Source organism: Aptenodytes patagonicus, chromosome 7 (assembly GCF_965638725.1).
Source record: "Aptenodytes patagonicus chromosome 7, bAptPat1.pri.cur, whole genome shotgun sequence".
In the NCBI taxonomy this organism is placed as follows: domain Eukaryota; kingdom Metazoa; phylum Chordata; class Aves; order Sphenisciformes; family Spheniscidae; genus Aptenodytes; species Aptenodytes patagonicus.
Window position 1 is genome coordinate 941205 of NC_134955.1, and position 71374 is coordinate 1012578.

Below are 71374 nucleotides of genomic sequence, written 5' to 3' on the forward strand. Positions count from 1 at the left end.
GTTTTCTTTTTAATTGACCCCTACGAGAGGCTGTCCCTGCCCGGCAAAGCGCCGGAGCTGGCCAGAGGCGTGGGGCACGCACAGAGCGCAGGTTTCCGCTCCATTTCTGGCGCCCACATTACTGATGCCTCTGGGCAGCCGAGTTGCATTAAATACAACTGGAAAATTTCAAATTGGTTCTTCAGCAAAAATCCCAGGCCATGGGGTTAGGAATATCATGCCCGCTGACCCCACACAGGCTTGCAAATTTAAATGTCACAGGATGAGCTCCTTACTCCCTTTGGGAAGATAATTCACAGCTTAATACACTTCATTATCAAGACGGTTTCCTTTTTCAGCCTGAATTCTCTTGTTTTTATCCGCTTCTCCAGGTTTGTGCTGAACCTGCCTGCAGTTCCCTGCGAGGAGCTGTGCTATAACAAGGCTCCTCATTAAATGTGATGGGTGCAGAAAGCAAAAAGGCAGGGAACCTCCAGCAAAAACCCTAATCCCATGAAGAATTCCAACCAGGAACTTAAAAACAGGCTACGATGCTGGCAGGGCTGCAAGGGGACAGTGATTAAAGCAGCTTGGGAGCAGCAGACCCAGCTCCCTGCACCCGTGCCCTGCTCCCGTGATGGGACAATCTCAAAATCTCCTGTTCAAGGCGATCCAGGAGTGAAAGATGCTGCAAAACCCAGTTCTGCGGCTGCAAAACCCAGTTCTGCGGCTGCAAAACCCAGTTCTGCGGCTGCAAAACCCAGTTCTGCGGCTGCAAAACCCAGTTCTGCGGCTGCACCGCTCCCCGGGTCGACGAGACGACAACCTGGGACCCGAGGCGTGCGTTAAGGATGCAGTTGCCATGCCCAGCCCATCTGCATTCATCCCACAAACCACCCCTGCCACTCACTCTCCTCTCTATAATTAGGAGCCAATTCAGCATCGGTAACAGACATTACTTTTTCTTCCTGCTCATTTTGTTCCCAGAACTCATTCTCTCCCTCCCCAGACGTGCAAGGGTCCAGCTCTAATTAATACATGGCATTATTTATAGAAATAGCCAATTCCAAGGGCCAGCTGCCCAGCCAGGAACTAAACCACATCGCCTCCCCACCCCTCAGCGCCCACCCACGTGCGGATGCTCAGCACAGCCTGGTCATAGGAAGGGCACCAAGCCCTTACCAAGGTCACCGCGGTTTCGGGGTGAATTCCCTGATGCCCCAGCAGAGCAGCCTGCAAGGGGACCCTTCCCTGCCCATGCTGAGCATCCCCAGCACGAGCACAGGCAGCACCAGAAGAGGGGCCACAGCCCCAGGAAACAGCAACCACCATCTCAGCAGGGAGTGAAAATCATGAAAGCCTAAGAGGAGCCTTTCCTGGAAACTGGGAGGCAGCTAGAAATCGTTAAGTCTTCAGTTAGTGCTGCAGAAAACAGGTAAGACAGTCAGAACACAAAGTTAACTACAGCCAAGGGAGCAAGGCTGGACCAGACTGTTCCCAGATACGTGGGGAGCTTTACAGAAGTTGTTTTATTGTTAAGGAGAGATTCCCTTGCAGGTGGAGAACTCCCCGCATTCACTCAGTGCTACGAAGGAAACCTTGAAAAAGCCTTTTTGCTCATCGAGCAGTAGCGCAGAGCCTGCGAGACAGCTCCAGAGGAGCAACTGCTAGGGACTGCGTGGGAAACAGCCGTGCCGCCATCCAGGGACCATGTAAGCTGTTCTCACCGAGGAGGAGTGTGAAAGAGCACTTGTAATCCTTTTGCACGCCTCTTGCGCATGCCAGCAGCTTTGGCCTTGCACCCCAAGACCTGCCACTTGCTGTAAGCACCCCGAGCTCAGCACCGGCAGACAGTTCTCACCTGTGTTTAAATGCAGACATTTCCATCAGGCAACCCAGCTCCCATTCCTCACGGAGGTGCTGACCCCGCTGCACGATTTCAAGCAGGTTATTTTATTCCTCTCCGCTCTTGCTCCCACTTGGGCTCCTCCTTGCCTTTTTGGGATGTCCGTGTGGACTGCACGGCTGTCGGACCTGTCCTCGATGTGTGTGTAGCGCTTGGTGCCACGGGGCCGGGACACTCTGATGGCAGAAGCTGATGGCGATGCCACCAAGCGAGCTGTCAGCTGGCTTCCAGAGACAGCGCTCCAAGTGAGATGCTTTTCCAAAAGCAACATTTCAAAACGCTTCCTTCCAGGGTTCCTAAAGCACGGGCTGATACACCAAACCTTGCAGAGACAAGCTTTGCCACCGACACCTTCCCTGCCTGAAAGGCAGAGACTTAAATATTCCTGACAGCAGCTTCAAGAGCAGATCGGAAAAAGAAGTCAGCCCCCCAGCTGATCCTCCTCCCACTTGCTCCATTTTCTCTGGAAAACCCCACAGTAGCTCATCTCTGGGCTGCGTCCAGATCGCTCACCCCAAGACCCTGAGCACCCAAGTCTGCTCCCACATTGGCACCTTCCAAGCACTTCTAACTCCTGCACCCCAACGGGTCCGAGTGGAAACTTCAGGCAAGGAAGAGAAGAACAGCGCAGCACTGGTTTGTTTTCTAAATCAATACGATTTTTCAAATTTATTTTTTAAGAATTACTTCTAATATATCTTTCTCACAGAAGGAGGGTATAGGGAATGTTCTCATTCCGTCTGTAAACACTGAAATACAGATCTGGGAAACCGGGGAAGAGACACAAAAAAGTGCATTTTACAAAATTATCAACTAAAATATATTTTACATGTATTACGTTTCAATTTAAATTCTACCGACTGCATTTTCAGTTTCAAAAAATATTTCCATATCTAATAGATTAAAAAAGCATGAAATATTTTCATTATGGATAAGACATTTCAATTCATTTACATGCTGTTTGCACAACAGCATAAGCAACCACGTGAATCTCGAACAATGTTCTTGGCCTGAAGCAGATTCTAACATGAGAAGAGTCAGGATTTGTCCTCTCCAGACAGGGGCCAAAGCCCGTTCCGGACCCAGGGCAAGTACAATTTCTCTTCTACCCGGAGAGGAGCCAGGACAAAGGTGGGAGCCGGGGGAGAGGGGTCAGAAGGAGGAGTTTCAGCGAGTTACTGTGGTTTCCAAGGCTGGGTTTCAAACCCTTCCCTGACTGTGCAGCAATGCTCAGGGTTTGCCTGGCAGGTGGGTCTTGAAGCATCCTGCATCTGATGGCACTTTTGCTAGAGGAAGGCGGCCGCAGGCAGCTTGCCTGCTTCAGGCTGGGTGTCAAAGGAGTCCCTACCGAGTCAAGCGTGTGCATTTAGGGCTTCCCGTCACCTTCCACGCCACCGTCGTGCGCCACGGCCCCCGGGTGTAGCTGCCCCGTTCCCCTCCCGCACTGCTCTGCCCTGCCATGCTGGGCAGCCACAATCCCCTCTTTTGCGATGGGCAGGAGCAGCTCCGCTTCTCCAGCATCCTCCCTCCCTGCTAAGGAGGGGAGCCACTTAATATCCTCTCCCAGTAGCATCAGAGACCACTTCCTCCAACACCTCCTTGCGCCCCTGTGGCACTGTCATCCGAGAGCCCCAGAAGCGCTCCCGACTCCCGTCCCGATACCGCACCACCGTATCGGCAGCCCAACCGCATCGTTCCAAGAGACCACCAGTGCCCAAGTTAATTGTTAAGGAGAAATCTGAGCAATTACTTTGACACTAACAGTATCTTGAGGTATAAATGAGATAAGATGCTTCACCCACAAATTCTTGCTTGCACACCTACGATCAGACCTCCTGGAGCTGGGTGTTTTCCCCTGGGCCACGCAGGCAAGAATAAATAGGGCTTTTCCAGCATCCTCTGCAACACTGAGCAGGAATCGTCCACCGACAGCAGGGAGACGCGTGCCCTGCTCGCCCACTGTGGCAGGTGCCAGATCTTGTCATCTCCTCTCAAGTCATCCGTCTTCTAGACACGTTCCCCTCTTTGGTATGTAGAGCAAATCTCTGGAGAACTCCTGCGTTAACAAACTATTCCCATGTAACGGATTTGATGCCGCGGGGTTTTCTCTCCAGGCCAGGCAGGCATGCAGCCGTCGGAGCAAGCCAACAAGCCCTCCGTTCCCATCGTGCCGGTGTCCGCGGGGCGTAGAGGTTGTGCTACCTCCACTGACAGGACAACATTAAAGCAGTAGGAACAATTCTGCTATTTAACATGAGTTCAGAAGCCCCAAAAGACCGGAAAAATGTAGATCCCTAGTTTCAATGAGCGACTCCAGCCAGCGGGAACGTGGGCCGAGACGGTGTTGATTCTCCTTCTTTACGTTAGTGCAATCTAGAAATGGACTCCCAGCTTGGCGTGAGTGACTCAACGGACTGTTAGGCTGTCCTTTGGTTTGCTTTAGAATTAAACTCCAACAGTTTGCATTAAGATAAACTACGTCTATCTAGGATCTATACACGTAAGGCAAGAGGCAGTATCCGTGGGGCTCGGGTCGCCTTTGTTGATGCGAACCTCTCCCAATGCTCAGTTCCTTTCAGGAGCCACAAAGCCACTTTGGTGAGCTTGCTCAGACACCAGGATGAGTTTGGAGGGGGCGAGGCTGCAAGGCAGCGCTGAGACAGCACCGCTGATGGCTTCAACAGTACGCCCAGGGTCAGGACAGTCGCATAAGGGGAGGGGGGTTAAAATTTAAGAAAGCCAAAAACACTTAAGAAAAAGGTTTGCCATTTCACCCTCCAGCCTCTAGCTTCTTCACACTGAAGACGTATGGGGTTAAACAGGGACTGTAAATGACATTACAGGAAAACAAACGGGGAAGAAAGAGTAAACCCACTTCTATCGCTATGGCCCCCTAAGCCATTAGAGGAAGAGCAATACTCGGAAGAGAAGAGAAAACATGGCTCTCACCAGTGGAGCCCACTGTGCGCTCCCAGCCTCAGAGCAACGCACGCCTGCTGGCGCTGTGCTTCACGGGGCACGAGACCCTTTGGGACAAGATCAGGGCATCTGCGACAGACACACAGCTCTCCGTAACACTGCACTGGGACGTAAAGCCTACGATCCTGCCGGCTCCCTCTCTGCTCTGCGGTGGAGCAGATTTCCAAGCCTGGCTGCCAAGCCTCAGTCCAGGCAGTGAATCACAGAACAGCAAGGTGAGGGGAAGAGGAAGATGATGGAAAACAGGGGTCACCTCTTCCCCTGACGGAGCAAAACCTACTCGAGCATGACACAAGGCCACTCTGCATCCAGGCAGCTTCCAAAGCAACGGTTGCATTTTGAAGCAGCTCTCACCCACCGGGAATCCTCACAGTCTGTCCTGCGGGACAAAGGAGACTCTCCTGTGCTCTGCCAAGGAACTCGTCTCAGTCCTCACGCTTCACATCAGGGCACGAAAACCACAGAACTGTCACAGCTTGTCTCATACAATGCACCAAAGCATCCCTCCTGCACCTTTCCACCATTCCCACCAGCGATGGCTCTGGATTCAGTTTACTGGCTTTTATCCCCTGCAAACCCCTCCCAATATATGCATCTCTAGATACATATATAGATATAGATTTACATATGCAAGTACCTATATCTATATACATATATTTATTTTATACGTATATATTTTCATTTATGCTTTTAATGAAGTGCTGTGCTTTCAACTGCTGCCTTCCTCCACAGGGATCTGCTCCCGCACACACTTTTCAGTCTGAGGAAAGAGCGCTGGGCGCTCTCGTCTGCAAGCAGCACAAGGTAAGTCGTCGAGAGTGCACAGATGTCCCAGACCGTCAGCCTGCCGTCGGCTCTCCGGTGCCGCTCATCCTCACCGCGGTCCGACTGAAGAATGGTGCTACTGTGGGTTCTTCAAGATGCGCCCGTGTCTGAAGTCATAGACGTGACGACAGAGGAAAACCAGCTCAGGGTCAGTGTCCTCGGGCACCTTGCGGTGCAGAGGTGTGGAGTACTCTTCCGAGGGAGGAACCATAATGGTTTTCCTGCCTGGGATCCCTTCGACTCGACGCTTTGCCAAGGCACAAAATCTGCAACGCAATTACATGAGAAGGGTTAGCACAAACTCGTTTCATCTTCCACTCTTTGCGTCAGTCTGTCTCGCTGGAAGCCACAACCGTGGCTGCCCAAGGATAAGGGGTGGAAGGGGAAGGGGAGGAGCGCGGAGGAGAATTAAGCTTTGCCCAAGAGGAGGACATGAAGTAGCTATTGCTTTTGATCCCACCCTGAACTGTAGGAAGCAGCACCATGGTTTACATGTCTGTACTGGTGGATGCCATACAGCACGAAAGATGACTGCAATTAATCCACCTGGCTTTCACTGCTTCGGCCTCGTTGCTGTTAATTAGCCCCAGAAAACGCTTATGCATCAGGCTGTTGTTTAGGCAAACAAAGAATTCAGGATGCCTTCAGGGAACATCTCTCAAAGGTGACCTTACCCACAACAGCACGAAAAAATTCCTGCCAACAGCTTTCCAATGGGCTGTTGGAAAGGCAATGAGCTGTTTGGATCCAAAGCTCAGGGGGTTTTTTTTGTTTGTTTGGGGTTTTTCTGGGTTGGGTTTTTGTTTTTGGGGGGGGGGGTTTGGGGGTTTTTTTAGAGTTTTCAAAAGAGCGAGCAAAATTCAGCTTATAAAGAGTTTGTAAAACAGTTTGTTTTTAGAAATTCAAACAGCAGAACCCTAGGCTAGGAGCAGGAGGACTAAGATTGCATTAGGGCTTAAACATCCCCTCCGTAGTAAGCCTGCACAGTCAACAAGATTCACCCAGCAAAACAGAAGAGATTTAAAGCACTATTTTGCATTATGCATTTGTGTGTCCATTCAACCCCTATTTTCATTCTGCCCTGCGCATCCATCCATCCATCGAAGGATGGCAGTCTTGAATACGGATGCTCGGAAGTTCTTACTGACAAAGTTTCATTTCAATCAGCAAGAGCTTAACAGTAAAAGCCTTAGTCACTACGCTGAGTGATGCTGCTGCCAAAACACCCAGATCTGCGAGCGCATACACTAGTGTCTAGTAGCAACACTGACAGAAGTACATCAGCAGGCTTTCTGGCTAGCTATGGCACCCGTGTACCACAGGGGATAGACGTACAGGATGATCTCCTGCCTTGCTTAGTTTTTAGCTCCAAGTTATGAGTTTTCCTGCACTGTCCTCCACTGACGTCCACATGCTGTGGTACCAAGGTCATACAAATACAAACATTGGTGAGCCCCTTAAAACACATGTATTACACAAAACAGACGCGTAATGAATCTAGAGTGGAAGCAGCACTCGCAGACTGCAGTACCGAACTTGTACGTAGAGTGAGTGTAATTCATCCAGCTCCAGCTAGACCAAAGTCTGTAGGGCTGGGACAGTCCTGCTGGGTGATGGTTGGAAATGGAAAGAGTGACAAGAAGTTGAGACAGATGAAGGTCTCGGGGACAGCAGCAAGTTAAGAGCACCACCTACCTGCAGTACTCTGCAAAGGTCAGCACGTAGCATTTCTCCTCTATGCAGGCAACACTGTTTTCGTCCTGATGCCGGGATGCAAAGATCTCATTCTGCAAGAGAAGGAAGGAAGGGGTCACCCAGCTGGCCAGGAGCCCCAGGGAGGTAGGGCCAGCTCCACACCTTCACCCATCACCTTAAAGGGGAGTCCATCAAAGCATGCTCACAGCAGATACTCTTTAGAGCCAGTATTTCACATAATCCAGACATCTTCCAGGTGTTTTGGGACCTATCTATAGTGCGCACCAGAATTTTATCCAGCGACACGGGAGCAAAGCATTAAGAGTTCTCCCATCGTTTAACACTGCCCAGCACACTTTGTGAGGCCAAGTGTCCAAATCCCACACATACTGCCAACGTTACAAAAGCACTTCAGCAGCAAGGCCACTACCAGCTACACCACTCAGCCTCCTCCTTCCTCCTGGGGATGACAGACAGCTTGTAGCCGCCGCTGAGAAGTGTCCCAGGAGACGAGCTTTTGCAATGCTGCACTGGAAAAAACAAAAGCAGCATTTTGAAAGCGCTACTGCGATGCCTGGGCATGACAACGAGACAGGTAAGAGGGAGGAAGGCTGGGTCCATCACGGGAGGTACTGCAGAAGCTCAGAAAGAGAAAAAACCCCTCCAAGAGGTGCCTTCGCTCCAGCTTATCCAAAATCTGACTTTGTGCAGACTCCACGTGGAAGAAGCCTTCAGACGGCATCCAGAAAACCCGGTGAGCACTGCTCCTGCAGGCAGGAGGTCGGAGCACTCCCCACCCACACATTCCTCTGAGCTCCTAGGAATGTTCTTCATTCGTTTTCCTGTGCTGGAAACCCTTCCAATTCATTTGTACAGCTAAGAATTGAAATGGAAGTTGTATAGCACTTTGCTGTCTTTACTACTACCCTTTGACACACAACCAGTCTTTCTAATCCATCTCTATATCAAAGCTAAAGGAATCCCTTCTTTTCCAACCCTTTCCTCATCCCAATTCAATTAAAAAGGCTGGTTTAGTGAGGGAAGTAGCAATAGCCTTTTTTCCCAGGGTAATTTAGGAAACTTGGCTCTGCAGCAGGCAGGATTGGTTAGATATGGGGCAACCCAGATGGAGCCATTTGAAGGCATTTCAGGTGTGGTTAGATCAGCAAAGATGATCTCTGGGAATAAGGATGCTCTGCACAATTACCTGCAGGCTTTGTTTCTGCTCACAGCCCCGAGGAAGGAGGCTGGAAGGAAAGACTCACAAAAGGGTCACCGTTTGGGGACTTGCTTAATCAGAGAAACTGAAAGTGGCACACCTTGCTTCTGCACGTTGGGGTTTTGGTCTACTCCTTAAATCAAAACTATCTGAGTCATCTTTGGCAAGCCCATCCCAGCTACTCAGCCCAAATGGCACTCTCCCATTTGAAGTCTTGTGTAATTAAGCAGGTGTGCAAAAAACTGGCTTAATTCCTCCTGGCCAGACTACTGGCGCTCTCTACACTACGATGCAACCGGCTAGAGTCTCACTTCATTTATGGACCAGAAACCTACAAGGTAGGACATTTTGGTTTAGAAACTCATCTGTGCCCTGCAAGTCAGGCAGGTACAATTCCCCGGCTGTCCCCCTGTCCTGCTCTCACCCCCTCCCTCCCCTTTTATTAAAAGGGGTAAAAAAAGGAAAAAAGGCACCGAGTATTTTGGTGGGTTGAAAACAGCAGTAAATTCTCCATCCCCAGTTTAAAAACAGCTTGTTCTGTCACCCAACACAAGCCCATGCAAAGCAGAGCAAGGTGTGAAGTCATAATGATTCACACATTTTTCCTTTTAAAAAGTGAACTCTATTATACTGGCACAACATCCTCGAGTCAGTCTAATTCTCATCATAAATCTGTACAGGGGAAGGATGATGCATCCACGTTTCTGCACAAACCAAACAAGTTTCTGGAGTTTAGGAAGCAGATTAAAGGATTTACGATAAAAAGGCAGCACATGATATAGGTATTCCAATGTCCTGCAGAACTGCAGCAGGAGCTTTTGCACTGAACTCTGCGTTTCTGGGTGAATTAGAATACCCTTTTTGGAAAGGCGTCTGATCTCGATTCAGTACAAACTCACTCCTCCTTACTCCTAAGGTAGCAGGCAAAACAACTTTTCACTTAACGCACAGCATTTTCTCAGATTAAGGGGAGAAACATTAAGGCTTACACAGAGGCGGCCACGTAAAGAACGCAGCAGCTTCTGTTACAGCCCAGAGTTTCTACACATGACAATAAATAGGGGAAAAGCCCATATATAGGACACCACCACTCAACACATCTGGCAACAGCTGCATCACAGCCAAGAGACAGCTCCATCTTACTCAAAAGAGAAGCTCAGCCCTCTGAGTTTGAGGCCACCCAGGAACGCAGGGAGCTACTCGGGCTAATCCCCTCTTCCTGCAGAAATACAGACATGCCAGGATACCCTCGCCCCGAGTTTCGCATTCGGATGGCTCACCTGGTGCATACTGGGATTGCGGCCTCCCTGAGTGTGCTCCGGTCTGTAATACCACAGGAGGCTCATCATCAGCTCCCCTGCAAGAAGATTTATTAAAATATGTCAAGCCTCAGTTTTCTCGTAGTGTTTTCCCACTAATGTCCGACTTCCTCCTCCTGCTTCACCCCTTTCATTCCCATAGCGCTCATGTAGAGGCAGCTGTGCCACGATAAATATTTCATGCTGAACTAGGTGTCCTTTTGTTACAGCAAGAAGCTGCATGAAGTCGGTCACATTGCTATTCCATTACGCCTTCACCCGCTTCTACTTGTGTTACATCGTCACAAAGAGGTCAGTTAGGCACAAGAAACAAACAAACAAAAATACAAAAATCAAACGTTTCCATCTGAAAAAAGCATCCATTCAGACCGCAAGCTGGAAAAGATGCTCATCCAAAGCTTGGTACTTGCAGCATTAACTCCCAGGTTAGTGCCAGAATTGCTGTCACAGGATGACATGACCAAGATGGGCCTCACCACACGTTGATCACTTCTTTTACACCTAACTTTTTCTTTTTTTTTTTTTTTTTTTACTTTTAAGACCTGTACTTTACATTTGGCACAGCTTCCTTGGCTCAGGTATCGCTAGTCAGACACAGGGCCTTAACATCAAAACCACACTACTCCAATCACCACTTCTACTCGGGTCCCATCAAGAGCTTCTGCAGATAAGCCCGTGCTCCACACCAACTCCCAGCCCAGATGTTGGAGAGAGCATTTGAGTAAACAGCAGCTCCTGAGATGTCTGTTGCAATAAAATAATAAAGGAGATCGTTGCTAAGGTGGGCACTTGGCAGATATTATGTGCTTTCACGACCAGGAAGATTTTGATTACCAGTTCCAGGCTAGCGATTAAAGAGCATTTCAGTTCCTGGAACAATCCGAATGAAAGCCGTGGAGCTAATCTCTTCCTCTTCATCACCCAGTCTGGCAGCAGTGGAGTACCCTAACAAGCTTGCAGCTCTCCCGAGATCCACCACTCCCCGGGTTCCAGCTCACCCTCACCTGTCAAGCACAGAGGCAATACATACTCTTTTGGCACAGTACCTGTTTTGGGGTCTTCCCACAGTGCCGATATCTTCGCAACGTATGGCATAGATTTCTTCCGGGGTCCTGATTTCAAGAGGACAGTATCTCGTACCCGGATAATCTCCCCATCTCTCTCCACAGCCTGATAGCTCTTGCGAACAGCCGGCTCTGGTTCATTCTATAGCATTAGAACACACACAAAAAATAAAGCAACCTGAGCGTACAGGCAAAGAGTTAGTTTATTGTTTGCTACCCCAATCCAAGACTCCTTTGGTCCTGCTGCAAATTAAAAACTTGCCTAAGCCTACTCAGATAAGTGCTTCCACACTCCAACAGACCTCCGAGAAAAGTCATACAGCTAAGACCACTCGTGGCATCTCTATTCCCACCAGGTTAGTTTATAACAAAGATCAGATCAAACAAATTACTTTTTCTATGGGTTCGGCATTCATAGGTAAGGAAAGTTCAGTGAAGAATAGCATCCAAGTGCTCGCAGGTCATACATGGCCACTGTTTTTAAATAAAGCAAACCACAACTATTTCTCCTATGTAGTGCTGGCAGTAAGGAGCAGCTCACCAGCGGGACAGCAAGTCTCACAAAAGCACTTATTTCTGAAATTAATAGCCTTATTTCAAATTAAAAAACAATTGCTCCTTCAATTCTGCATGCAAAAACACAACCTTCAGAAAACACACCATTTTATCTGCCTACCTGTAGGTGTGCATTTCCTTCATATTCAAAGGCACGGAAAACTAGGCATATTTTGAATGCTATGTGTCTCTCTGATACGAACATTGTAAGAAAACAAATAAAACATGAAAAGTTTCACATGAACAGGGCAGGGAGGCCGTGGCATAAAGCTTTCCTTAACGAGATTGCTAACATTTCCTTTGTACCCTCTAACATTACAAAATAATCACTTTTTGGACTATAAAGGGGGGGGTGGTATTTTATTTTAGCTCCAAAAACTCATTTCAGAATGCCTGAGCAGGATGGGTTTAACCTCCTGCCAGATCGCCCAGGCAAAATCGGAAGCATTACGCGCCAGGACTTAAGGAGATTAACGGTGCGCTGCTCCTTTCAAAGTGTCAAAGTCTGAGCGACGGATGCAAGAGGCCCGTCTCTGGCTTCCACGGGCTTCATCCTTGCACAGCCCTTGGTACCTGTACACAGCCCTAAGAGCTGAAGCTACAAAACCCGTCCTGGATGATGCTCTCAGCAGCTCGAGGTTATACCACCGCATCAAGCAGCAGCACAGACGAGTCCACTTGGACCACAGCTCCCCTTGCTGCTGACATTTACTGCACGCAGTTCAACGCCTTGTCCCACCTTCCCAGACAGCATGTGGGTCCAGATTTCAAGTCCACAGCTCGTATGTTTTAACAACGTGAAGGATATTGCCTTCTCTCTCAATTGAAGTGGACTTTACTGTAGTTAATTACATTTTCTGGCAGGAAATCTCCCATCTTGCAGGAGCCAGTCTCGGCCCCTGAACACAACAAATGAGAAAGTACAGACAAGAAATCCTTGAAGGAGTGACTGGCCATGCCACCAGGTAAGTTACAAGAAGGGCGATACTGGGTGCTAGAAAAATTCCATCTGGGAGCCAGGATACTGTCTCAGTCACTCTGGGAGATCCCTGCGGGGCTAGAGAGACCATCAGTGAGAAGAACAACCTTATGAGAGCTACCTTTAGACAACCGCTCCTTATAACAAGGCTAAAACCTCCCTCGTGTTCTCAAACAGGTTTGCCCTAACCCAGGAGGAAGAAGCTGGAGGACGATCTCTCTGTAGGATGGACTCACAGGTGCAACAGGTGCCACCCTTGCAAACGCTGAAGCCAGAAGTATTCATCATCATGGCATTTCAGCTGACGCTAGCACAGGAGTAGCAGGTTTTCCTTCCTTTCCAAACTGCCTATCATGCTGTGCAAGGTAATAGCAGGGCACATGAGAAAAACAAAGCCAACAGCAGCTCGGCCAAAAGGCACTATTTTCTTGTCCAAGAGGTTCTAGATGGCATCTAGTGACCACCTCCGCCTTGCAGCGAGACCCAAAACGCTCTCAAGCCTTCATGATCTTAGTCCATTGAAGATGCACAAATGGGTATAGCCATACACACACACACAAACCAGCACTCCACAGACACCTACCACAACGTAGACGGCCTTCTCGCAGGCTGTGCCAACGGGTATCCAGCCATTGGTAGCTCTCCGCCTGCTAATGCGTTGCTGCTTCGGATGGGAATGACCTCCCGCTGCTTTGCTGTCAGATGCGTGGAGACAGCCCGTAGTATTTCGGAGACCGGATTTGGAGCCGCTGGGAGGCTTTGAGCTCTGTGGACATTCTCGGGCCATGGTCTGAGGGTCAGAGTTGGGGGTCTGCAGATGAGGAACGGGTTCTGCAGCCGGTGGCACGCTGGGTACAGGACATCCTGAGAGCGGGTGGGCAGGTGACGCGGGGTGCCCTGCCACAGGGATTGTGAGGTTCAGCTGGTCCAGAGACTTGCAGCCTTCTAACAGAAGGGAAGAAAAGAGGCATGTATCTCATTTGAAATATAAGACAACTACACAATCAAGACTGTCCCAAACTACCACCGCTTTCCCCTGAAATTCCCTTTATTGCATCATAGCAGTAAAGACTCTTCACGTTGTAATTTCATTTTGCATTGTCACTGGATTCTAAAAGCAAAGATATTTCTAAGCCTGCGATGCTCCAATATGTTGCTGCCGATGACACTGCACTACAACAAACCCATCTGAAATCCCCCAAAGAAATGCCAGCCAGTAATACACATAAGGCTGGCCAGTGCCCAAAGCAGTTCCAGCCTGTCAATATGTATAAAAGAAATAAAAGGCTTATCAAAATGATGGGAAGGATTAAACCACACTAGCAGAAGCAGCCAACTTCTTTCAAAAAGTCAAATTCTACTAATCAGGGAAAATTGAGAAGATTCTCCAAATTAACTCCAGAAATATGAAACAATGTGGAACGAAACTATGTAAGACGATGCACACTGCTGCCTTCAGCAAAACCGCGTCCCTAAAGCGGACGCATTAACCACACAGGTTAGTAAGTCGGCTGACGCTGCCTCTCAAAAGCATTCCAGAACACCTCACACCGCTCCAGGAGTCACAAAACAAGCCCTCAACCCAGGCCAACGTGTCCGACAGAAGAGCAAGTCAGATTTGAATTACCTACTGTCAGCAGGAAGAAAGCTCCCAGACCAATATACAACGCACCCCTACTCCCTAAATCAGAAAGTGTGCTTTTTGGGGTGACAAAAAGGGCAGCTTCAGGCAACCCCCAGGAGATGCCTCCAGACTGGAGCATGTCCTAGCAGATCTGTGGGATTGCACTGCTGCAGAGCTGCAAAAAAATAAATCTAAAAGTGAAAAAACATCTGAAGTCACCAAGCTCCAGCTGAATAACTGCTGAGATCCCCTCGCAATCACAGGAAATTATTGCCTCCAGTCTCCCACTTTACGCTCCCCAAGAGGGCTGCAACAAAGCCGCTGCTGAACTGCAAGCATGAGGACTGCTACGGACCATCGTAGACTTTGCTGACCCCGAGCTGCAAATACCGCAGCAACTCCCTCAGCGAGCCAAGACATCAGGATGCGAGTTCAGGTATCCTGCCTGGCCTTGGCAGGCACAGGACCCATAGAGCAGTGAATCACCTCTTGAGTATTTTGCTTACAAAAGCAGTTTTCAAGCTTGAACTAAAGTAGGATGAAGCTTCACAAAAGTATCTACTAAACTTCAGGAAAGCAGTGCAGACTCGGCCTTGCTGGCACCCCCGGGACTCCCTCCTTGGTTGCACACACTTCCAGCCCCTCCACCAGCGCTGGGGCTAAAGCACCTCTCGCAGCCTGTCCAAGCTCATCCCCACCACCCTGCTTTCAAATTGCATGCTGCAAACCAACCACGGGACGGGGAGAGCAATGCCTCTCCCCCACGTATGGCAGACCACGACTGCCCAAGATTACAGCCTGATCCCTCGATTTCTACCAAACAGACACTGATATTGCCCTATGAACACCTTGAACACACCAAATAGGACAGATATAACACAAGGCATGCAACACGTCAAGCTGGATCCTCTCGTACCAGTGCTCTCAGACAGGAGCCTGTTGCTTCCAGCCAAAGTACTCCTTTAATTCACTAAAATAACCCACTCTAGGGAAGGGTGAGATTTCAGAGGCGCACACGCATATAAAAATCAACTCCTAAGCGTAAGTCCCTGTTAATATTCTAGGAGACCTCCTTATACACTTCAATCTGCAAAATAAAGTCTAAATTATTCTGATGTTGTAGGCTTTTAAATCAAAGTTGCTCACAGGAAGGAAATCAGAATGAGTGAAGCATTTATACTTACAGTCAGCTTTAACCCAGAATGCACCGCATCCAAAACGTGCTAGAAAAAGAAATTATCTTGCCACTTACAAACCTACACCGAGAAAGATCATAGCAGCGGGGTGACACACCGCTAGTAAATACATGCCCCTGGAACCATTACTGCCCCTGCCAGCACCATGAGAAATTACCGAGTTCGCAGGGAGGGCTGAACCCCCCAAAATACTGCCTTTGCACCGCCTGCATCCTTCTGGTTGCATGAAGTTAGAGGCACCGGCATGCAAAATTTCAGGAGCAAAGTAGGCTGACATGACCTCAGGGCACTCCACAGAAAACTGTCAGACAGGAACACATTGCTGAGCTAGTTGTCTTACAAGCATTCAACTTTAAAGAGCATTGAAGCCACTAGCGAACACTGTGCAGCTGCTACCGTAGGAAGCGGCACCGTGACAGCGGGGATATTTAGGGAAAACGGAAATTATACTTCAACCAAATGCTCCCAAGTTTCAGCAGCTTCCTACAACGGAAGACGACAAAGCCTTGTTCAAACCAAGCACTGAACCAAAACTTCATCCACCTACCTGAAAATCTGTTTTAAGTGGATAAGTCATGCCTCCTTTTGACTCGAACACGTGGTTAATTGAAAGACTGATGTTTACACTCCCAACAGCTGAAAAAGCAGCCTCATCTATAGACTGTACTGTTTGCCAACGGCAGGGCTGTCTAGCAGGGTGGCTTTTATACAAAGTACTGGTGTCCGATAACCCCCACACAACAATTCAGTTTTAAATATTTCAAAAGATATTTTTCAACAGCAAAGGCAAAGCTTCAAGATAAGGCACACTGGAGGACAAAGTCTGAAAAACAGACAGGGGACAGAAGAGAGTCAGGCAAATGACTACATCACCTCTTACACCGTCACCTGTTCTCATTTTCAGACATTGTTTAAGAGCAAAGATGGGACCACTACTCACCAAATGAACAGCATACCTGGCACTTGTATCACCACAGTGAAACTCAAGCGTCTGTCCAAACAGTAGACTCAAACTGAATTGCTACACAGCCATGCTAGATCTGATCTACAAAAAAAATCTTAAAAGACTGCATCGTCCATACAGCTTGCACCAGTAAGAGTCTAATGACCGAGGCAATGCCTGCTTCTTCACACCGCTCTGCTCTGGAAGGATGCTTCAGTCCCGAGAGCGAGCTTTTGGGAACAGAGGAGTAACTCAGCCCGATGTGCTTTAGACCCTCCGCTCAGAGCGGCACAGCAGGATGGCGAGAAGCCTTGCAGAGCATGTAGGAACTAAAACCCACTCATTTTACACAGATCAAAGCTAAGCGGTTAGCTCCAGCATAACAAGTCATGAGTCACCTTCTCACTGCCCAAATCCTTTCACCAATTCTATGCTTTCCACACCAATAAGACCTTTCAGTGGGAAAACCCCTCAGGGCTAAAAATGGGGGAAGGGGAGGTGAAACACGGATTCTCTCCGAGCCGCAGTTTGGCTGCCAAAGCTGAGACGCACCACGCGCAGAGGGAGCTTGCCTCCTGGCAACAAGGTACCTTCATTAGCCACCACACCGAACCAGCCCTCTTCTCCTAGGAACGCCGAACGAGATTTGCTCACACTTTGCACCTTACCTGCTGCAAAAGGCATTTTGTAGGGGTAGCTGTTCCGTCCTGCATGCACGCTGCTAATCCTGCCCTCTGGCACGTGCACGACTCCACAGACGCTGTAACTGTTAATTGCTGTTCCTTCTCCACAACAGTACGGAGAGTTACACCAGTGGAGTGGCTGGAAATGAGCACCTGACGGCAAGGAACCGGGCGATACCAAGAGCCCCTCGCAGGTAGCGGATTGTGAAAGCTCGTCCTTGGGGTAAACGGAGCAGTGAGAGTAGCCACTGTATCCACTTTGGCCATAATAAACGTAAAACCCGTTCAATGGAGTCAGATCTGAGGATTCATAGAGACATCCACAATCCGTGTGATTTCCGGGCACAGGCAAGGGAGGGAACTGCTGCACGGGAAAGGAAGGCTGATGAAATTCCTGTTTGGGGGTCGGGGATTTCTCTCCGGGTCTTCCATACTCCGGCTTCATGGAAGCTTGTCCACCCATAAGCAAAGGCAGTCTGTGGTAGAAACCCTCTGTGCTAGCATAGGAGCTAGACAGCGACTCGTAGGGGACGGGTTCTGCCATCCCGTAGAGCCTAGAGGAGTCCTGCTGCTCTCCTTTCCCAAAAGCGCCTAGAGTGAGTCCTCGCCAGCCATGCTGACCTTCTGTTTTTAAGCTAGCCATTTCCTTCTTGGATTTGACGCAATTCTTCCTACCGGCTTTGGCCCATTTCAGCGTAGATTTTGAACAGTGGTTCTCGGACTTGCCCTCTCCGTCCGATTTACTCCTCTGCTTCAGGGGTTGGTCTTTCTCGTGGGTCAGCTTCAGAAAGGCCACGGCGTTCAGGCTAGCCAGTCTCTTTGGGGTGGGATGATAGGAGATGGCACCATCCTCCCTCTTTGTCCCATCATCAAAGACCTCATCCAGTGAATGGTCACAGCTACTGCATTTCTGACTGGGCTCATGCCGGTTTTTCCCTTTACCTGTTTTCACAGCTGTTTTTTCCAATGCAGGCCAGTTCTCAGCAGCTTTGCAATGCAAGCTCTTAACGGTGCAGTCTCCACCAGCTTTAACAGAGTCTCTCCGAAAACGCCTGCCGGATAATAAGCCATCGTCCCGTTCAAAAAGCAGATTGTTCACTGCCTCTGCGTTCAGCGAGGCCAGCCTGCGTTTCCTGGGCTCTGAAGGAGCAGTATCAAGGTCTTGCTCTGTCCCTGGATAAGTTATTGTGCACTTTTCCCCAGATGAATCACTCTTCCCTGCTCCCACAGGCTGAACTTGTTCAGAGAACAAAGCAGGTCCCAAACCCTCCATCCAACTGGGAAGGTCCTTTTTTTTACAGCTCTGGGTCTGTTTCGACAGAGATCCAGCCACATCCTCCAGCCTGGTGAGGAGCACTTTGCAGGTCTTTTTGTTCACCGAGGGGAGCAGTCGTCTCCGCAGTGGGTACGTCTTTCGCACTTCATGCAAATTCTTGCTTTTGTTCGTCCCCACAAACCCACTCGGACAGTTGGGAGCCTCAGTGGCATCCCTGTCTCTCTGCTCGCCACACTCTGCCTCGGTCCTGTCCATCCTCCTGCTGCCTGTTGGTGATGAAGCTTGGCCAGCAGAACCAGCTGGATGTTTCAGAAGGAAAAGTTGTTTCTTCCGGGCATGCGTCATAGGATCAATGTCCAATCCTGAGAACGAACAGAAGAAAACATCTATTAATATCGCCGAGAGAGACCCATCTCCTCACAAAGCACCAACTGCCAATTAGGAAATATTTGGGGAAGCCTGTTTCTATACACAGTAGAGTCTTTTTGGGTGATGGCCAGTTAAGCCAATTAAGAGACAGGATGCAATGAGATGTGGTTTAATATTAAGCCATAGAACACGATAGTAATTAAAAGCAAGGCGGTGATGGCAAATGTCACAGCAGCTGGGAAAACCAGGGTACGGCCAGAAAGCTGTTTCACCCAGCTCCCAGTCCAAGTACGTTCCCTGTTACACTGATGCTGTTTCTAACACGTTACAAGTTCTCATCAAATCTACTAAAGCTGATCTGAATGCTGGTCCAGGGCATACCAGCAGAAATAAATCCCAGGTATTTGACTGCTTGCATGTTGATACAGGCAGGCTGTTTCATTGTCGTTTTCTGAAACAATTAGACAAAAGAAAAACAAGAAGTCCACCTACTCATGTGAAAAGTAAACTTGGTCTATTAAGCAGAGATCTGCCAACATTAATAAATTAAATACATGCAAATGCCTATACAGGTTCGAACCTGGCTACTCGCTGCTGTTGTCGTTCCCTACAGTTGCATTTTATAAACGTCGTGGACATTAAACAACCAAATCATCATGTTCGGCAGAGAGGCCCTAAAAATACATTTATGGGAGGAAAAAGAATTACTCATCTGTATGTCATTCCTGACTTTTCATCTAGATGCTATATCAAGTCACTGTTTGAAACCAACACAAATTACTGAAATATAAAAAGAAAGAGATAAGAATCTGCACCCAGAACAGGAACTGCCTTGCTGAAGGCACGGCTGAGCAAACCAACACCCAGCACCCTAACGAAGCTGCTGGCAGGCCAGACAGCTTCAGCACACCTGGACTTTCCCAGTCAGGTCAAACGTTACAGGAGTGGTCTGGCTCTGATCTACTGTAAGAGGGAACTTTTCCTGCAAACGCACGAGGCATGCCAGGGTCAGGAGGAGGATGGCTCCCTCCAAGCAATACATCGCAAGAGGTCTCCGTGGAAAGGCAGGGAGAAAGCATCAAACCCAGAAGAAATGGAGGCAACTGCTGATCGCCTTCACCCGAAGCATCAGTAGCAGAGGCTGGCTGCTCACCTACAGTCATGCAATGAGTACATCCCAGGCTTTCCAGCCACACCACGAGTAGGAGCTTACTGCTGAATGGCCTCTAAGTATTTAGTAAGCAAGCGATAAGAGAGAAACGGCACCGTCCGGAGTGCCCCTTCAGCCATGTGTTGACTTCCTGAGTTATCCAGCAAACTAAACCTGAATTTTAGCTTTCCTGTTCCATTTTTAGCAGAAGGGTTACCACGTCTTTGTACTCTTGCATTTCAACTTCAGCAAGTGACCTGCAGCAGGCTTGTGTCAGGTATTTGAGGAATCAAGCAATTTTGCAGTCTGAAGAAGCACACATTGACGTAAGAAGCTGTAGGTCTTACGCTAAGGAAGGATACAGGTAGGTGATACTAACCTATAAACATTACAAAAAGTCAGCCTAATTGAGTGATATTGGAATAGATTTAATTAAGCCTGTATCTGAGCATTGGAAACAGCAGAGAAGGACAATTGCTTGCATTTAATGGTATTTATTACATAGCCAGATTCCCTTTATTGGCACTAAAGAGTCGGTCTTCATATTAGCATCAACCTAGGAACAGTTCGATCCTCCCTGCAATCGGGTATTTGCTGGAACACCCCTCAACTGACACAATCGACACTGGTCTGCCACTTTTGAGGCTCTTAATTAAAGCTACTACTGCTTTTGCAGTGATTAGAACAAAGCTACTGAATTATAAGAACTGTTCATTTGATATGGTTTAATCAAGCTGATAATTAGATTATCTATTTGAAATAAGCCCAATGTGTTTTAATTGACTTGCTTATATATGCATTAACTAAAAGAAACTTAGGAATTGAAAACCACTGTGGCTTGCACATTGCTTTTCTAGATGTCAGATTCTTCCCGACATGTTTTGGGGTAACTGACCCCTTACACCCCGTTACACACGGGATACCTCCCTTGGCTAGTGCCCAAATGGGAGTGCTCTGTGGGGAGCAAACATTTACGTATATCCATGTTTTTCTGATAAGAAAAACAGGTTCTGGAAATTAGGAGGATGCTTATCAAGTCAGACAGACTATTTCCCCCCAAAATTGGAATTCTTCTTGCACAAGAGGCCAAACTGACCACACACAGCCTCTGGAGTTTGCAAGAGGACTAGAATTTAAAAAATAAATCAGGCAGAGCGGGGTTTGGCAGTGGTAGACCAGGCATCCTATATAACCATGCTCTGGGGAGGATAACGTTTCCCAGGCTATATGGACCAGTGGTTTCCTTGCAACTCTCATCCTATTTTCTTTTGTCCTCACCGAGAGACTGAGCCTCTGGCAGAAGTACTCAGAGAGGAAAAACCCAAAATAAACAACTGTGGCTTGCCTTAAAAACCAGCATCAGCCACCTCTTTCTCTTCAAGCTTTCGCAAGCAGCAGTCTGCCCTTCTGGCCACTCACCACACATCCTTCATTTGCTGGGGCTTTATAGCCCGTTAGTATTCCAGTGAGTTAGAGCATCTGTCAAAAACTGAGTACTATAGACATGACTTTGTTCATGCCACATCTGCTCTGAAGTTAGAAAAAGTCTGGTAGAGATTGAAGGAAGGGGATTTTTCCAACAATGAAGTAGAGTCATTAACAGCACAGTGACCGTCTTCCCTGTTTAACCACATAAGGAATGCCAAAACAAACAATAGCCTAAATAAAATATCTTTTCTGGAACCTAAGCATAGGAATGCTTTAAGTAGCAATACCCGAAATGAAAACTGATATCCCCCACACACCTTTTTTCTACATACATTTCCTAGAACTGTGAGAAATCCACCTCCCTCTCCAAAGTCCAAATGCTAGACCCGTCTTCCAGTGTGGAACAGGTAGCAACGTCTTGCCGTGTTGTAACACATTTACAGCTAATACTCTAACCCAGCTTTCATCACTGACAGGCTGCGACAGGGAACGTCAAGAGAAACACTCGAGTTGAACATGCAAAGATGACAATAGAGATATCAAGTCAAAAACGCATTAAAGCGGGAAGAGCACCAAGATTCAATGCAATCCATTTTAAGAGTCTCAGATGCGTAAGTCCTTTGACACAAGTTCTTCGGCACAATAGTAATCAAGCAATTACAGGCAGCTAGTTTTTTAATTTATTATTTTTTATTAAAAGGAGGTTATGTCTGCATAGATCCCCTTCTTGGCATCTGGTCTCTAAGTTCTCTCTCCCACACTCAGAGGTCAGCTGCTCTAATACTACGAAGCACTTACCTACAGATGAGTAACTAAATATCCGGAAATTTGTGGAAAGACAAAATAAGCCAACCCCACACATTCTGGCATAATAACCAAGCAAATCCTTTAAGTGCCAGCAAGGAAAACACCAGTACCATCCAGCAACACTTCCACGTGATCGTAAACCCTCTGTAATCCAGCTTTACAGCAGAAACACAGAACAACACGCAGAAATACAATCAAAGTAACTTAAGCAAATGCAGAAGTTGGCATTACCGTCTCAAAAATTTCCACAATGGATTCCTTGGCCAAACAAAAAACAACAACAAAAAATCAGCCACGTTTTTCCCTGACCTACTCAGTTTGGAGGCTGAGAGAAGGTCATTCTTCCAGATCACACCCCACTAAAAACCTAAAGTCCAAAGTCAGGTGAATTCTGTTTGTCTTCAAATGCATGACTGAATCCCATTTGCTCTGCGCTGGCTCAATATTATCAGTGTATTATCAGTAGAAATAAACCAATTTTGAGTGGATCAGTTACAAAGCGTGGTTAAAAAGGTTCAGTTCCTACACAGGGAACTTCCCCATGATACCACCATGACAAAACAACCGCCATGACCCACAGAGTGGTTTGTAGAGGCTGGAGGATTGTTTATCCTCCCAAGTCCTTTCCCTGACATAATATTCTAATGGAGGTGGGAACAACCAGGTTTAGCATCCATAATGAATCTTGTTATTCCACAGCCATACACAATGTGAATTTATTACAAACCATCGTGACCAAGGAGCGGGGGAAGATACCAACAGTTGGCTCCATATCCCACAGAAGCCAAGTGCAATGTTTACATCTGTTCCTCGACATCTCTTTCGGAGAAACTCTCTCACCTCTCCACAGAAGTCACTCTCAGCCTGGAGAATTTCATGCATTTTTCTGTTCTCCATGATTTGTCATACACTGGTGCAGAAAGAGCCATCCCGAGCCTTGTGCTAAGGAGGGCTTGCTACAAGACTGCTCTAGCGATGCCACTGCCAGTTTTGGAGAGGTACTGTGATAGGCATGAAGAAAAAAACCTACTAAACCAACAATTCATCCACACAGCAAGCACGCATCCAGCAACAGGCACCAACTAGTCTTAGAGATTGCTCTGTTGAACAAGTGTCATCTTTAGCACACTGGACTACCAAGAAGTCTTTTCATGCCTACAAAATCGCTTGTATTGCATGGACTGCATTGCTAGGGGGATGCTCCTGCTCATTCACTTCTCAGCAAAAAGCACAGAGCAGCTAAGACTACTGGCTTACCTGTGATCTAACAATCCGTTTTCTTCCCCCAGCATAACACAGAAGTGGAGCTTTTGAACGCTGCTCAAAACTAAACCATCTGACAGTCAAGCGTAGCACGCTTCAAAATCAGAGTCATGCCGAGTTTACTTACAGCAAGTACTGTACTCATTTTAGCTGGGAAGGGAGAGTGCCAGGGCTCTTCATCCTCTTTCCACCTTTGTATTGCTTCACAAAGCAAAGAAGAAAAAACAAGTGTGCCCAGAAGTCTCCAAGAAATCACAAGATAATCCAAAGAACTGAAAGTGAAAATACTTAAGCCAGAACTACCCATTTACTGCTTGCAGCTGAGGAACTGGATTAACAGTGAGAAAACATTTAGGTATAACTCTATCGGAAACAAAACAAGTTCAACAAAGCAGCTTAGTCTAACCAGCTGCATCCAGAGCCCACCAAGCATTTTAAAGCTAGTTGGAATTGCTGCCTCCTTCCTCAAACTGGACTAGTTCTGAAAAATTGCCTTGACAGCTGTTGAACCCAAACCAGATCAGAATAAGGAAAAATTAAAAACAACAACACTGGTCCAATTTTCTGCTAGAATAAAACCACTACCCAAACAGCAAAATCAGAAGAGAGTTGATGCCTCATTAGTAGGAAAATAAGCAAGTGTGTTAACAGCTGCATTTTCTGTAATCACGCAGCTGCAGCATCTGTCTCTCCCTCTCTATCACTTGATTGCAAGTGAAATTAGAAGAAACTAGTCTGGGACTACCCGTTCAAGCACCATTTCCTTTCCAAAGCTTCACTACGGAGACGCACTCGTTCCAAGTAGACGATGCCAAAAGCACAGAAATTTAAAGCTTTTAAAGCTCCTAATCCATTTGGCACTTCAGTAATATACAAAGAGTTACGACAACACGAATCTTCCTCTCTGTGCACAGCATCGTTTTGTCGACTTTCAGCCCGTCTACTTGAAGAAGTTACATCCATTTAAATTGGCGCAGCTTATGCTATGACAACAGCTCTATAACTGTAAGTATCTGGAGGATTGGCTCCTTTCTCCCTGCTGCTTTTACAGCCGAATAATTCTCGGTGCTATAAGGAACATGTTGCATGAAGGAAGCCTCCCAGGCGCTCTTGGAAATCTGGATAAATCACGGAAGCATCAGGTATCCCAGGCTGAATTACCTAAATGCTGCACAAGTCCCCCGAGCGGAAGCATCGTTTCAGTCTCAAACATTGAGAAAAACTGTAATTGTTGCAGGCTGCAATTTGTCTTCCCAGGGTCCAGCTCTGATTTTTCTCCAGAGGCCCATCGAAAGCTCCATCATCCACATGCTCCAGAGAAAACTGTTCATACAGAGCTCATTAGACTGCAGAAAAGGCTTGTTTCTCTCTCTCATCAACTCAACCCTAACCATTTGCCAGCACCTCCTGAAAACCATGTGAATACTGTACCGGAGGATGCAACCCATCCGCTCGGAAAAAGGGATCTGGGGCAACTCTCACACAGTCAAGAAAGGATCTCTGGAAGTCGTATGGGACTATGCTCTGCTCCACTCCCTGGTCCAACACCAGTAATTATAACTTCATTGCGAAAGCCTGTGCTCCAGCCACATAGCTGGGAGTGTTGCAGAACATGTGTGGCCATGATAAATTACAGTGCTCAAACAACTGCAATTATAATCCGATGCTTTAAAAACAAAAGTGCTATACCTGTCTGAAAGCAATGGCAAGCCAAGAATGAAACACAGTGGGGTGCAGTCCCTACTTGCACAGCTGACCACTTGCATAAACATGAGCTAGACCTGTTAACACCCCAGCAAAGAAGTTCCCCAGCTGATTTCTTGGGAGGGCCTGTCCTAGCCTTGATTATCTGGTTTCAGATCTTGCCTAGTGGCAGTGCTCTGAAGTGCTTTGCAGGGAAGCCAAAATTAAATTTCTCCAGCTGTTCTCACACTTTCCACAGCCCCAGAAAGCAGTGTTCACAAGGAATAAAAAAAAAAGGGGGAAAAGAAGAAAAAAGAAATCCCTGCTGCACCACCAAAGCCCAACCTCAACGCATGAGAGCCCAATAAACAGGAGCCTTCTCAGCATCCAGAGCAGGCGCAGAGCCCTGGGCAGAAGGCGCTCCCTGAATCCCGGGCTCTGATCTCCCTCTCTGCAGGCAGCATTTATGACCAGCACCGCGATACAGTTTGCCAGCCCCGGGAAAAGTGGTCCTTTTAAAGCCTCAAATGCAGAAACTGGAACTCAAAATTCCCTGGCCAAAGCAATTTGGAAAGCCCAAAGAGGCACACTGCACAGGCAGGGAAGGCATTTCGCATCTGCTGAATCTCCCCTGCCGTTGCTAATGCTACAGCACAGCTACCAGCCAGCAACATGCAAGCTCACGCTAAAATAGCTGCATTGCACTGCACAGATATGCCCACAGCTACAGGGAGGTTTACGTTCAGACTTTTACATCTTTCGGCAAAGGCAGGCACACACTTTCAGAGAAGAGATTGTATCAAGAACTGTTCAATTAACTTCACTTGCTGAATAAGTTTTTTCACTTAGGAGTAAACTGCTTAATTCAACACGCATCTAGTTGAGAAAAGCCAGCTCTTTCAATACCAGTGGAAAAGAATGATGTACAAGTTTGGGGGAGAGTAGGAAGATATTTCCTCAAAAATCAATGACAAGGTGCATTGTTTGGGGGACTAATGCAACACCTGGAAAAAGCACATTCCTTTTCGGAAAGGCACCAACTGTCCTTTCCCCATTACTGATGCTAAGAAGCCATATTACTGTCTTACATTTTCAGTGAAAGGCTGCCACTTAGGTTGAATATTCAGTAAATACTATAGTAAAAAATAAAAGTGGGAAGTAATATGTGACCTCAGCAACTCAAACATCAGTCACCAAAACCAGATCAAGCTTTCTAGCCACAGTCTGTTTACATATTTGCATTAAAGTAAAACCAAAGTTTCTGAATGCAAAGCCTTCACTGAACACCTATTTCTACAGCCATGACCAACACTTGCAAAAACCACTTCCTATGGCCTGTAAGAACTAAAGATTTCCATCCCCAATAGTTGCCACAAGCCTTCTGCTTGTGACCTGAACATAAAGCAGTGTTGTTCTGCGCATCTGCAGAAAGTTTTGATGCTTTTGCTGTTGTTTACAGCCTTGCCAAACAGCCCTGTGAAATCAGTTCAGGTGAGTTTGGAGCTCAAGAGGCAACGGCACAGCCATGGTTTCATATTCGCTCTCTGGAGAAGAGATGCAAAAGCTGTGCTTATCCACAAGCAAAGCCACCCTCACCTCCCCAAAACTCCAAGCCTACTACAAACCCAGGAAACATTGGAAGCAATCAGAGATCAGGATTTTGTTCTGCCCCCTTAGCTTGCTCAGAGATGGACAAAGTGACCATCTTCCCTCACTCAGAGGAGACACATTTCTTTCGCCTTTCAACAGGTTAAAGAGGGATGCACCAGGATAAGAATGAAACATTGAGCTAATAGACACCTTAAGGGTGATAGAGCATACGGCAATTCCTGAACAGCGTTTTAATCCTGCATTCATCACTCGTTCTTCCCACAAGAGAACCTCTCAGCTGCAGCAGAAGGAACCCATGGCCACTCCAATATTTGGGGCCAGTAGCCGCCAGCTTTGGATGTTATTCTCTAAACTCCATCTGTTTGCACACTGAGCAGTTCAGGGGCTCTGGGGAAAAATAATATGCAACCATGTCATTAAAGACACAAGCAAACAAGCGTACACACAGAAAGCCAACCCACTCCTCAAACAGAAACCACTTCTTTGCCAATGCAAACACTAATTATTCCAGCAGTGCAAAGCCCACCATCAGCTTCTCACCTCCCTAAACCAATCTGGGGGGGGGGGGGGGGGGGGGGGGGGGGAAGAGAACCGTGGATAACTCACGGTTATCCAACCACGCTGCTGCAACGAAAGCCCAGGTAAGGCAAAGGAAATCCCCGGCATTTGCAAGCACAGGAGATGAGTACGTGGAGGTGGGTGTGAAAATCAAGCTCAACTTGTCTCAAAGCTGACAACTTTGAACGAAAGCACTCATGCTTAAGAGACGCTTTGACACTTGGCCTTTGCTATGTCACTCCCCAGTGAATCAGTCATTAAGGTTTCCTTTTAACGAAGACAGGCAGAGTACAGAGATCAGACAAGACGAGCACTGGAAAGGATGGGAGGTGCACAAGACTAGCCTTCCCGTTTCTCAGGTGGTCCAAAGTTTACACAACTTTTGCAATTCTTCTGAAATATCCCAGAGAACATCAGGAGCAACTACTACTACACAAACTACTAGATATATTAAATAACACGTTTACAAAGAATTGCCTATTAGAACTTTAAATAGGTTCCGCATAAAGCTGCCTATGTGACAGCTACGCTAACAACACTCTAAGATGCCTATAAGTAGTTTGAAAAAACAAGTCAAAAATATTTCAGGACAGCTTTGACAGTTATGTTTTTAGAAGGAGCACAAGCTTTGCCAATCAAGTTAATCAAGGTTTAAAGAAAAACCAAGCCCTGCTCATCTGATTTTCCATATATGCAAAATGCAAACTAAATTCCTTCATGGCAGAAGGCTGAGTCTGGTAAAATATCAATCATATGTCACTTTCCTCAGATAGCTCTGGCACCATTCCTGGTTGTATGGACAAAATGGAATAACAAATTATTTCCAAGACTTTATTTTGAAGCACAAGGTGCAAGATTTTTCTATAGTAAATATTAAAGCTCTTCTATATATTATAATCACACTCCTCCACAACGGCTTTAGGAACTTCCTCCAAGCTGCTCGGCTTAAATAATTCAAGATGCACTGTGATTTCATGTATTACACGTGCATCTGCAAAACTGTGCTGCCTTTGGGAATTTCAAGGGCAGGTGCATCCCTGCCAGCTCCTCTCCATTCTGCGAAGCTGTCGCTGCCATCCTATCTCTGGATCTGGACTTCCCTTCTCCTCTCTCCGGTACATGTCCCTCCACAAAGGTCTCCATTCACTCTCAATTCTTTTGACTAGAAACTGTCAGCACAGCACCCTTGAGATCCAAAGACAACTCAACAAGCTCAAAAGTTGCTTTAGGGGAGGGGAAAAAAAACAATGTGAGAAATTCAGGGAAGGGCAAAGCATTCCTTCAATATAACATTTAATTAACCATCCTAAAATCTGACCCAAAAATGCAACTTCAAGAACATTTTTTTTTCCTTTAAATAATCTTCATCTTACTTTCCTCACCTCAGAGCATCCCTCAAAAATGTCTGACAACACAGTGCCTCACCTCAGTGTCTGAATCCTTGGCATTGCAGCTCCAGGTACTGACTCCATCAGTTATCATCTCCGAGAGGAGTGCAGAAGAGAGACTGGATTTTAAAATTTAACAGACACGCATGTTTATAACCTCGACTTAAATTTACAGAAGCCTTAAACCCAGGCAGGCAAAAAAAGGCTATGCTAAATAACAAGTTCATGTAATATTTTCAAGGATTCCTGTGTTCTGACTCATCCCCAGCTGAAATACATTGACCAGAACTACCTCTTCAGACCAAAACTGTAATCTGAATGTATTTTCAGTTGTAGAATAAGCATTTAAGACAGTATCGTCCTTCATTTGGAAATACCTATTGTTTCTATGCAGTTTTAAAAGTAGTATCACATTACTTTAACCTCAGTGTGGTCTATACAAAGCAAGTTGTCCATAAAGCAGAATACCTTTCTGCGATTTCAAATTTCCTCCATCATAGGTTTTGATTCCTCTTTATATTCAAAGTGCAACAGACATTTCAAAAGAAAATAGACTTCCTATTTTTTTATTCTCACTTTCCTACCATCACTTGAAATACCAGCATCCCCCACACACTTCCCCAGCTGAGAACACAGGTGACGGAAGACAACTTATGCTGAGCAGTTTTCCATTTGGGAGCTTCAATCTCAATCCAGAATTCAACTCAAAGAAAGACTTTACAGAACTCTGCATTCCCACTAGAATCCCTGTAACTAAACACTCTCCTTCCTTGTATGTCTTCTAAACCACAGTGCCGCACTGAACGCTAAGCAGAGCTTAAATCTGAAGCCAACTTTGCTGCATTTGAACTTACGGAATGAAAGTTCAGATGTGGCTGAAGCTTAAGTTATTCTCATCAAATTGGGCAGAACTTCTGCAGGTCTAGAAACCTGGAGTTCCAAGCAGGGAAGAGTAAAGTTATAGGACGCCCATTACCATCCCAGTACCTAAAAATTATCAGGTGTCCACATAGGTTTCCTCAAGAAGCTAGCCCACCTGAAAACATCTCTACAAAATATTTTAAGATACACATACAATTATTTTTTTCCATCACAAAATACAGTATCAATCAACACCACACATATAGGTGTATATTCACACATCTTCCAGCGGCACAGTTATGACCAAGGTCGAACTGCCAATCCTAACTAAACTTACTGTAAAACCTTTCCTCCCTCTTTTTAATGCAAGAGCACAGTATTTACAAATGAGTACAAGATTAAGTGAAAAAGTTCCTCTTAAAATTTCACAACTCAACCGGTTTAATGTATTAGGTCAGTCAAAAAAATTTAGCACAACTGAATGGTGCTGCAACACCTGATTTCTCAAAGGAGAACAAGTTCCTTAATTCCTAAGGTGGTGTTAACACACTCACCTGTATGACTGAATTCAGACAAGGGGTTTTTGTTTTGTTTTTTAAAGAGCAGTTTATTAATTGATTCTCCATTAAGGGAATTAGCACACAGGAATACACGCTCTGGTGAGGCAGCAGGTAGAAAGGTGGAAGACAGTTACAGACTCGGGGAGTCGACGTGGAGTGTGCGGGAAGTCCCAAGGCGCAGTTGCACTCGTACAGGAAACGGATGAGATTTTAGTCTGGAACCTAAAGTTATTAACATCTTCATCAGACCAGCCTGAACCTCCACCAGCCACTGAGTGCTTAAAGTTAACTGCTTGGCAATTACACTTTTCATTACTAAGCAATTAGCACTTCAAGGTTTTAAGTGCCCAGAACTGGCTCTTTCCAGAATTATTAGGGGTCCGGCTTGGGCTGGGGAAACCCAAGCACCACGCGTGGACCATTCACCACATCAAACACCATGGCTGCCACGCCACTTCTGGCTGAGGCAGAGGAATCACTGTCCCCTGCACAAACTTAATTTTGCTAATTTAAGCCCAGGAAGCAGAGAGACTCAATGCCCGCGTTGCTAAAGGTCCCAAGCAGAGCTAGAAGAGCATGTCTAGCGACCAGCAGCTGGTTGTCATCAGATGTTGTCATCAGAAATCTGATAAGAGAAAACTCTCAAGCAAGACAGTTGGATGTTGCTACATGTCTCCATACAAGAACTGTTAAGTAGTATTGAAATAACAGAAACCACAAGCCAAACATAGCCAATTCAGCCACTTTTGACAACTAGAAGCCCAATCACTGAAACACCGCTTCCACAAGAGCCCATTTAACTCCCATTAGAAGCTGGCCCAGCTCTTTCATCCTTTACCCGTATTATTAGAGGTATATTTAAATACACACATTTGCTTGCGCCCCAGGTTTGATCAGTCATGGCAACAAATATCACCTTTAAATAGACTGGACAGCATTTGCAGACCTGCGCTGGGAGCGATTTGTTTTATATCCACTCATTAACTTGCATTTACCTACCTACACATGCGTGACACTATTCGGCCATTCAGAAAGGGAGTGATTAAACACACTTAGCTTTCAAAGAAATGGGTATGATAAGACGTTTTCAATAAGGTGAGCCATTTAAACTACATCGCACCAAAGTACTACTTAAGATTTTGTTGCATCTTGCACAGCTGGAAGGAAAAACAGACTTTAAAAAAAAGATCAGGAACAATTAAGAACAATGAATAAACTACACGCTCAATCCCAAGAGCTCTGGATTGAATTATGTGAGGTTTTGGTTGAAGAAGTTTTTGCCCTGTGTCCCATGGGGGCCCTATGAGGTTATGCTCCCTGGGTTGCAGGGCAGACACCCACCTCTGCTACATGACCTTATGCAAAAAGCATGCCCCCAGAGTGACACGTGAGCAGACCCTGCTAAAGACAGCTGTCTACAAGGAGAAATATTTGGGAATCATCTATTGAACCTGCCTGGTTCCTGCCACTTAATATGCCCAGTGCTCTGCTGCAGGAGCAAAGCGCTGGGTTTTGCTCGTCAATTATTCTCAGGCTGCTCCCCAGGACACCCTCAGGAGCCAGCAAGGGATATATGGCCTAAAGAAAACCACCATAAGGTAGACTCAAACATGGCCTTTCCCCAAACCTAACGATTCAGTGACAAAACACAACAACAGACGCAGCAGGTTCCCTGGGGGCAGGCCTGAGACTACTCAGCATTTTCTTAGCAAGTCACATAGTATCTTATTAGTAAGTCACAGGCTCACCTGCAGGCAACACTTGGAGAGACAGCAAGCAAGTCAGAAGACAAGCTATGGGTTCACATACGATCTCGATGGACCAGAGAAGCATTAAAAAAATAAAATTTGAAGAGCCCACTAACAGGGACAAATACACAACTTATACACCGGACAGGTAGGAATCATCAGTCACACAAATGCAAAACGGGCAGCAGCCAGCAAGGTGGCACTCTGCAGAAAGCAGCTGAGGTTTGAGGAGCACAAGCTGGATGAGTCAACAACATCCCACTGTCGAGAAAAAAAATAAACATCATCCTGGGGTAGATGCCCAGGAGCGCTGCATGTCAGACACGCCATCCGCAGCGTGGAAGGAGTCCAGATGGGAGCAGGCTCCAGCTGGCCCACGTCTTTCCATGCTGTTCCAATACTGGACGAGCAAGGGAGCAGCAAGGGCGAAGGACTTGGAGATGACCAGCAAGGAGAGGGCGTAGGGGCTTACGTCATGCAATTAAAAAAAAAAGGCGGAGAAAAAAGTTCATAACATGTAAGAAGATGGTGATACGGCATTCTCTAGGGAATGAGAGGAGAAGGAAAGGACTTAAACTGCACTTAGGGAGATTTAGAAGTCTTTTCCTACATCTTTCCTTCCTGCTGGGCTAGAAAAAGCATGAGATTGCCTAAAGAAGTTGAGGTTAAAAACACTGTTAGAAGAACATCTGTCAGCAACGTTTTGGTACAATTCATCCCCTGCCCCACAGCAGGGCTGACTACGACCGCTCCAAGATCCTCTCTATAGCTGCTACTGCCACAGGTACACATAAATGGGGGCCATACAGCTAGCAAAGGCACTTTAAAGCCTGATTGCCATTTTCACCATTTATTTTTAAGAGCATGCATGTTCAGTATTGCATCTCTCCCCAACCTCCACATCCATCTAGCACTGCAATTTCAGGCTAACAGCACTTCTCATAAGACTGCACTAAAAAAAGAGGCTAGTTAACCCAAACAAGTGCTGCAGTAACTCTATACCACGCTGCCATACTACATGCCACGCGTTACAAGAGAACCACCAGAAGCAGTTCAGCTCACATACAGCACAGGCATTTTTTGATGCAGATAAACTCCTGAGCACCAAGAGCTACAATTGGCTTTGAGACTAAGACAGTTTCATTATACGGCTTCCAGCTTCAACACAAATCTCGCCTACGGTTACTCTGACTTCATACCCGGACATTTCATATGCAAACCTGCGGCTACAAGAGGGGCACATTTAGACATTTGCTCCCAAAGCAGAGGCACCGTCTCATCTCAAGGGGAACCCAGCAACATCCAGTCTTTGAAGACTTCTGTTTTCACATCAGTGCAGGTGACCTCGAAGCCAGCGTGAACTCAAGAGGATAAACCAACAGCAGATCTCTTGGCAAAGGAGCATAGTTATGACTTCCTCTTGGGAACCACAAAGCTTTTAAACAGTTCAGCCTAGTTTTATGGAAAAGTCATGGGTGCCTCCAACTGGATTGTCAGGAAGGTCCCTTGAAGTCGGGCTGTGGCTTCAAAACAGCTAAGCGTGTTGAGTACTGGGGACGAGAGTCCTACAAATGCTACGCAAGCTGTTCTTCACAAATGAGTTCTCTGATGCTTCAGAGACTCCCGCTGTCCTTCCTCCAACTCCAGCTTCCAGGAGAATATATTCGTAACAGGGAAAAGAGCAAAACTTTTGAGGAACTCCTAGCACCGACAAGTGGAGAAACAAAAATAATCAGTATTACCCCTTGATTATCAGCTACAGGATTTGAGAACACTGATTGAACATTGAGATGTTCAACACATGGGACAGATGGATGGGGAAGAGAAAAAATGCCCTCATACATCCAAGTCACTGGCACAAGAGCACTAGGGTAAAAGATGCAAACAGTTTAGAGCTACAGACTCCAGTGGGCTGGGGTACAAGTAGACAAAATCTGAAGCTAGACCATCGTAAATCTGACCGGAGAGGCGATCCAAGAGAGATCCCTGCAGCTGCAAGAGCTGCCAGCTGAAGCAGAGCCAAAGTGGCAGCAGGAGACGCTCACAGCTACCGGTCGAACAGCAGAAGAACTGGTAGAAAGCTTCCAGGAGCTGCTGGGAAATACAAGAAAGCTGCAGCAAGCTCTGCTTTCCCATGCTGCGCCCAGAGGTGGAAGGGTAAACAGCTGATAAGGAGGTATGCCCTGCAAAGCCCCCCCTCCGTGGCCAGAAGAACTGTGCTACCACGTAGTCTCAGCCCCAAGGTCGACTCCCAGCACCCGTGCCCAGATGCCCACCTCCCCAGAGCCAGTTTTGCCGCTAGCAGTCCGAATTTCTGGAGATTTGATCCAAAGAGGATCTGATGCTGGACAACAGCTGCAAAGAGCTTTGAGCTGAGGAGTTTCTGCCTCATATTGCAGTTACAATGCACAAGGATACAACATACCCACGCAGGATATCCCCAGATACCAGAATTTCAGCTTCAGCTGTTTGTCACAGTAAAACATTTTAAGCCCAAGCATGCTAGCAGCATTCTTTAAACTAAAATGACAGATAATATCCCGTTTTAGAGCTCCAAAGTGAGAACCTCGCTACTCATTTCAAGAACCAAGATAAACATTTTATTTAATGGCTGTATTAACAGGAAGAAATACACTTCTCTTTGGAAAGCAAGGCAGACTTGCAATTTTGGCTTCTGCAGAATTTAAACTCTCAATTAAAGATTAATCCCTCTAAATGGGGAAAAAAAAACCCCTCATTTCTTCTGAACAGAAACCAAGCGCAAATTCTGCCTTTGAGTCTCCAGACTGCTCTGCTGCTTACAACCTTGCCACGCAGCGTAGGAGCACTAGCAGAGCCGAGCTATGCTTCTCAGAGCCCCGCGGACACAGAGCATGCCACGAGTCCTGTCGGTTCTCTGCTGTGGTTGACTCGGCCCGCTGGCAGGGCCTGCAAAAGATAACGAACACCAACAAACCTACGCGGCCTTATGCTCAGTCTAACCTTACGGGTTTCCTTTCATATCTCCGAAAGGCTAAGCACACTTGAGCTGGTAAGTGTCTGAAAATTTTCATGCCTTGGGTAAAAGATGAGCCCTCAGGGCACCGCAGCACCTTCAGTCGGTCTGAGTGATCAGAAGCAAATATCCGAATATTCATCCACCTCCCTGCTCCTCAGGCAATGCATATCACTACTACTGCCCTCCAAAAGAGTGCAGAAATACACCAGTGTGCAGCAGTTAAGATGCTTTGTTACTTTTTTAACATGACCAGGACACTGACCTTAAATTTACCTAAACACCTTCAATTTATATTTTTTTAGGGGGGTCTAAATATACATGTAAAGACTCCTTTGGGTAGAATAGGGAGAAAGCATTTACAACTTGCTTTGTTCAGCTGAGGGACTGGACAGGTTTTTATACGGCTGCATGAGTTTTCCAGCCTGCTAGAAAGGAAAGAAAATTAGGACTGCACCTTACAATCTATATAGGAAGGTGTAAAGCTCTAAGAGCTGGAATGAGACCTCGGTGCAGCACCTGAAGCCACTTTCCCCCTTTTTTTATTTTTATATTGACTATGTTTCATTTACACACAACAGACTCCTCCAAGAGGAACTATCTGACCTTCAAGTACTCTAAGCACTGCTCTATATAGGGTTATTATAGCTAACTAGGTTTTAATCATGTTTAAGTACTGAAAAGTAAAAATGCTGCTGTTGCGCTTGCTTCCCTGCCCCTCCATGGTCCATTTCTCACCATTGCCTCTGATGGTTTCCTTGGAAACATATGCAAGCTTAAATTGGATTGACATTCACTTAGTGGACAGATGGAGTTTTGAACAGCCCAATGCCTGAAATTCAAGGCTGAGTTTTTGGATAAATCATGTTATCAGTACAAAAACACCTCCCCAAGCTCCCAAAACCCCCAAACTTTGTGGAAAGGTTAAGGATCACCTAATTATTCAGCAGTGAGCTTTGAGGTGGCATCTCAGGCAAGGTCAGCGATTACCCATTGTGTTTGTATGAAAGCATTGGGCTAAGCACGCGACAACATTTTTGTTTGGAGGGAAGGATTTAATTTTTGTTAAGCACCGAGAAAACAGAAGAGTTCTTAAGCTCATTAGTGGTTTCAGGCAGGACAACTGATGCAAATCACACGTTTGCTGAACGCAGACAAGAGCCTTCCGCAGGTAGCGATGCAACGCACTATCCGCACTGTAATTATGCTACTTGCATCAAAGACTTCAGTGCTAGGCTGAAGTTACTCCTAATGACTGATGCTGACCCGCGGCCCCCATGCAGAGCTGCAGCCTGCTTCTTCCCCAGCACCAAGAGGGCCAGGTTTTTTATCACACCTTTGTAGCCCCGGAGGTGTCAGGACTGCAATTTCAGCAAAGCTGGTAATTTATTCTGAAGTAGGAATTATTCCCTGGCTCTTCTTCCACTATATGGGAAGAAATGGAAATGGCAAGAAATGAAAATGGCTTTTTCTTTTTTTGAAGGTTAGCTAAACAGTGCTTTCCCAATCATGGTGCCTGTCCTCTCCAACAGGGTTTGAAAGGATTCACCTCTTTGCAACCAGAACACAAGAAGGACAGTAGAAGTCCCAAATAACTACAGTTCTAGAGATCTTTCATGAAATCCAGCATCTAGGAAAGGGAGAGACAAGATGACAAGGCTTTCATGAGGGGAAAGGGGGGCAGACAGCCGTCATTACATATTCTGCCTCGCCAGGCACTCTGCCCAGCACGTGCTTGGTTTCTGTACGTACCACCTCTAGATAATTAGGGATGTGCGAGAGAGTTGGGGTTACTAAGTGACTGTTTAGGGCACAAGTCCCGGAAACACCTGGTTCACTTCCGCTGCTCATGCAATTTGCTGAAATCTAAGGAATTCCCAGTTTGGGATTTACCTGTCCAAGTCGTCAGGATTTTCATACCTGTCCTGCCACCTGGCATTTAGCCAGGATTTTAAGAAAAATCTCCTCTTCTCTGTCTACACATGATTATAGCTGCCAAATCCTTTTCCTTTGCTATCTTGCTCACCTTGGAGAGATCTGCTGTGTTTCCTTTCTCTGAACTACCTCCAACCTTGCTTTCTTGAACCGATTTTGACTGAGCTAGACAAACAAAGAAACAAAACAAAACCAAAACACAGATGCAAGAGGCCTGTTTGTTTTTTTTTTTTAATTTAAAAAAAACCCCTCCTGCTGCCCGCTAGTTTCCTTCACAAGCCTGCGCTTTCCTCCTCCTTCCAAGTCTTCCATGTTTATCAATATGTGATTATTGCTACTTATTCCTCGCTGCCTGCATTCCCCCACTGCCTCTCCATCCTCCCTCTGCAGAGGGAGATGCCTCGATGCCCCTCTCCACCCCCGCTCCCGCAAATCCTTTTCCTTTTTACGGTATTCCCAAACCTAAATCAGCAAGAATGCGCTCCATCTGCCAACTGCCCTAATACTTACAGCAAACGATCATATAACACCGTCTCTCTCGCAAAGCGTCGAGCCCCCTCCATTTTAGGGTCTAGTTAAAATGCTCTTTAGTTTAAAGAACTTCCCCGGCGAGGGTTCGGCGTGAGAGGGTGCTTCCCGGCTCGGGCAGCATCCGCCAGCTCTGCGAGCAACGTGCTGCTGCAGCTGCTCGGCCGTGCTCCCCGCAGCAGCGCCTTCTCCCTTCCAGCCTGCAAAAGTCAACTCAACCATCTTTTCCTCGCATGCCTGTAACTCCCAATTTCTTTTCTTCGCTGCCAATTTAAGCCTATTCCAGGTATTCTGCAGGCACTCGAAGACACAATGAAGACAAGCAGCAGAGGATAATGCTGTACTGTGTGAAGGCAGGCTAAAGCTTGCTATTTTCAGTGCTTTACACAGGCCACAGCCAGGAACAATAGAAGGCCATGCATGGTGTACGTATGAAGCAGCACAGTTCAGCGATGCCCATGGATCTTGATGCTTCTCTAGCACTGTGATTTTATTTAAGGGATGATAATTCAGACAGCGAAAAATAAGCTGCCAGCAAAGGGGTTTTATTCAAATCAATGCTAGGAAAATGCCTCTTTTATTTCTAAGAGCATCGTAAATAATTTGAAATACTGATACACTTGCAGTCACTAAAAGCCAAGATCTTTTATTCAAAAAAAACCAAACCCCAAAATAAACAAACAATCAAGCCTGCTGAGCTGGGCAAGCTGTATAGTTTCAAAGCTGAGCATGAGAAAGCCCTTCAAAAAACTGCTTGAAGAACAATGGGTGCCAGCAAGCACTCCTGTGATGTGGCTTACAAAGGGGGGGGAGAAATAATTTTCTTGTTTAGTCACACCTTTGTTCAAGAGAACTGGGACACGAGGAACACAGCAACTGGCAGCTCTGAACCAAAACATCATCTTATTCCTGAACACGACACATTTAACATAGATCCCACGCTCTTCAATGGCAAAAACACTCCAGTTCAGCCACAGAGGAACCCACCTGCTTCGCGTGCAATTTCCAGAAGCACTTACATCCACGACACACAGGACAGCACCCAGATCGGCAGCATATTACAGCAGGAAAAAAAGCCCACCCGGGCTGCGTTACACTCCTTTCGGCAGGGGAAGGAGACAGCCACAACATGGACGCATCCCAAAGCCTCCCCGGCTCTGAGCCGCTCTCCAGCACCAGCGTGCCGGCCTCGCCGCCCCAACGCGGCACCCAACGCGCCGACGAGACGAGCTGACACCCTGCTGACGCCACGAGACTCTTTTTCATCACGGTGCTTGGCCACACGCGTTACAGTAAACACCTCTCGAAAGCCCGTACTGCAAGTCTCTAAACACGCTGGGAAATTTAAATGGCAAAAGAAGGAGAATTACAAAACGAATGATTGAAAGCAGCCCTCAGCAAAAATTCAACCGAGCATCTTTAATGAAGATGGCACCTATAATCTGAGTCAGAATTTTTTTTAAAAAAGGTGATTAAAAGCAGCATTCCCGGCCGTGCCACGTGTGAAAAGCGTAGACGCAAGGCCCTGAACACACTGTGCTCTCAGTGAGCTCGCGTGAGCTGACACACATTCCTTCCCCACCTTAATAGGTGTTTATTTGCTATACTCTACTGCTAACGGCACAGCTCGGACACCAAGCGTGATTGCTCAGTGCCGCCGGACTTACGGCATGTTACTCTGCATATTCCCACATTTTTTAACTGGCCAAGGAAAGACACATTCAGTTCCCCATCGCCGAGAGGCCATTGAACGCCTGCCTAAGTGGCGAGCAGGCTCGCACCCAAGAGAACCCAGGCAAAAACCAGAAGCGTCCCCCGTCTTATTTTTGACTCGCATGGAGTTAACAACCACACCCCCTCTACGAAAAATTTCATGAAATTCAGTGTATATCAATGACTAGCTGAATATGGGAAAAATAACTGCTTCTCCAGACAAGTTATCCTCATCTTCAGCTACATTTCACCAGAACCAGAGAGCAGCACTGCCGTCCCTAGTTGAGGGGCTTCCGCTACGATTTAACTCGAAATATTCTTTGCAAGTTGTATTACTGTAATATTGATAGTTCAGAGACATTAAAAAGAGGTTCAGGTTGCTTACTTCGCTCAGCTGACCACACTTTTTACATCTCGCCGGCTCTCCATACTCTCTCCTATTTTGTATGGGTTTGAAGAAATAACATGTAACAGATGAATTAAATTCCAATGGCACAAGTATTGACAGGGGACAGAGAACAGGTGCAAAATGAATTCATTTTAAATGAGATTTATATTTATTCTTCTTAATGACATCCTTTGGTTTAACTTTTTAATGATAACATCAGTCCCTCATTTCGCTTTACAGCAAGATAAAGATTTCTGTGGTCCTGTTCTTCTGAAGGAAGATTTATTTTTACTCTCACGTAAAACATCACTCCGACTCTACTTTATTCTACTTTTTTATAATAAAGCTTCATGCTAGAATATCAAGTCTGGACAGTAACTGGATAAAGGCCTATTGCATTGTCCCATGCAATCACATTTCTTTCCGTCTTAAGAAATAAAACCAGTAGCATTACATTTAAGTGCATTTCCCCCATTTAAAGAATATCGGTTGCCAGCACGGGGGTTGCAAGTGCGAACGCTTAGAGGGTTAAATCGTAATTGTCTTGTAACTCATTCACTCAAGAGTAGCAATCTGGCCATGAATTTTAATATTTTTTGTCATTAAAAAACATGCCTTTGGTCCAATGAAATAGGAGACTGCTGCGCTGGACAGCTATGAGCATTTCTGAACAAACCCCCGCCGCCCCAAAGCCTTACAGTCTTCATGCTGAAGCAAGGGGCCCCAATTCCTCCCGAGCACTGTCTACAAAGTGTCTCCCCCCCCCCCCCCCCCCCCCCCAAATGCAGTTTGCATCCAGGAGCTACGAACACTCCCCAGCCTTCACGCTTCGAGGAAATATCTGAAGATAGACACAAATCTGCAGCCACAAATATAACCAGTTTACTTGCGGCTCACCTATAACCTGCCTGTAAACAGGCACGCAAATGCATTGCGAGGTGAAGAAGACGACCAAAACAGACGGTCAGAAAGCCCTCTGGATTCGGAGGAAAGCCCCTGGGACGATCAGACTTCCCTAGCGGTCACATACACGGCTACCCTGGCCCGCGACAGCCTATGGCACAAAGCACACAGCTTGTGTTTGAACCTATTTTTAGTTTTACGACTTCTTCGGGGTGTTTATTTTTCAGTTTTTTTATTTCCCAGTTATCGGAACTGCCGTTTCATGTATTATTAACAATATGATAGTTGTGACTTAATTAGTTTGGCTGGTTGGGCACAAAGCGGGGGTTGTTCCCGGCGTTACTTCCATGGGGTGTACTGCCATGGTTAGCTGAGTATTAGATAGGGCAAAAGAAACTCCTCTTGGATGCAATATTTGCACATCTGAACATATCTTCCTATTTTTGCAGCACCAGATACAATCATTCATTCATCTTCTTGTGATCTGAACCTAATGTCAAACAGCAAGCGTGCCTTTCCCTACTATTTCTAATTCTTTTTCAAATGTTTACTTTGGATAGATTTACTGCTAAGGGGTTATTTTCAGCGCTGCAGTAGTATTAGAAAAGCATTTACCAAAGGGTGTATTTCCCCAAAATAATTGCCAAGCGCTATCTAAATGGGTTGTCCACAGGCTGTACCAGCACACGCGTCCTGCGGTCCGTACAGCCCCCGAATCACACAGCAGCAATTAAACCATCACAGCAAACAAAATTAGCTTACATGTTCTGCCCAGAGAGGTTAAAAAACCAAATAATAAGGCTGTCAGACTGGAAACGGAAAGGTGATGCAGATGATTGGTGAGAAGGACAGAGCACCAACATTAGACTAACTGATATAGTTGGATGAGAAAACCTCAGCGGCTTCTGAAATAACACCATTTCTGCTACGGGACCAGGGTTGTGACTGTTTTTCCCCCAAATGCTACATTTCTAAGTGGCATTATATTGTTCTGTGCAATTGCCACCAACAACCCACAGCAAACAGAGCATCCAGAAAGGATCCGCTCTCACAAAGTTGAGGGAATTATTTTCACCCGCAGGTTTAGCATTTTCCAGCCGATTTTGCACCCGTAACCGATGCTACGCTTCACCGTGGTAGCAATTCTGTTCTGCTCGAGAACAGCAGTTGGAAAGCCTGTGCTGCTGCTCCATTTAAAATGCTGCACTGAATTCATTAGGAAAACAAACAGAAATCAGGGTTTAAATCCAAAACGTCCTGTTAAATCAGACTAACACACAGTTTCCTATCGCAAGCAAATATTTAGACAGTTCCAGCTGAAGCTCGAGAACGATTCAGGTAGCCAGGATACGACAAACGTGAAGGATGGTTCGGGATGAATATGTTAGCAGGATATTTCTGTTAAAGCGATCAGCAGCGTGCTGGTATTTAAATCACATTAAGATTTCAAAAGCATCAGTCTATCATACAGTTCGTGTCACCCTACCTCTCACAACCGTGAGGTCCGGAAACCTTAAAATAAAAACCCGAGACCCCAGAACACAGTCCTGCAACCGCAGCACCAGCGACCACACAGAGCCCGCCAGTCTGGAGCGAGCGCTTTCTAATTGTGGCAAACTGATGGACAGATCAATTAACCAGGCTAGCAAAAGCCCAGAAAAGCCTTTCGCTTTGAGGTTCGCCTGCTCCTGACAATGATGACTTCAGATGGAGAGCGAGCACGAGGGGCAGCTGTATTCTTTAAAACAAAACAAAACCAGAACCTCTTTCAGATAAGCACTGGTGGAAAGGGGCGGGGGGGGGGGGGGGGGGGGAGGCAAACAGAATAGATCCCAAATGCTTGTATTTTTCGAGTTTTCACGGCTGCTCTTTTGAAAGAGAGGGGGTCCCCGCGACTCCCCGCACCGGGGCAGGGAGAGAGACGGCGGGGTGCAGGCACCCCCGCGTCGGCGGCTGTCTGTCGAGCAGTAGCCCGGAGAGCACTTGCTAGTCTGCCGAGATCTGCCCAGTCACATGCGCTGGCTCCTGCGCCTTGTAGAAGCAGCTGGAAAAGAGGGAGCCAGCGAAGCTGCCTCCATTAGGAGCTACTGCTACACAAAAGGAGAAGAGGAAACAAGCTCTCGGCCACCAGAGCTACCCACAGGAAAAGAGAGATGTCCAGGGCCACGGGAAACGCACGGCAAGTGCAGCCGGAGGAGGCCGGGGGGGTTAAAACACGATGAAAATTAAGACTCCTCCGCCTTCCCCCAAAGAGGCTCGATGCCACCTGCGCTCACGTAGATAAACTGCTCACAACCCGCACGGCATCGCCGATACCTTACAGCAAGCGATGAGAAAGTCCATGAACTCGCCCGGTCAATTAACGGCCCTCCAGGCGAGGGGTTCGTTTCCACGCTCAGGCGCGGCCCCCCCCCCCCCCCCCCCAAAACACCGACCCACCGCCACGCCCGCCCCGTGCAAACTTCTCGATGGGCAGAGCCGGTTTTGCTCTCGGCTGCCGCCCCGAAACAGCCTCCCGTGCCCCAGGAGGGGCCGGCACGGAGGGAGCCGGAGGAGAGCGGCTCCGCCAACCCACGCTCTCGGCGGTTTTCCCCGGGAATCGCCTCAAAACCGGCGATATCGAGACCACCCCTCACCCTCCCGCTGCACGAACCCCCGGGGCGATAAGCCCCCACCGAGCCCGCACCGGTTCCGGCCCGGAGGCCTGGGCCCCCCCCCCCGCGCCGCCTGTCAGACGGCCGCCGGCCCCGCCGCCTTTGTCCTGCCGAGCCGCCGGGGCCGGACGGGCTCGCCCCGAGGGAGGACCCGCCGGGCCGGGCCGGGCCGGGGGCGGGGGGGGGGGGGGAGGGGGGTGTAGGCTCGGCCTCGCGCCGCCGGGACTTCGCGAGTTAACGGCCGCCGCGCGCGCCCAACCGCCGCCCGCACCTGAGGGCGGCCCGGCCCGGCCCACCTGCCGCCGAGGCCGCTTCCCCGCGGGGCGCCGAGCCGCGGCCGCCCGCGATGCCCTCCCAGGGCTCCCGCCGCCGGCGCCGGAGCCGCCCACCCCCGTCGGCGAGGAAAGTTCCCGGTGGCCCCGCGCCCCCACCCCGCCCCGGAGCGGCGGCGGCACCTGCTCCCGGCCCGCCGGAGTTACCGGGGGCGAAGGGGACGAGGCGGCGCCGCGGGTTCCTCCGGGCGGTCGGCACGGCCGCGTGGGGACTCACCGGGGCGCGTTCCCGCGCCGCGGGGCTGCCGCAGGCCCCGGCCGGGGAGAGATCCAGCGACGGGAGCCCTCCCGGGGCGCCCGAGTACCGGGCTCCACGCTGCTGCGTCAGCGCCGCCTCCTCCGCCGCCTCTTCGGCAGCCGCCCGGCTGCGGGATGGGGATGAGGCGCCCCCGCTGCCGCCGCCCGCCCTCGCCGCAGGGCGTCGCGATCCGGCGCGGCCCGGGCGGGCGGCGCGCAGAGGCCGGGAGCGGGCGGGGGCGGGTGCCGGGGCCGCGGGGAGGAGGAGGAGGCACCGCCGCCGCCGCTCGCCGCCGCGAACTCCCCGCAAGCCGCGAGCCCCTCCGTCCTCCTTCCTGCTTCCTCGTCCGCAGCCAATCGCCGACCGCCGCTCCGCCGCTCGCTCCGTCGCGCCGGCCAATCGCGCGCGCTCCTGCCCGCCGCCACCGGCCAATCGTCGCGCCCGCCCCCGCCCCTCGCCCCCCCCGCCCCGCTCCCCCCCCCCCCCCCCGGTCCCGGCCCCCCCGGGAGCCCCTCACAGCCCCGGCCGCGCCCGGTCCCCCGCCCCCCCCCCCCCCCCGCGGCCCGGAGGCACCGGGGTAAGAGCCGCGGTGCCGGGGGTGCTGCCCGCCCCCCGGGGGGCACAGCCGAGCTGGGGGCGCCGGGGAAGCCCCCGACCCCGGCGGTTTCCTCACAGGACGGGGAGCGCGGGGCGCGGCCCCGCGCTCTCCTGTCAGCGCCGCGCCGCCCCGGCTGCGGGGAGCGGCGGCCACCGGCGGTTTCCCCAGCGGAGCCCGCGCTCCCCGAGACGCCTTCGCACCCCGGAGCCGTAACCAGCGCCTCCCCGCCCGGCCACCGGCGGCCTGCGCGGCCCGGCGGGCGACCGCAGCCGGGCCCCACGGCCCCGGCCCCGCGTGGGATCCCACCAGTCTCACCGTTGGTGTGGTGTGTGTGTCCCCCCCCCCATTTAAATGGGGTCCTTGCATCCAAACTCTGGAAAAGTTGGAAGTCGCGGGGGGTTTGGGCAGACGGTGCGCGAGCAGGGGGAGCGCAGGCGGTGGCAGCCTCGCTGGGAGCTGCCACGAAGGAGAGGAGCGAGGCAGGGCGAAGGTGCGGGGGTTTGGGTGCCCGTCCTTGCCACCCGCCTCGTCCCTGGAGAGCCGAGGACGGCACCGGCGTATGTGAAAGGTCAAGGACCCTTCCTTGGCTGGGTTGCTTCCCCCCCGAGCAGCCCTGTAACCCGGCATCGGTGAAATGCCCCGATCCTTTGAGGGGGGAAAAGGCCAACGGGGAAATACCAGGTGCCCCAGAGCTTCCTCGCGTAGCCTGTGCCCACCGGGACACGTTATGTCCTCACACGGTCTACACAGACTCCACCGATAGGCCTGAGACATGGCAGTGATTTCTTCTTCCCCACCAGGAGAGCATCTGTAACTCTCCATATTCTCCTGAAAAATGGGTTTAAAAACCTAAAGGAGATACAACAAGCCTTGGCAGTTCTTTAATCAGTGATGTGGTGGTATCTTTGGCAGGACCACAGTCTCCTACCACTGAAGTCTCTCCGTTGGTTGGAGAATGGCGTTTTTTGTTTGTCGTATTTCTTTTAAATCTAGGAAACTTCTGAGAAGCCAGCAACTAGCACATGGGGCAAGCAACTCAAAGTGCACCAGGAGAGAAAAATACACACACGATGAGTTAAACACCCCCCCCCCCCCAAGCCCCGAGGGTCTGCTTGAAATACAACTAAGCTGCAGGAAACCCAGGAGGCTAAAATACTTTCTCTGCCTTGTTCCTGTGGTCCTTGGTCCACAAGGACCTCGCAAGCAAGAGCAAGATCAGCCACTGGTATGATCTTTGCAGGACCCAGATGCTATGCAGGAGAAGATTGAGGGAAAATTCAGCTATTTGGAGACACTGACTCCAAAAATGCCTGGTTTCCTTTTATATCTGAAATTTGAAGCTGAAGTTTCTCTTCCTTCCTCTGTGTACAAGATGAGCGATAAATCCAACCGTTCTCAGCAATCGGGATTTGCGAGCTCTGAGCAGCAGCGGCTCCCACACGATGACCAAGTAACACTGTGGACAACACAGGCTTGGCAGCACTGACTTCAAGCAGGGTAGCACACGTAGGAAAAGGGATCAGCACTTTTTTCTTGCCCAGTCGAACCGTACCTGATGGTATTATCGGTGAATGTGAGCCGGGCGGATAAATTGTGCTCACCGTTGTGTTTCTGGAGTGCCCTAGGCGAAGAGGAGGCCCATCTAGAGGGTCAGAGCTCGGCACGGGAGTCCCCAGCAGCAAGCGCTGCATCTGAGTGTGAGATACAAATAAACCAGAAGCCTGCCTGAAACAAATACCAATCATCGGTGATGCAGCAGAAAAGAACAGAGCTAAAATAACCTTAACAGCTACAACCCTGGGAGCCCGCAAGGGCAATGTGCAGCAGCATCTGCACCTTCCCGTTGTAGCAGATCCTCTGTTTTAGCATACTCGGAATATAATCCTGTGCGCTCATATAGGGCTGAACAATAAGCTTTCCCGGCTGTTTAGGCAGCATTCAAATGGGAAACCACTCATGCAGGGAAGTGTTTATGAGACCACCACCAGATCATTATCAAATGAGAAGTTAGCAAACACGTTGCGTACCCAGCAGAATCTAAGAGGTGGAAAAATAGGGATGCCTCCCGGATATCACTAACGAGGCTGTCCCGGGGGGCTGTGACCATGTTTTACAATGCAGTCACGCCCTCCATTTAGTCAGTCACTGAAGCCTGCACTTGGTGGGGTAAAAGATGCGGCCCCATGCAGGACTATACTTTTTTTTTCCCCCAAATAAGTGGGTTTGTGGCAAAAAGCACATGACAGCCTGCTCAGTACCGCACGCTCACTCTTGCTCTCCATCGCTTGCCTTAGGAGTTAGCAACTCTCCTTAAAAACACACTTATATTACCCCATTTCACTGCTTCCGTTAGGGGCTGCAATGTAGAAATGCCCCCTTCAGATGAGACTTTCACAGACTCCGTTTAACACAGCCAAGCATCACCAAGAGCCGCTCCAGAAGTGCAAGGCGTTGCCTCTCTCCTCAGACCAGAGCTGTACTGCACTGCTCCCCACCCGAAAAGCAAAGGCAGCTCATATTGCTGCCAAAGTGCCCCCTAAAAATGTCATTTTTAGTAGAGTCCTCCCCTCTGCTGTGAGCCCCAGCCAACAGGAGGGTAACTAAGGCACTGCTGAGCACCAGAGCGAGTTAAATGTTAATGTAACACAGAGCACACTCACGCCAGTCGTCGGATGTGTTTGAGTGACTTCAGAAATGTACCGCCTTGGACTCGCTCAGCTAAACAGGACCGACATTTGGAGCAGGAAAATGAAGAGACTGGAAATTATAAAATTTCAGGAACTGTATGTTGCTGCTGTGATGTTCACTGTGTAGGTACAATGATTTAGCAGGGATGCTCAGGGCTGGTTTTGCATGGAGAGAGGACCAGAGTCCCTCAGAGCACTGCTACAAACAGGCTGCCAAAAAACTTCTCCTGCATGGAGCTACCCATGATGAGGCTGCAAGAAAAAAACAAGCGCGATTGAAATGGGCTGTTTGGAGATAAAGCATTCACCCAAGAGTGCAGACAACCACCCCCAGAAAAGGCCTGCCCATACCAGGGATCAAATGGCCGCAGCAGGGTAGAGGTTTTCTCTCCCCAAAAGAGGAGAAGCTGTCCAGGAGGTTGAGTTAGGGGCACGGAGACCTTGATCCTGGCCGACAGCCTGCTGGCTGCTGAAGCGGTTTCTAAAATCCTCCCTGCTCAGCAATTCGTTTTGTGGGATAACAGTATAGGTGTAAAATACCTCCCTCGCACACACATTGAACTCTTGCACTTCATGAAGAAACAGGGCACATGAATGAACCCCACATTTTAATTAGTGGTTCCTTAATAGCCCCCAACCCATTCCTACCGCCATGCCTGGTCCATGTTAGACTTAGCTGAAGCCATACTGCAACTCCAGCAAACCAGCAATAAACCTACAGCTTCACAGCGTTCAGGAGGCAAATACTTGGACAAAATTAATGCGGAAGTTTAACGCTAAATATCAGGCATTTAACAGCTGCTTTTTGGTGAAGGTGGAGGTGAGGCCACCTCCCCTCTTCCAGGTGTCCTGAATAGGAGAACATCTGGAGCATGGACGGGTTGAGGATGGAGGACTGTGTGCTCTAGAGCTGTACAAGAGTGGAAAGCATGACAAAGCCATCTGCAGAGCTCCCTCCCTTTTGAGAAACTAATTTATTCTGAAGTGGGGCCTTTCCTTGTCCCTTTCTCAAAAGGATGAGGGGAAAAAAAAAAAAATAAAGCTAATTGCTGATTAGAGAACAATATGGCTGCCTGTCTGCTGTTCTTCAACCTGCCAGCACAGAGGCACAGACGAGACATGGGGTTTGTTTTTTTTCTTCCCTCATTAACCAGGAAGAACAAACCACCAAAGCCCCAACACAAGATCTTCCTACCCCAACTTCTGGCCTGTTTTTTGGAAAAGGGACAACACCCAGGGCTGTTCTGCTACCTTCTGCCTGAACAGCAGCAGAACAGGGATCTGCTGTCACAGCACTCCCCATCTCTGCTACGGCAGCGACTTGCTGAGGTTGCCCCTGTTGGCAAAAGAGGTTGTAAAGCCCCACAGCTGTGGGGGAAGCTGGGGCAGCTCCAGCACGGGCCAGGTAGCAGCAGAGATGAAGGGCCAGATTTTGTCTCATTGCACTCCCCATCTCAACAGGTATTGGGGTGGGAGAGACATGCACAACTGAACCAGCGCTGAAAGGCAGAGGAAGGGAAAAGAGGATTTCACCACTAAACACAGGGGTACTGAGGGAGAACGATCTTTGCGTTTCTTGACTCTTAGTTTCAGGAGTAAAAGCTTGATTTGTCTCACAGGAGCGTAACAGTGGAGAGACTGGGGAAGAGCCCCAGCATCACCCTGCTCACTGTGGATCAGCCACCCAGGCTGGGAGAAGGGGTGTTTGCACTGTGCACCCCCAGAGCAACACTCAGAGCTCCTTCGACCTTCAGGAACAACTGTGGCGAGTTTTAAAAAGTCACAGAAAAATCTAAGAAGAGGAAAAAAAATCCCGCAGCAATGCTGCAAGGACAGAGAAAGGAAGCCTCGAGCTCCGGTGTCTGTGCTCGCAGGAGGCTGTTGGCACCCCTTTCTAGCACAAGTGGGGAGGCAGCGCACCCCTGGAAATGCAGCACTGAGAGCTTCATGCGCACCCACAACAGCACCTGCAAACTGCCCCGCTGCTGATGGAAAGCTCCCATTACACAGGCAGCCTGCAAACAGGCACGGAAGCTTAAGCAACAGGCTTAAACCGAGTAAACTCATACACTAAAGGCAACAATTTGCAGCAGTCTGGAAGATCCTGCACCGACTGGTTCCCCGGTCAGGCCTCCGGGAAAGACTTGGCTGCAGGGAAGAGCACGGCGCATCTGCGAGGGGGAGGATCGCCACCCCCCACCTTTCCAAACAGCCTCCATGGCCGCAGATGGGGCTTAAACCCAGCCTGTCTGCTCAGCATCCCTGCGGTCGTGTCTTTACAGGGCTCCTACCTGACTGCAGTGACAGGGCTGGGTTAAAAAGTCTTCTCTACTTCAGCACGTGTCAGCTGCATCCCCTGCGGTTCCCTCCTTTTCCAGGCGCCTCCTCAAATGGGCTGGCACCAAGAAAGCATCCCCAAATCCAAATCGGCTGAGTTATCCCATCCCGCCCGATGTCTCAACATAAAAAGTGCTTGTGCTGCACTGGCTCCAGTGGCAAAAGAGATAGCTTTTAGTGGTCCCCCGCCTTTTCTTCCCCCCTCCGGGGCTAACCCAGTAAATACAAAAGGCCAAATTAATTCCTGGTGGAGCTCTGTTGACTGACTTGGAATTATATTACACCAAAAAAGCAAATTGGCTGTCAGTATTTAGGTACGCAGCATACCAGCTGTGGTTACATAGGCAGCTTCCTTTGAGATTTCTGTTTAAACATCAGCTTTTGCTCGTTCGTAGTTGGGTGAAACATTTCCCCTCTTCCACGGAAAGAAGTCAGGAGGGATTCAGGCTGGATGAGAGGGGTCTGCCAGCACAGAAGTATCATGCATGATCTCATTACCTACCTGGAAAAATGGCAAATAAAAAGTACTGTATTTGTGTCTCAGGGAATCATCTGCAGGTTTTTAGCTTTTTTACTGCTATGAAGGTTTAATTTATATTTTATTTTAGTTTTAGAAAAGTTGATGCTGCTCGTATCAGGTGCTATTGTCTACCCAGCAACAGTGCTAGGGAAGTTCAGCCCACGGGCACTGCAAAAGAAAGGGGATTGCTATGTTGTATTTCTTCTTTCACCTCTCATCTTAAGACTTTAAAGTGCTTTAGTCAGGAATATATAAGCACCATTAGCCAAATTTATTGATGGAGAGGAAAAATGGAGGGACAATGAATTCTGTTTGAGATGAGCGTGGTGGGGACCAGGAAATGAGACCTGGATTAAATTAAAGCAGAAAATCACAGGAGTAAGAGTTAAAAACACACCTAAGTGTTATCATGGATGGAGGTGAATGTAGCTGTGTGCTTAAGTATATTGCAAATTAAGGATTAAAACCGAGGACTCTGCTTTATGAGCTGGATCGTGGCAGTGCTAGTGAAAAATTCATGTGCACGGGAAGAATAAAATGTTATGCCTTATGTTCCCTAGGTAGCCATTATTTTATGAAGTGTGATTCACAAAAACAGGGAGGCTGGAGAAATCCGAACGCAAAACACATGTCCCAAAAAGACATGATGGGAAAGCAAACAGTAATTATATGACCATCTGCGAACGGCGATGCTAAAGGATGGGGTTTTAGTGGGCTGCGAGCGCTAGCGCAGCTGCGTGCGACGGCTGCGCTCGGCAGGGCTGCAGCGACCAGAGCCGTTCCTTCGCCCCACAGCTGGTTGCTGGGCTCAGGGCAGCGCATTAGCTGTGGTCAGCTTGGATAAGTCAGTGGGAACCAAACCATCGCTACGTTTACAACTCAAAACTGTGGCTTTTTTCCTTGCACAGAACTAATACAGGAAACCTAATAAGAAATCCCGAAGGCACCAGCTCGGCCAATCTGTATTTCCATAGGAAACAGCTGCATCACCAGTAAAAACTTCAGCCCTCTTCTCTTTGCGTCCCTCAGGTGGACGGGAACTTGTGCCAGCACACGGACGTGACAGTGACATTCCTCGGCGTCGCTGCCCGCGGCAGAGGGGACATGTGTCTGCTCCTCCACGCTCCCGGGCGGTTGCATTAAGCCAACCTGTTTTGCTGGCTGGGCCGCCGGCGAGGTGATGTCTCGGGGGGGAAAAGCGGGGAGGTAAGGGGTGGCAGCTTTTTAACTGACTGCGGCTGGCTCCTCCGCTCCCTGGCTGCCACGGCTCTGGCTCCCTGGGTTTAAAACAGAGAATATCATATTGTTCTGCTTACTTGAGGTGTTGCGCAAGCGGCTAAATAGCTGTGTACTGTGCTAATGCCGCTGCCTTGGCCAGGCAAGACCTTAGAGCAGGCGAGACAGCCTCGGGGCAAATGAAGAGCAGGAGGAGAGGCTGAACGGGGAATGAACCCTCCGCCGCTCCTCCGTACCAGCCCCAGTATCGACATCCCCAGCGCTCTGGTGTCCCAGGCAAAGGCGAAATCATGGGTTCAGGAGTCAAAGGAAAACAGCGTGATTGCGTGGTGGTTAGGAGCATCCCTGCTCTCCCCACAGACACTTCTGCATGAGCACCGGGGTGCCGAGGAGCACTTTGCCTTCAGCCCCCAGCCAGGATACTTGATTTAATAACCGAGTGGTTTGAGCTGCTAAGGCAAATCATCCCTCCTCGGTCTTTCTCCTCTGACCCGCACCGGTGTCAATCTGGTCTACGTTCTCCAACCCGACACGAGTGTCATCACCATCAAGACTCCTAATTTTCAGGTTCATTGAAAGATGCTGTTGTGCAGAACCTCAATGGTTTGCGGTGAATCCGGCTGCAAATGGCTGGAGTTGTGAATTAGCACCTAAGTGAGAAAAACACAGGCGAAAGGGAAGATAATGTTTCTCAAAATGGACTTTGCTCATTTATTTTACCATTTGTAGCTTCGTTTGAATTATTTATGATAATACTTTGTAGTGGCGTCTGTAGCGTGTGTTGCGAAAATAATGAAATCCAATTCACACGAGACTTCAGTCTATTAAATCTCTGCAGAAAGGTGAGGAGAGCATGCCAGGTTTTGCACATTTTAAGCGTAGTAGGGAGGGGAGTTAGGAGGTTCCCTGGTAGTTAGAAGCGGTTTCTAATTTTCAGTCACTCTGCATCCATTCGCATTCGTTGCTTGATGGCCATCTGAAATAAAAACTCTCTGCCATGGGACGTTCCTCGGCTGGTGCCTGCAAGAAGTTGATTTTCCCCCAAAGTCCAAGCTGATGCGGTACGGGTCCTTCAGTGCACGCTCACGTAATAAAAAAAGCAGCTACGTTAAAAACCTGAAACTGCGGGTGTTTATTCAAGCTCAAAGAAAACCCATTCAGGGGTTTTGCATGTGGTGACATTAGAAATACTGGTGTGTTGATTGAAACTGGGGACGCTATTTCCCCAGCTTCCTTATTTTGCCGAGTTTTAGACTGCTGAGCACGCAGGGAATGCACTTATCTCTAGATCGCTCTTACTCATGGATTAATTCTACCGGCTTTCTGGCTAAAGGTGGCTCAGCCTTTACGAAGCAACTCGGTGCCGAAAGTGTTTTATAGTGAACCCATTGCTTTCTTACTGGGCAGATTCTCCTCTGCCGCTCTTCGCACCGCACCATGCTTTAGACATGTGCATGGATTTAAAATACGGCTGACCCAGATCTTCGCTCACATTGACGCGCTGGTTTAATTTGAGCAGGTGTACCGCAATTTGGTTGGAAACTGCGCAAATTTGGCCTGTGGTCACTGAGACCTCGTTACCACAGGACTCCGCGATACCAGGCTTTTCGGAGCACAACCCCCCATGCCTCCACCACGGAGCTGCCTTAAGCACTTTATCTCTAATGATGCTCTTAAGGTATCTCAGCGCTGAAGCTTTAGAGTTAAAGGCACATTGAAAACACCCGGGGGTACATTGGCATGAGAAAAATAACCCCCCCATCACTTCTAGTGACCCTTGGAGGACGCACCTGATGCAGGGCACGAGGACCTTCGTGGTCTTCGATGGAACAAAATCGGTGAAAACAAGCCCCATTTTAGGGCTCCAGAGTTAGTGTCAGAGCTCGGAGGTTACTACCATGAGCATCTGAACCCCAAATACCCCCAAACCACCAGGCTCCCGTTACTTGGCCAACCTTTTCCCTGACGCTTTGGTACCAGGTCATGCCCTGCGAGGTGTCGGGGCAGGCTAAGGGAGCGGTGTGTGCTGGAGAGGCCCCGCAGAGCCCATTCCCTCTGGACCTTGGTCCGTACCACTCCCACCCCAGGATCCCGGGGCAAAAGATGACGGCAGCTCTTTGCTCAGCAGTAAAATAGGGTGTGAAACAGCAGCCCTTTGGCAGCCTCTGAAGCAAGAGCGCGTGCTGCCGAGAGCGAGACTTTACATCTGAAGTACTGGAAGGGGCTGAAACCGTGTCGTCACCGCTGGAAAACCATCACCCCAAGCCAGATTCTGGCTTACTGCAGTTTTTTATTGCCTTCGGGGCTGCGTGCATGAGCAAAGCATCTGCTACTGCCCATGGGGGCGAGGGCAAACCCCGTTATCTGGGTGAGTGGTGCTACACAGCGGGACGGAAAACCTCGTGCAGGAATGGCCGCCGCAGGGCGTCAGAAGACGGCATCAATATTTTTTTTTTTCCAGTTGGAAAACCGTACCAACTCCCAAGGTATGGCATCTCTTGCTGGTCAGGCTTGTGAAGCTGTTCCTAGAGAACTTGTCCCGGTTTCCTGCGACCGAGGCACCCAGCTCCCTGGTTTTGGTGGGAGAAATCCCGGAACACACCCGCCTGCGTCTCGGCGTGCCTGAATAGATCTAGCACATTTCTGGGCACATTTCTGCTTTATTGAGGAACTTCTGCCCTGAATTTTCCTAGGCCCTGCTTATCTGCTTTTGTGCTACGGAGGAATGGGATATGCGATATCTAATGTATAATATGCTACTGACAAAGGCCACGACTGGGCGAATCTAGCTATGCCCAGGCAAATCCTGAAGTGAGCACTCAGATTCTTGGGGCTCTGCCTGCCACTCCCTGGTCTATAAAGAATATCAGCCTACAGTCTATCAGAAATTTTATTTTTATTTTAATTTGAAAGGGGGGTTGCCAGATGTTTGTATTTCCATAAGAAACGACATCTTCCTTTGCACACACCATCACTCACCAAAAAGGGAAGTGCGAGTGATTTCTGTACTCATTTGTTTCAAAACTCTTTCAGGTGTTTAAATAATTAACATACGTATAACCTCCTTCCTCACGCCGTCTGCAAAAAGGAGTCTTTCCTGCAGATCATCTAGGAGGAATATACTCACAAGATGTCCTTAGGAAGGTCCAGGATGAGCTAGGAAACTTCTTTCCTCCCTTTTTTAAACAGAGAGAAAACATGAAACAATGAGGTTAGAGTACTTCTGCAATTTTTTTATAGATAACAAATAAGGAAAATGCTAAACAGCGCTTTTGCAGGCCACCTCTAAGGCTTCTTAAGAAAAAAACCACACTATGAAATGAAAATAAAACGTGAATGAAGTACGTGCCGTTTAAATATGGAGTGATACGCAACTCTGAAGTGGTATTTGCCTTTGAAAATGGGATAGATCTATTCCCCCTGTGTATTCAGAGTCGTGGGTGCCGTTTCCCCGATAAACGACATTAGTGCGTGTCTTTGCCCCCCGCGCATCCGCTGCTCACCACGAAGCCAACACGGCTCCAGGACGGCGCTGGATCCTGGTCTAGCTTCATCCGCCGAGTTGCTAGAATGAAATCTTAAATGCAGAAGATTTGTCAGTGCGGATGGATGGGTCCAGCTTCGCTTTGGGTCTCTGAGCTGAGCTGGCAAGCGTGGCATGCAAAAAGTGTGGGTTTATATATATATATATATATATATATAATTTCAGTAATATTATACAGACATAATTTCAGTTGCGTGCGTATAACAATTGTAAATAAAACAAGTTCTGACCTAGGGGTTGAAATAAATTCGCTCAGCAAGGGCTCACGGCTCCCCCGGCTCTCTCCCGCCCCCCTCCACCCGAAGGGGCTCTCCCCCTCCTTTGCCCCCCTCCCCGCTGCCACGGGGGCACCGCGGCGGCACCGGGCGGGGCTGCGCCTCTCCCGCGGGCGTGGAGAGGTCCCGGGGGGGACGGGGCGAGGGAGCTCGGGGGCGGCGGGTCGCCCGGTCCCGCTGCAGCCGCCGGGGAGGGCCCGGGGGAGGTGTCGGGGGCCGGGGCGGGGAGAGCGGGGACAAAGAGGGGAAGGGGCGGAACCGGATCCGGCGGGGGCGATCCGCGGCCCGGCAGCGGGGCCGGGAGCGGGGCCGGTCGGGAGCGGGGCCGGGAGCGGGGCGGGGAGCGGGGCGGGGAGCGGGGCCGGGCGGGAGCGGAGCGGGCCGGGAGCGGAGCGGGGCGGGGAGCGGGGCGGGGAGCGGGGCCGGCCGGGAGCGGGGCGGGGAGCGGGGCCGGGCGGGAGCGGAGCGGAGCGGGGCGGGGAGGGGAGCGGGGCCGGGAGCGGGGCCGGGCGGGAGCGGAGCGGGCCGGGAGCGGGGCCGGGAGCGGCTGCGCTCCCTCCCGGGGAGCGGGAGCGGGGGGGCTTCTGTTACCCCAACACACCGGCCGAAAAAAGTTTCTATTCTAGAAATGTTCCCCGTTTCGGTTTGTTTTTTTTTTTTGAGAGTGGAAGTCTCCCGGGTACATCTTTGGGCCGGGTTTAGGGAGAATGCGCCAAGACCTAAAAGCAGACGCCCCCGGTAGACAACCACAGGCTTGGCTTTGAGGGGGGACAGCCACATCGTTGGGGTTTTCCGTTGCTGTGCCCAGCAGCTTTGCGTGCCCATCTCCGGCAGGGACCTTGGCTGGGTTTTCCCGGCTGTCATCACACGGTCCCGCCGGTTTTCCTGACACAGCTCGTCAGGGCAATGTCGGATCGTAGCCGGTAAACATCCGAAACCATCCACCCCGTCTGCTCGGGTTTGGAGTGAAGGTGGACACCCACCGCAGGGTTGTTGAAAACCCCGCAGCACCCATCGAGTCTCCAAATCTGAAAGGTTTGGTTCCGCCTTGTGACTATTTGTTCATTTAGTTCTTTTTTCTTTAATGTGAAAGAAAAATGTCATTCCTGGATGCTTTATTTTCATCTTGTCCCCGAGCTCCCAAAGACGCCCAGCAGCCTGAGGTCCACCCAGCATCCCACTTGGGGATGTTTTCATCCCTGAGGGTTGTTTTTTATTTTCCTTATTTTCAGTAGCTTGAGGTCAGAGCAGCACAAGGAAGGAGCAACGTGTCCGTGGGCTTTTGATGGAGATGTCGGAAAAAGCTCCAAAAGCCTCATTAAAATAATAACAACTTCTCAGTGGCAGGGTGAAAATACACATACGCACATCATCTGTTAACCTCTGGTTAATCCCATGGGTTGCAGGGATGAATTAGGGTTCAGCACCCGCATTTTGAAGCCCATGTGGATGCTGGGGAACATCTGCACCCCCATCCTACACGCTGCTTCGGTGGCTGTAGGTCAGGTACCTGGCAAGCGGCAGCAGAGTTAAGATAACAACGGGGCAGTAAGTTTTACGGGGAGGCTTGGAGTTTAGCTGTACAAATCCTATTAGCATTAACGTCGGCTGTGTGGCTAAATCCTTGCATTCTGCACAGAAATTGAATCCCTGAGGGGCTGGCTTAAATCAACAAATACTCGGGAAGGGAGAGTCGGGAGCAGAGGAAGATTTGTCCGGGGACAGTGGCTCCTGTAGGAAGTAAATCGGGCAGCGCTCGGGGATTTGGGGCTGCCGTGGTGCTGCGGGGAGTCGTTTCAGGTGGTGGTGGCGGTGGATCCGGAGGACGTGCAATTAGCTGGGGCAAACGATGTGCCCTGGGTGGGCAGCGGCAGCCACCCCGTGCCCTGAGGGGACGAGAGAGGGGAGGGCAGGGGATGAGCACGGCCTGAAATAGCAAGAGGAAAGAGGGGAAAAGGTAGAAGTGAGGGGAAGGAGCTTTATTTGAGGAGCAGGGGAGAAAAGTGGCAAGAGAGGAGGATTTGAGCAGGGGAAGGAGCAGGATAGGGAAAGGGAACGGGGAGAGGCGAACACAGAAGAGGAGGGGAAAATGGGGAATGTGGAAAGCAGAGGGGCTGGGTGTTTTTATGGGCAGCTGTGGAGATGTCCTGCCCCGTGCTCTTAACTCGCAAGAAGACCCAATCTTGGCATAGCACTAGGCAAGAATAAAACTCTCCTGAGCCCACAGTGGCTGGGGATGGGGGTTTGGTTGGAGGTGCCAGTACCCAGCTCCCTGCCCGCACGTCTGCGGCAGCTACCCTGGGATGGGACTGTCCCCTCACCCCCAGACCAGAGGAGATGGGCTGATACAGGCAAACCCAGCTGGGACAAACCGCGGGGACAGAGATACCTGGGAAATCCCAAAGCTCTGGGGGCTTGCAAAGGCATTGGGGTGTCCCACCAGTCCTGCTCACGTGCTGTCCTTGAGGGGTGATTGGAGCAAGCCTGTGTCTGCAGAAAGGGAAAAGGGAAACGCAAGGCTCACCAAAGATCCCAGAAGCGTGGTATTCCAGTGTTTCTTTCAGATACAAAAGGATTCTTTTGGTTCCTTTCTCTTGGTTTAAACCCAGGGACTGTAATTTTCAGCATGTGGCCGCACATCCCATGTGGATGCATTCCAGCAAGGATGAGCACCCAGCACGTAGCAGGTGTCCTTTGGAAAGGCACCAGGCTTCTCTTTAACCTCCCTTCCCACACCTTTCCTTGTTGCTGTTTTATTACAATGAGAGAGAGAAAGGAGGGGGGGAAAAAAAAGAGGAAGGGAAAAGCCACCATTTCCTCCAAGGCTGTGAATCTCACGTCGGCATCGGGATCGGTTTTGATCCGTCAGCTCCTGCGGGAAAAGAAAAACTATTGCAGCTTTACTGCCTGGAAATGAGGTGTCCGTAATGGGAGGCAGGGCCAAGGTTTCTCTGTTTAGGAGAGCCTGAAAACCAGGTCCCATCTCCCCACCAGCCCCAGGCTGACGGCCATGAGGAGTTTTACGCCGTGGTTCTGCTCTCTGGTCATTTTTGCCTTTTCTTTGCTTTTTTCAGCCCGGGTTTGTCCCCCGTGATGGTGCTGAGCAGCAAATGTCACTAAATAACTTGGCAGGGTCAGCGACTTGTAAACAGGAGAGCCGGGGAGCCTGCTCATTCACCGGCCTCCTTTTCCTTGGGAAATGTGTTGGGCTTTGAAGAAACCACAGGCAGCACTCAGCTCCCTGCAAATAACCCGAGGAAACGCAACAGCGACTGCAATAAAGGCTGGAGGAGCCGTCATGAAAGCTGCACGAGATGCTAACGTGGCACAGCTGCACAAAAAGGGCTTTTCTGGGGGGATAATGGGAAGTCGGGGGGAAACAGGGCTGGTTTGCTTCACGATTCAGCCGGGGAAGAAGCGAGAGGGATGAGCTGAGCTGATTTTTCTCAGCTTGTTACAAGTGCATGACATTTTCTGGGGAAGCATCGGCACTGGTGTCACGGAGGTGTTGCCTGCCGGCAACGCGAGGGACACAGGCTGGGCAGGGGAAGGGACCGGCGAGCTAACGCTCGCACGGTGGTGTGAGCACAGAGAAATCCCAGCGTGGAGACACTGCGGCAGGGGAGGAAAAGCAGTTTCTCAAAAAGCCGGGAAACCGTCAGAGCCGCTACAGCCATCGATGTTGAGGTCCTTTCCAGATGTCCGATGGCAGCATCTCCCTGCGGGATGGGGTGCGGGGTGATGGGGGTCCTTCTGCAGGCGCTGCCCCACGGCTGCGGATGGCCACGGCCCTGGGCTCAGCAGGAGGCTTAAACCAGCGTCCTGGCTGCTATTGCCCTTGCAAAAGTAGTTACTAACCCCCATATCCTCGTTAGATACTCGTGAGGACTTGTACTCCACCAGTCGAAAGTATTCCCGCAGTGTGAAGATTTCTGCTTTTCTGAGATACGGATCTCAGAATGGATCCATACGAATGGAGTAAAGGGAACTTCAATTCATTAAGGCAAATTTTTATTGAACTCCAGGCTGGCAAGTGGAGCCGACTGTGTCTCAAGACAGTGAACACAAACTCTCAGCAGTCAGGGTGATTACTTATCAACAAAATTGATCTAAAGAGGGGGTTCATTCCCCAGGGTGAGAAGCCTTGATACCAAGGTAAGATGTGAGTTCAGCCAGCAGACATGGACTTAGTGCCAGAGTCTGTGGGAAAAAGTCTGTCATCAGGGAGATACTGGATGATAATGATCGCTCTTGGCCTCAAATTTAATGACCTATTTATTCCTCCGAAGTATCTATGAAGTGTGCTTGGTGGCATAGCCCTGCTTCTGTCCCAGCCCGGCACTCAAACCAGAGGAATTGGAGGCTCACTTGTGTTTCTCAGTCCTGAGTTGCTTTTTGCTGTCTTCTCCATCACCAGTTCATCGCTGTGGTTTTCGCTGCCTGGTCAGCGGGGATCACCCGGTCACGGCCCGTGGGCTGGTTGGGTTGGGCCATCGGGAAGGGCTGGCACGGGCAGCCCGAGGCACTGATGGAGACTCTGCGCTGCACGTCAATGGGGTGATCACGTTGGAGAAGACCCACCTTGCAACCTAATCACGAATCCTTTGTTTCAGGCAAAACTGTCCTTGCATCAGAGAGCTCGTGATGAGCAAAATGTTTTGGGTTGGATCGTAGAATCATAGAATCATTAAGGTTGGAAAAGACCTGTAAGATCATCAAGTCCAACCGTCGACCCAACACCACCATGCCCACTAAACCATGTCCTTAAGCGCCACAATCATGCAGGTTAGTGCAATTGTCTTGACCAGAGCTGTCAAGAATTGCTTTCAGAGAGCTGTGCCAAATGCTGGTTTGTGTGGACACACAGTCTGACAAGCTCAAAAAAACCCCAAAGCGTTCATATTTAGCATGGAAACCATGTCAGCATCGACCGAGCTTAAACAAGGTGGGTTGTTAGCACTGTTTGGACAGAGCCTTATATCAAAAGCCATTTATTCTGCTATTACTATTCATTATTCCCTCCAGTGTTACCCTGGATGTTTGAGCTGGGATCTGCCTAATCCCGTAAAGCCCGGCTTCTCCTCGTGTCAGAACAGGAAAAAAAGTCATAATTCTCCTTTTGCAGCCTCCCAGGCTGTTGCTATGGGAATGGTGCAATGTCCCCCATTCGGCAGTGCCGCTCTCCTGCCAGTGCAGGTAGGAGAAGACGCTTTCCAAAGGGAAGACTGCCCTGGATTGAACACTGCGCTTTGACAATTAGCCAGGGAAGCTACAAATCACTCCATGAAAGCGACGGTGCCAGACTCGCAGGGGACCTCTTTTCTGAATTGTAAATGAAGGCCCGAGCAAGCCTGGCTCAGCTGGAGGTATCTGAAGGCGCCGAGATTTGTACGTTGGGGTCCTCAGATACCTACAATTCTCCTGCTGGATTTGCCCCGTTTGCAGCCCTCCCCACTCGTTCCACTGCAGGTCCCATCCCACGGTCACCAGCTCCTCACCCACAGCTGACACCCCAACACAGACTTCTTGCCCAGGGAGTCGACGCCTGGGTCTCCTCGCAGACCTGAGCCTGCACCTGTGCTTAAACAGGATCTAGTGGAGACACTTGAAGTACAAAAATCCCCTTGAAAATAACCCCTGGGGATGCTGCGGATGCATTTGGGTGCGAGTGGCTGGTGGGGTAACCTCTCCCCCAGGCAGGATGCACAAACCCCACCTGAGAGCAGCAACACTGATAAATCCTCCTTCATTTCATTACTGTGGTCAGCAATTTCTGTCAGACCTGCCTCGTCCCCGAAAACCGGGGGAACCGGGGCACTGACCAGCTCGGGATGCTGGTGCGGGTCTTGGCCAGCCCCATCCTGTAAAAGCATCTTTCTGAGTTCATTGGAGGAAAAGTTGCCAAAAGGTGTCACACCAATGGTGTAAAATTCGGTTTTGCATGGGGGAATTCGGAGCCAGATGGATTTTCAAAGCTAAAATGTGCAACGAAGCTGGTCCCGACGGCGGACTTGTTCAAACCTGGGGAGATAAAACTGATTAAAAGTAACGAAGTTACAAAAAAAATCACGTCCGTGCCCGTGCTATAAACTTTCCCTCGAGTTTGGAAATACGTTATACCCTAGGGTATTTGTCTTGGGGCAGACGGAGAATTCAGCCCATCTCTCCAGATCTTTCTGGTATTTGTGGGTTATCTCGGGGTGATTCAGCGCGGGCTGGAAGGGCTCGCCGTGACCCCCGCTGCCTCCTCGCTCTCCTGGATTTGCTGCTGCTCCCAGGGTGGGTGAACAAAAGTTTTCAAACCAGGAGAACCAACGCCAAATGATGTGCGATGGCAGATACTTAAAGAAATACTCATTTTTGCTAAATAGCTGGTGCTCGCAGGGTTTCTGTGGGCCACAGCCGGTGCAGCAGCCCGTCAGGGCATTGTTAGCTATCCCTGTAAATCTTCTGGGTTTCTGTTTTGCTGCGGAGCTCTGGGGCTCTGCGGAAGCACCCTGAAATACAGCAGAGATCGGCCCCTTCCCCCTTCCCCCCTCCTGTTTGTCTTCTAGAAAACCCCAATAAAACCGAGGCCCCAAACCCTTAGAAATGTCAGGACTTGGGCGCAGGGGTGCTCTCGGCCCCAGCCAGCCCACGGCTGCAAGCAGGCGGGGGGCAGAAATACAAGATGAGAACTTTCCAATGAGCACCAGAAAGAATAAGACAAAGAATCTTTAAAAAACTGTCTAGCATGGCTGCTGCAAGGTTAGCCTGCCTAGCCGACACGTTTTGCTAACGGCGTTGAACATTAGTTGAGTGCTTGAATGCATATAGAGCGCTGAGCGTGGGGGAGCGAAGGCAGCTCCTTCCTCCCTCGCCCTCCTTGGTGCTTCAAACCATAACCTGAAAATGACATCTGTGTGTGTTTAGTCCTATCGCTTGCCCTAAATTTGGGTCTGAACATGCAGATCATCTCTGTATCAAACCTCATCGTGCCGTTCTCCGGCAAATTAAAAGTCTGCGCAGCCTTGGACCGCCTGAATCAGTGCCTCGTCACCCCAGTGAGGTTTGCTGGTGTCCAGGGAAATCCTTTCTGCTGCGCAGGGACTGGATTTGGGAAACCGACTGGTCCCTCTCTTTAAAACAACGTCCTCTATATGAGGAGATTGAAGGCAGGGGACCAAAATGGGAGGCTGTCTCGGAGGGAAGATCCCGCACAGATCTGCCGAAGGCTGGAGCTCTGCCTTGATCTCTGTAGGATGCACAGACGCCCGCCTGGCACCAACGCTGCATCCTCGCGCTCCAGCGAAGAAAGGGATGAAGAGAGACAGCGGCCGTCCCAGATCAGCCCTTCCCATCACGTGGCCACGTTATGCACGACGTGTAACGAGACGCTTCGGAGCTGTAGAGCGGCAGCGTTACATATTCATACGGCTGCTGAACGCCTCCCAGGTCGGCACTTGCCGGTCTGCAGCGACGGCTGCTTTGGCCCGGTTCGGATTTGTTCAAAAGGTTGGAGAGTTTGCTGCATCCCAGCGGGTGTCCTGACAAAACAGCCATCGCCTTTTCCCAGGACACGTCCCTGCGGGAGCACCTGCAAAATATCCCCCGTGTCTGCGGGGGACCCTCCATCCCTGTTGTTCGGGAGAGAAATTTTTGGTGGGCTGTGCTGCACGGTGGGGACTGCGTCCAGCCCAAACGGCCTTATTTCCTTCCCAAAATGTCACACGAGACCAGGTCTAAAGCCTTCCTGAAGTCAGAATTTGTCCCATTTGCGGCTTCTTTCTCATCTGCTCGGCCAGTTTCCTCGTCAAAGAAGGAAATTAGAGAGGTTTGATGTGATCTCTTCTTGAAAAACCCACACTGGCTGCTTTTTATCACCTTGTTATCTTCCAGGTGCTTAAATAGATTTAAAAAACCCCGTACTCCAGAAGCTTTCCAGGCATCAAAGAACAGCCAAGTGCTTTATAATCCCCTTGGTCTTCCTCTTTATATTTGGGAAGAGGAGTAGGAGTCGATCTGCCCTTCTCCCGTCCTCCACTGCGGGTCGGGATGCCTGATGGGTCAGAACTCACTGGATCCTTAAGCCCTTCAGCATCAATGGCACCAGACCCAGAGGCATGGCGTACAGACCTCTAAATCGCCTTTAACCTCCTCATCCCCTGGCGAGACCCCCTGCCCTCCCCTCCCGCCCCTCTCTCCCTCCAACCCAGCTACGCACTGACAATGGAAATTGGGGTTAATAGATGAAAGAGGAATTGCTAAAGCAAATATTTTCTTTCCAAAGCTCTGTTCATTAGCTATAAACACGGGGAACCGCTGCGTATACGTGTTTTAAAGAGGGCTGTAGCTCTGTGGTGAAAGCAGGAATTGGGGGACACAGATAGATCTCTGATTTTCTGTTATTTTAAGAGAAAATCGTTAGCCGAGGACCATGTCAGACCTCCTTACCTTTTGGCCAAGCAAGAGCATCCCAAATCTACAGCATCCCGCAGCACATCGGTCCCAGCACGCAGCATCTCCCCAGCTGGCCGGGCTGCAGGTCTATCCCAGCGGGAAAAATCTGGGCAGACCCCGCCGGCGTCCCGTGAGCATCCCTCCCTGCCCCAGGAAACAACCGAACAGTTTGCAGGCACCTGGGAAGAAAAATGAACAAGGTCCCGCAGGGTCCGGACACAGGTTTGGTGCTTGTTTAGCATTTTCATTAATAGCCTGGAAGCAAGCTGATGAGATTAGGCTTGCTTAAACTAAGGAGAGGAAAACTGGGGTGGGGGAAGGAATAGGAAGAAAATGCCTCCTCTATCCACCACAACCCAAGAGGGATGCTCGAGACCTTTCCCTTCAGACAGACTCTCCTCTGCAGCAATAGCGCTGCTTTCTCCTGGAAACCCGCTAAGGTTTCCTACCCGAGAAGGCAGCTTCAAAGAGCCGAGCTGGTGTCTCCCCCGATACGGCCTCTGACGTGGTTGGAGACGAGGGGGAGCGGGTTTCGCTGCCTCAAACTAACCCCCCACAGGCGGGAGGGGACCGATCAGCTGAGGGGGGCCAGATGAGAAGACGCTTATATAGACTTCCAATTTTATTGTTACTTTTTGATGGGGTGGAAGCACTCATGGGGAAAAAGGGTGACATGGCACTGGAGAAGATGGGGCTTTCCCTGCACACGGGGAAGTTTGTACCCGGCATCGCTCCAGCAGCCGCATCCCTACGTTCAGGGCTAGAGATGCAACTGTCACATGGCTCCAGCGTGGTTTCCTTCCTCCCATTAGTACGGCTGGGATGGAGTATTTAGTTAAAAGCCTGCTAGTCCCATTTTGGTGGGGAAAAAGGTGCCTTCTTCACAGGCAGCTCGCCTGCCGAAAATAATCCCCTTACCAGAAGAGTTCTGCTGCAGCAATGACAAAGCAGCAAAACCCCGAGGACCAGCGAGTGCATGATGCTCTCCTTGCTTCTTTAAGCATCCACACGAGTGCAGCGCTCCCAGGTGTGGCGAGGATGTAAAGGTCCCCCCAGCCTGTCATTCAGCAATGGGAAAATGGGGAAAAAATGTGATTTGTACACCTGACGGGCATTAAATCCCCAGGAGCTTTCCTTGCGTCTCTCCTCTTGAGCTGAAGGGAGCCCCAGAGGAGCGTGGCCGAGTCCTGCTCACCAGCCCTTCTTTGCCATGATTATAATCCTTAATTTCTGATTTTGCCACCTGCACTGTTTCATAAAATTTTAAAGCTAATGCTCTGCCAAACTCAAATGGCACCGGAGCAGATGTTTAAGTGCAGCCTAGGATGAATAAATTATGGGGCTCGTGGATGTACAGTGAAGGGAGGAGAGGCTGGACGGCTCTGAATGGAGAGATAATTGATTTAAATGACATTGTCCTTTGTAATCACCTGGGATTAGCTCTTTGGGCACAGGCAGAATAAGAGATGCAGCGATTAAAGATACTGGCCTAATGACAGCAATGACTTGCCTGCATGCAATCGCTGCTCAGCCTTTTTTTTTTTTTGGCAGCTCTGCAGATTTTCTGCCTCTTTATCCCACCTTGATCATCAGGCAGGGAGAAGAAAGCGAGGCTGATTTCGGTCTTGGTCTGCCCGTAGCAGTCCAGGACTGACCTTGCAGCGTGTGCTCTGGGAGCCTGAGGCTTGGAAGGGATATCAGGGAAGGGGGGAGCTGCAGCGATGATGCAGCACAGAAACGCACAGAAATAATTTGATGCTGGAGAAAAAGCTCCATCGTGAGACGCTTACGGAGATCAACCTGTTTGGGTTATCCACCGGAGCGCTGGGGGGGATTTGATTGCAATATGTAAGTACTTGCAGAGGAGAATATATTAAGCATTAAAGAGCTTTTTAATTTCACAGAGAAAGGCATAAGAAGAATCGATGGCTGGACACCAGATCCTGACCCAGCAGCACCAAGCTGCTTTTTTTAGCCACGAGGATGGGTAAAAAATGTCTGTGACTCAGAAGCCCGCAGGTGGTTTTTGCTCTGCTCTGCTACAGACAACCGTGATGACCCTGGGCAAGTTACTTAACCTTTTAGCACAGCTCAGTCCCTTCTGATGGGTAAGGCATTTACCTGGCAGGGTTAAATAGATTAGCTTGGCAAACCCGCAGCTGCCATGGAGTTAATTATTCCCTCTGATCCCAAGAGCTTGCTGGTCCATGAGTCCTCTCTCCCCGACGGATGCTGTGGTCCTGGGTGCCAGGGCTTGCCCTGCCCCATGCCCCTCCAAGCAGTCCCCATTTTGGGGGCTCGATGGCGAATAACGGCCCGGAGGTGGGATCTGGCTGAACTCGTGGCGTTTTTTGCACTTCACAGAAAACAGCTTTTTTTGCAACTCTGAAACAAGCTCTGCCGTAGTGCATCGGCTTTTGAATCATCATCGTGTCTCTGCCTCCTTATGGCTTGCTGGCAGTGAGATCTGCAGCGTAGCAAAACCTCCCTGCATTGCACCCCTGTCTCGGGCAGCAAACTCAAATAAAACAAAGCAGGAGACAAAGGATTCCTACACCTGGGGACTGCTCAAACGCCCGTGCCGGCCTCCGAGGACGTTCGCCTCCAGCCTGAACCTGCGGCTGGCACCAGGGGCAGAGGAGGAGGGGACCCGATGTGCTGCCGGCAGCAGCTTCAGGGCATTCGTGGGCGCTGGGGTTTTGATGTGCGTGCAAAGGACGCCGGGCAGAAAGGGCTTGATCCTGCCTACGGCTCCCAGGCGATGCTGCAATGAAGAAAATAGACATATGGAGATGAAAGGGGTTTTCTAATAACAAAAGCAGCCGGGTGGAAAGCTGCAGGGAGACATCTCTGCTGCCAGTGGTAGCTGGTTTTCCAAATTGTGCTGAGTCAGCGTAAAGGAGGGTGGGTGCCTCTGCGTGCTGCGACGGCAGCCGCCTCCTCAGGGGAGAAAACAGTACCGAGTCCCGGGTGGATACCGGCTGCTCCCACAGGCACAGCAATCCCTGCGGAGGGATCAGCATCGCGTCTCAGCGGGGACACGAAAGCCGGGGACTGCCCTGAGAGTGAGCAAGCCATGACTGCGCCAGCACGGGGAGGGGGAGATGGTCCCCGTAAAGATCCAGGAAAGAAAGTGCCCTTAACACCCTTTTATCTCTAGAAACAGGCTCCAGATTCACATTCAGGTCAGGGTTTGCCTCTCAAACCTCTCCCCTTATAAAAGTTTAAAGACAGACCCCAAATGTCCTGATGTGGGGGGGGCTGAGGGAATAGGAGTGGCTGAACAAGGCCAGGGTAAAGGTCCGTCTGTCCCGGCACCCTGTTCCCAGCGGTGGATGTGTGTGAGGACAGGGATTAGGGACACTTCCCGGGGCGACGCTTTGCAAAATCCTGCTATTAATGGGCTCCGGGAGTCCCCGAAACACAGGTGATATCTCAGTGGTCTCACAGCTGGATTTCCCTATGCGCAGGCTTGGAAAGCATCTGGATGAGACCTGTCTCTGCTCAGCGTTAATAAATAACATAAATAAGTGGATGCACTCATTTCTGTTTTACACGTGCAGAGCCAGACAGTGCTGTTGGCTCAGGGACTGAGCTCAACCTCGCTCTGCAAGCAGCCCCGCTTGGATCTGGGGGCTTGGTCCAAATTACACCCACACGAATATTGCTGGGATTGCCCTGATATTACACCGATGCCAGGAAGATCAAAACAGGGCTCGGGGCAGAGGCAGCCCAAGCCTGACCCACCTCTTCGGGCATACAGAGGGGTGGTGATGCTGGTGACGGTCCCCAGATGCACTAGACCCCGAGCAGCAGGACCCAGCTCAGCGTCGTGCTACTTCGTGAGCTGGGTTTTTCCTCTCTTGATCTCATGGGTCCAGAAAGGAACCGCAGCAAGAGGGGCAGGACCTGCAAAATCAAACAGTAAAAACATCGTTGCCACGCTTACTCATTAATCGCACTTTCGGCTCCTCTGCAAGGCTCAGGTGCTGCTGCGCTGCCCCAGCCCAGGGGATTTCGGCTCTGCCTGGAAGGCTGGGGGTTGATAACCACAGCCGTGGGGCTGTGGCCTCTCCTTAACCCCCCCTCTCAGCACCAGTCCCGGGTGTTTTAGCAGGTTGTGCTTGCAAGAGTCGGGGCTGTTTGATGAATCAAAAGGCCATTTCTCTCCTCTCCCAACCAGGCAGCATTGCGTGGGGACGGCTGCATGGCAGCGAGCTCCCGTTTTTCCCCTCTCCTGACGGGTGCCGGTGGCATCCCCCCCTCCGAGGCTCTTGGAGGCTGTTTGACAGGTTGGCAGCTGGTCAGGGGGTGCGTGGGGTTTGGGTTTGACACCCCCCCCCCCCCCCCATTTGCAAAGCTGCAGAACCCTATCATCCTCTTTGCACGTATCTACCGTCATCTCCCCATCCCGACAGACCTCTCTGGGTACAGTTAGGATCGTCCAAAGCTGACAGGGCAACCTCAGCACGTCCCCAAGCCTTGCGCAGGCAGACGGTGGCTGCTGCGGGCGGTTGCATAAATCAGAGCAGCCTCAGGGCTGCTCTGCCTTTCTGCTTGTTGCAAACAGCCACCCCAAAGCTGTTTTGCAAGCCAAGGATTACTGGAGCCCAGCAAGCTGCCCTGCACCCCAGCTGCACAGAGCCAGCAGGGCAGGATCCGACCCCACTGGCCGTATTTCTTGCAGGTTTGCAAGCTCAGCTGCAGTTTTGCAAGCCCTCGCCGGTCCCACTGGGCAGCTCTCCGCGAAGCCGTGTTGGAAACGACAGCTCTTGGGAAAACCAGCCCCAGGCGAGCACATTCAGATGGCAGCGTGATGCCAGCACCTTGGCGAAGCGGGGCCTGGGGGAGCCACATGAAGGCTGTTCCTGCAGCACTGGCAAGAGCTGCCTTATTGCCCATGCAGCCATTAAGGACAGAAATACCACCGGGTTGGCCGGACAGACAGCCCATGCTAAAAAGAGCCTCCCGAGGCTTGGCAGCCTAAGCCCAGAGCCCTGCACGGCACAGAGAGGAACAACTGCCCAGTTAGGTTTGCCCCAGGTGGGTTTTTTTAAGCCTCCCTGGCCAATGCCGCGAGCTTTGGCTGTGCCTGAGGAAGGGATGCAGCAAAAGAAATCGTCCCTGTGGGTTTCCCGAGTGGGTCCCGGCGGCAGGGACAGGGACAGGCCAGCCCCTTGGCGCAGCCACCTCTCCTCGCACCAGCACGAGCACCCAGGTGCTGAATCACGCCAGGGACCCCGCTGGGCTGAAAAAATAACCATTTGCTTTTCTTCTCTAGGTTGGACTCACCAGCCAGCTGCTGCCTTTTCCTTTCCTGGGTGTCTCAAGCTTCTTCAGACCAACGATGGGCTTGTTCTCACTCCGGAGAAGCTCCTTGCTCTGTGGCAAGGCACGAGAGGACACGGGCTGTGCGTTTCCTAATGCCCCAGCACAGCCGCTACAGGGAATGGTTGGCTCACAAGGACAGCACCGATCTGGTACAATCCCCTTTGCCCTGCAGACACCCGGGGCACGCGAGCTATTTTCATCCCTTCAACAGCTGCAGGAAGACACCCTTGCTCCTGCCTCTGTTAAGGGAGGCAGCTGCAGCCAGCTCTGCAGAGGGCTGGGAAATCTCCCGGCCGGGCTGTCCCAGCTCTGACACCAGAGATCCCCACGCAGGAGGGGGCTGTGCTTGTGCAGAGCCCATCAGTCCACTGAAACACGCTCCAGAAACTCCGTATTTCCTCTCTGCCCTGCTCTGTGCGAGATTTGCCCGGACAAAGGCGATGCTCTGATGGGGTATGTGCTGAGCAGGGTGTCTCGGTGCTTGTCCTACAGCCCAGAGAGATCCAGGCTCGCACCAAGCCACCTCAGCACCTCTGGGTGACAACGCTGAGTGATGCAAGTGCCACTCTCTGGTCCGCGTGCTGCAGGGCACATCTCTCTGACCATCACGGTCCCTTACCAGGGAGGGCTGACACGCCATGTGTGACCAGGAACAGCAGGGTCCTCCTGCCCGGGAGACGGCGGTGGCGAAGGGCAGGATGTCCCGCAGCAGCACTGCCTCCAAGGCTTGGTTTGGGGGAGCACACGTCGCACCCAGGCTCACCGTGGCAGCTCGGGGCTGGAGTGAGCAGGATGGCTTGGGGAGAGCTTGTGCTCTTCAGGGGTTCAGGATCGCCCCGTTTCTCCTGGATCCCTTTGAAATGAGGAAACCCCAGCCGGACCCACACTTCCGGGGCTGCCCAGAACTCCACGTGCCAAGGGGGAGCCGGCTCCTCTCCCCCCGCTGCCAGCTCTCCCTCCTCCCGGCGGATGGGACGCCTGCCATTTCCTTTGGCGAGTGCACTGATCAGAGGCTTTTTTCCCCCGCCATTCAGGCTGACAACTGGGCCTCAGCATCAGCTGCTTGTTGCTCAGCATCAGCCTTTCAGCAAACAGCAGGTGCAAGCGGTGCGACCCTGAGCTCCGCTACAGTAATCCCCGCTCCCCCCCCCCGGCCCCCCTCGCACAATATTGTCCCCTCGGCTCAAGAATGTTTTTGTCTCCCCTTCACAGTTGTGAATTCTTTTATTTATTGAAAAGAAATCTCCTTCTAATCTTCCTGCCTGGCCATGGCTTGGGAAGAGCGGGTGCCTCGCTGCAAGGGGGAGCGTGGCCCGGCACAGCTGTGCGGGAGGATCTGCTCCCTCCTTGGCAGCTGCCTGCAACGGCCCCCGGCCGAGCCGCTGCTCGGGGAGGGGATCATGCCCTCTCTGCCTGCATCCGTGGCAGCAAGAGCGTGCGGCTGCACGGGCTCTCAACCCCGCCCTGGCAGAGAAACCAGCTCACCCACATGTGGGAAACACGGAGGTGACACAGCAGCAGGTCTCTGCTCCGTCACCGACGTTTAACCACAGCGAGCTCTGCCAGAAGCCCTGGGGAAGGCTGTAAGGCCAGTGAGAGGCCAAACAAGCAGAGCTTGTGAATGCCGCATAACGCGGGGCTGCACGAGGGAGGCAGGAGCAGGAGGGATGCTCATGAACAGGGATGGAGCAATGTGCTGCATGATGCTCAGGCATCATCGCAGAGCTTGGCCTCAGCACATCTCCTCTGTACAGTGAAAACAAGGATCAATGACACTTTCGTTTTGTGTCACCCGGTACTGAAATTGCACAGCAAAGCCCAGCGCAGGAGGGAAACATCATCCTCCCCACAGGTTACCAGAGCCTCCCTTCCCCTCATGGACCAGCCCCACAGGCAAGAAACCGCATCCTCTGCCACACACGTGCACAGACACGAGCACACACGCTCCCTGCTGCCACTAAAGCGGGGGTGATGGTTCCTGCCTTCCCCTGGGGCAGGCGGTGGGGACGGAGCAGGGGGCACAGGGGCTCTCCAGGGAGCTGGGCTCTGCAGGGAGCTGCTGAGAGCGAGCAGGTGGTCCTACAGCAACGCAGCAGGCTGGAAATCCCACCTGGCAGCCCCAGAAGGCGCCTGCAGGACTCAGGAGGTGTTTTTTGGAGGGAAACAGACCCACACAGGTCCCTGACGAGAAGCGGGGACAACCACTGCCCTGCCCGGGACACTGCGCAAACACGGGTCCCTCTCCTGCATGCTGAACAGCTCGGCATGGTTTGACCTCGCCAGACTAGATGAGATTTGCTTTACCCACAGTTCAGCCCCACACCGTGGCCATAGCTCCCTTTGCGAATAGTCTCTGATGGTCTCACTGCAGCCAAACCCCTCTGCAGCAGTTTTTACTTTGCAGACTTATTTTAAAACAAATGTCCTCAGCATGTTTACAAAGCAAACACTACCCCCATGCTGTGGGCATCCCCACAAACACGGGCCTCTGTTTAAACTCCAGTTTTGGACACGGCTTGGAGAAGCCATGGTCCCATCTGCCCGGAGAAGCACATGGCGGGACATCGGAGATGTTACAGCCTGTCTTCTCCACTACATCTTCCACTTTCCTTTTGACATGAGTTTCTGCATCAAATACGTTTCAGTACCTGTTCTGGCAGCATCGTGGCTCAGCACAAGCCCAGCTTTTCCACGACAAGCTGGCTTTTCCCGCAAACAGCTCCAGAGAAGACTCGCAGAGCAAAGGGGCATCGATTAAGGACACAGAACAAGTTTCCTCGTGCAAATGCTGTCAGTAGTTATGGCAGCTCGGTTGTACAGCTGAGGTGCTAGAAGAGAGCAGAGCTGCAGCATCCTCGGCAGGAACACTGGGCAGGAGGGTGCGACCCAGACCTTCCTGCCCTTCCAGTGCTCAAAACAGTTCAAGAACCTGCTCTCTCTTGTGAAAGCCTTGGCCTCGCACACCTACCCCGCTGCAGCAGCTGCAGCCAACTGAGATCCCGAGATTAGCACGTCCTGAGGTCCAAGTGTAGCTGTTTCTCAGCAGAATGCCT

At 50.0% G+C, this 71374-nt stretch overlaps 1 protein-coding gene across 1 annotated transcript; it reads right to left on the bottom strand.

Annotated features, from left to right (window-relative positions):
- Window positions 1-2522: 2522 nt before the first annotated feature.
- BAHD1 (bromo adjacent homology domain containing 1) lies at window positions 2523-43396 on the bottom strand. The gene is made up of 7 exons (XM_076343631.1): window positions 43334-43396; window positions 16952-18604; window positions 13104-13465; window positions 10969-11128; window positions 9884-9960; window positions 7385-7476; window positions 2523-5955 (listed from the first exon to the last, which is right to left on the bottom strand). Exons 2-7 carry the CDS (start codon window positions 18585-18587, stop codon window positions 5766-5768), a joined length of 2517 nt encoding a protein of 838 aa, XP_076199746.1. The 5' UTR covers window positions 18588-18604; window positions 43334-43396; the 3' UTR covers window positions 2523-5765.
- Window positions 43397-71374: the final 27978 nt, after the last annotated feature.

Bases quoted from the DNA above. Each gene is read 5' to 3' on its own strand.
- BAHD1 (XM_076343631.1), bottom strand. From the start codon at position 18,587: ATGACGCATGCCCGGAAGAAACAACTTTTCCTTCTGAAACATCCAGCT. The intron at 7,477-9,883 runs GTGAGCCATCCG...CTTCTCTTGCAG, and splicing joins GCAATCCCAGTATGCACCAG to AATGAGATCTTTGCATCCCG. The intron at 5,956-7,384 runs GTAGGTGGTGCT...ATTGCGTTGCAG, and splicing joins ACCTTTGCAGAGTACTGCAG to ATTTTGTGCCTTGGCAAAGC.